Genomic DNA, 72089 nt, shown 5'->3' on the forward strand with positions numbered 1-72089 from the left:
GCGAGTCCTGGTAAGGAATGAGGAATGAGACAAGATTGGCCGGGGGTGGTCAAATGTTGACCGGCACCGGGTTTGCCTTGACCGGCCCAGGCCCTTTTCTCTTTCCTATCAGAGATGCATTTTTCCTGCGAATCTTGACGGAGTAGTTTGTATGCAGTCAAGTTTGAGGGAAATACTCCCATTCATTATTAAGCTCGAGGGGTATTTGGCGGATTATTTCCCCATTCACCATTTCAATAAATAGAATTGTGGTATTCGGTGCCATCGTGATACAATCAACAATTTTTTTGTTATTCTATTTGACAAAGGGAAAATCACGAACGACGGGAAATCAGCGATATAATTCTCTTCTGATTGGTCCACGGGACGTCGAATACTGTAATTCTATTATTCGGAAGGACGATGAACTTAGATATCGCTAAGAATGATTAGGAGAATATCGTCCTTAAGTCAGGAACAAGAATTTTGCCAGTGTACGCTGATCCTCCCATAACTTTGGATCTCTCTGTTTTCTACCATAGATGGGGAGCAGGGATAAATAATTGATAATTTAAATTTTCAATTAACTACGAATTAAATAATTGAAATATGGGGTTGTCGGTTTCTCAGTTTTTATTTTTTTCACATACTTTTGACAGTTCTGACTAGCCCGGCGCTTAAATAGTTGGAATCAACGTTCACCCGGCTAAAAAATTCGATTTTGGCAAAAAAATCCAAGATCTGACACTTTGACAATTGAAAATATGGGATTTTAAAATAGCTATTGGGCAAATATTTGTAAATTTCTTAAAAGGGATTTTCGATTAGCCAAATAATCATCAATCCTCCGAACTCAATTATTGATTAATAAAATAATTCGGAATTTAATTAGCGATTAAATTAATAATTTAAAATTGATGAATATTACTAGCTATTGACTTTGTTTGAAATTGTTAATTCTGCCTATGTTTAATGGGATGTTTGAATGGGAATTTTTCTTCAACTTTTTTCTCCGCATAGGATAAGGTATGAGCCAAACACCAAGAGTATGAGGCTTAATTGTTTCGAGTCCGAAATGTTTTTGGCGAATTGGGAATATGATATAACTTACAACCCGTATCAGCTGATTACCAAATTGGTAACTTTCCGATCTCCGATTCAAAATTATTTTTTTCCGTAGGTGATGAATTTTACATGTCACCTGTGAATAAGCTCCTTAATCTTGAGTTGATATTTGCATGTATCATTTCAACAGACTGATACATTTCTTTCCACTGTTTATTTCTCATTTCTTTGAATAAAATTACAATGTTTACTGATCAGACATTGCACGACCGCACTGTGTTAGCTTTTTTGACACGACCTTCACAACATAAGAAAAAAGACGACCAGCTCAGCCGGCACGTATATAAAGACGGAGCTCTCTGGAGACAATATTCAGTAATCAGCACGCTTTCGCAACTTGCTCTATTCGTTGGAGGCTATAACAATCCAAAAAGTCACCATGAAATTTCTCGTGGTTTTATTCTTCGTCTGTCTCGTTGGTGCTCTGGTAAATAATAATTATCATCAATCTCTATATAGAAAAAATTTTACCTGAAATTTGTCATACACTTCTTCGCAATTCCTACGAAATCGTAGTTCTACTATTATTTTTAAGAAATTTATCATTAAAAATTTCCAATTTGATAGAAAATCAATTGAGACTGCAATTTTTTTACTCAACTATTCTATGAAAATTAATGGAAATTATGAAAATTAAGGTCATTATATTTTTGTATTTTCAATCAATTCTGAATTCATATAAGTTGGGAAATTTTCGTCTTACCTTGCATTTTAATCGAATTTGCAGTAAAATATGAGATCTTGTTATTTTTCCCTCTAAATCGCATTTCATGTGCTTGTTCTTTGAAATCACTACTAAATCATCCATGGACTGTCAATTTGTCCAACAACGTCTGATTCACATAAGAATGTCAAATTAATTTTTCTTCCATTATTTTTAAAGGCCCAAGAGTTGAATGAAGCCCAAAGGCAAAGACTTAGGGAGCATAGAGATGCCTGTATAAGAGAGACAGGTGCTGACAGAGGTAAAAATAGTTAATTAACTAGAATACTTCCATCCGGTGACGGTGGCCGACGTGATTAAATCACTCGGCCGGACAGTGGGATTCGTGAGGCGTGGGTTCAAGTCCGGCTTGGGGCAATTGGGATTTTTAATCTTTCGGAAACCGTCGAACGGAAGTCTAGACACCGAGAATCATCGGAAAACTGTTGGGAAAACATTCTCCGACGAAGCTCGGTCGATGGGCGTCCGTGTCGACCAAGGTTTTCCATGGTTTCCCTTGGTCACCAGGAGAGTCTGTACGTGGGGTACAGCTCCTGGGGGACAATGCGACATGGTTGGAGAGAAAGTCGGCCCATGAAACCACAAATATGTAAAAACTCGAATAGGGTATATATGGCAACGAAAAAATATATACTAAAATACTTACATCTCTAATAGCTCATGACTGGAGGAAATTACATATGTCCGTTTGTTGATAGTGTTGCGTCCCAGATTTTTTAATGTTTTATAAACTTAATAATTCGTTTAGAATTCCCAACATAGAATTTTTTTTTTAAATTTAAGCTTACATAATCCTAGAAGGTTTATACAGCTACAATAATATGTATATATATAGAATTATACATGGAATATTTCAGAGAATAATATGACTATGTACTCAATTGTCAAGAAGCCGGAGGAAGCTTGAATTATAAGCGAAACGTCGTGAATTGACAATAATCTAGTGCAGCTTATTGTTTTCTCTGAGTAGTTATTGAAAATCTGCAAAACCCATGTCGAGCACCTGATAGGGTCCAAAACTCATACATCCCTGGTATCAGTGAATGTTCAGAGCTGCAAGTAATCCTCTTAATTTTCACCATAATTACAGCTGAGGTTGATAGAGCCCATAGGGGTGATTGGGCTGACAACCCAACAATCCGTTGCTTCGCCCTATGTATGATGAAGAGATTGGGCCTGGTTTGTATTTCCTTTGCAGATTGATCTTCTCTAATCATTTGTTACTGACAAGGGTCATTGATTTCACTCAATCAATCTGTCTGTCCTACAGATGAGTGATGATGGTAAACTGAATGAGACTGCAGCCCGTCAGAGATTGGCCTTGGTATTGAGGCGCGAGAGGGTAGAAGAAGTCATGAGGAAGTGCAAGGATCTGAGTGAGTTCTCGTCGCAATTATTGTGATATTAATGTAATGGATCCATTGTTGATTCCATTGTAATATTGTTCCTTCCTCTCATTATTTCAGAGGGTCCCACTCCTTGCGATACTGGATACCTGATTCTGAAATGCTACACTGATAACAGAGCAAACATGGTTTAAGATTCATCCTAAATTCCTACTGTATGAATAACTAGGGCTTTATCGAACTTTTTCAAGTATACATGGATTCATTTGTCAATAAATTATCTGGATATCAGCGACAGTAGTGGCCATGCGCGTAGCGTGTGGCTCCGGCGGCCGTCCAAGCTAAGCAGCGGTTAGTCTGCTTAGTACTTGGGTAGGTGTCGGCTTAGCCCTACCTCCCTGGGTGGAGCTGCTGGTGTTGATCATGAATGTAGAGACCTACTGTACCTATCTAGTCAGTATGAGAGGCAGACACAATAGGACTCTGCAATATCGGACGGCTGTACGACTGAGGTCTTCCATGGTTTCCCTGTCAGTCCTAGCCCGAATGGGGTGCAGCCATGTAAAGAGTAAGACGGCCCATGGTAACGCAGATAAGAATTGGGAAAATGAGAAGAGAGGAGTAGGAGAGACAGATCAAGGTTGACGAAGTAAAGCGCCTATAAAAACGTAACGGTAGTAGGAATGAAATATGGATAAGAAATGTCCGGATATCTCTCAGTAATTTGGTGAATCCTTTATTGTATCCTTCAATTTATCGAAATATAACACTTATGAGAAGCGTTGGAGGAAAATTTTTATTAAATCCAGCACCTTTTTGAATAAACCAATTTTGGTTAGAGAAGGGTAGGGCAAAACGGACCAGGCGTGCAAAATGGACGCCCTGAAAAAAATTAAGGCCTTTTTTTCATAATAATTTGAGTTATCATTTGCCATTTATTGTATGAATAAACATGATAAATACTGTGGAAAACAATGAGAATCGACAGGAATGTGATTAGAAACAACCGTAATTTCCATAGTAATTCCGATAAATAGAAATTTCAGAAATGGGGGAAAGCATATTTTCGACATTTCAAACTTACAGCAAGATTTTTTTCATCTAAAAAGTACGTAAGAAATTTTAAGGCATTTGTTCATTAAAAATTCTGGATTTCGGGGGCCAAATCATTGAGAACTGTAATTTTTAGTTCAATTATTCCCTGAAAATTGATAGAAAACCGGAAAATTCCGATAAACATAATCTTGAATTTCCAATTATTTGAAAATTCGGGGTAATTTGGCACTGAGTATGGATGCTTTCATTGAAAATTCAAATAACTTAAAGAATTTTCGTCTTTCTGCTTCTTAAAATTTTTGATTTTTTTTCAATTTTCGATAACATCTGAAATTTCATGATTTTTGCAGAGAAGAATCCCTCGGGGTGGACACTCGAGATTTTTAATTTACACAACATGATAGTTTCATTTCTTTGCGACGAAACGATCAGGAAAATACAATAATTTTGAAGGTCACGCAATGTGATATGCGAAAATTTAAATTACAATTACTTAGAACACAACGGCTAGCAAGAACAGAGTTCACGTGACTGTCCATTATTATACTTTATTCCGTGAATTACGTCAAGGAACAAGCACAATAGAACCCCAGATTTATGAAATCTGAAGAAGAAGAAGAATCACTTCAAAGATATTTCGAGATAATTGATATGATTTATTCAACTGTAGATAGCTGTTTATAATTATTAATAATAATAATCGTGTTTCGTTACGGATAACATGAAACGATGTTCACAAATGTACAATATTATCAGGCGTAAATTACTCGGTATGTATAGTTCATTAAAATAATAGTAGCATTCTTTATATTAGTTATCATTTATATTTATAAATTATTTATACTCTTTGGTCCATCCACGGTACTTATTGATATCTAAACATGATATTTATCTATTATGAAGACTTCAGACTGTCGTGGATACCTAAATGTCTCCTCAAACGGATGGACCTCTCATTTTCCTTTATCTGCATGCGTCTTAACTTACTATTTTTGAAAGTATTATTTTCATCGTCGTTAAATTTAAAAGTATCATAGACCCTTCAGAGCGCGCTATCACGTTTACAATATTTGGAAGGACACTTGCAAAATATATTTGCTTTCGGAAATTTTTAATATCATTATCGCATTTGGACAAGTTTCATGTGATATATTATATTTATTATCGATAAGTGATCTTCACATTCGATTTGTCGGACAATGAAAATTGATAAAATTCATAATTATTCAACAATGGTTTCTAACCTTTCCGATCTACTCTCTACCTTCATAATCTCATAAAGAAGAACTCTGTGAATTGATGTTCATTAGATTACATAGAATTTAGGATGAATAATTTGTTTCGGTGAAGAAACAACTCTCATTCACTATAAGGATAAATAACAGAGTTCTTTTCCATGATAAGGAAAAATTTCAAAATGACTAACGTTTTTAATTAATTAAAATTGAAGAAATAATTAATGCGCTTTATGAGCGGCTCAACAATTCAGTTGATATACTACTAGGTGGACAGTAATATAGGCAACTACGGTGATATGATTGATTTTTCCTTCGCATCATATTATTGATTCTTTCAGTGCACTGAACATACTCGATTGCTTCAGCTTCGAGAGTTTCGTGGGTAGAGACTGCATGCTCTTCACACTTTGACATTCTCCCCATTCCCTGCATTATCTGATCACCATCAGTCTCACAGCTGTCGTTGCAATTTACATATTATCACTAAAGATTGTCATCGTTGCGACACGTTCAAGAATTTTTATATTCGTTATAGAATAGAGTATTACAATGTTGAGTTTAATATTCTCTTCGACGCCATTTATTGAACATTGATGAAACATTCTCGAAACCAGAGCACTCGTAGAAGCACAACTAAGATCATTCGGCGATGCACACCGCTTATATAACGTATTTATTGTTACTGATTTTCGAGTACAGTACAGTCTAGATTTTGTCAGATGAATGGAAAAAATTATTCCAATATTAAGTACTTCATCGGAATTAATTTGGTCAGGAAGAATTTTTACAATTTCTCAAGGTGAGTAAGTTGATCCACGGTTGAAATAAGGTCGTATTATTTGGTCATGGATATTATACGATTATTTCACAAAAACAGATTTGTCATCACTTTTACAGTTAACTTCGATGTCCCATCCATACACTCATGCTTTCCTTCAAAAATCCAATCTTCATGTTGCTTTATTTCGTACCACATTCTTCCAAGGAGCTATAAATAGGCTCGATTATATTGACTTTGTACAATATACAATTTAATTAAAATTTTGAAGATATAATGTTGGTCCAAATTATTGAATTTACAATTTTACCAATTTAAGGAGATTGTATTATCAAACATTTTGAGGTTTGAGGGTCACAGGACTAATGATATATTATACTTTTGGGACCGATCAACAGTAACAAGAAAAGTAGGTACACAAGAAGCAGCGATAAAATACTCTGATTCTAGTAATAATAGAAAATATCTGAGACTATTAAATGAAATATCATTTATAATGATAAAAATTTCATCAAACTTCTTCATGTAATATAAGTATTTATAATTTTTGGTACAGTGGACTCTGGTTAGAGGCATATTGGTTAGTGTCGAACTTCCCCTCAATTTTTTTGTCTCGCCGCTCGAGCGCTTCCCCCACTCTGTCCCCACACAAGCCGGAGAGTAAACACTCCAATATTTTCTTCAAATTGCTATCGTCTTCCGATTCCAGTAAAGACGAAAAATAAAATATTCTGCATTTGAATTGTCGATCAAAAAATTTAGTCCACTTCTGGCTGTTAAGGCGGGAGAATCTCGTTTTGTTGGCATAAAATTAATTCGAAATTGGATTAAATAAAATGATGAAGGGAGGTAAAGAAAACGACTGTAACATTTTTGATTCACATGGTTCGTTAACTCCAGAAGAAATATCTGTTCTATGGAATGTTAGGTACAAAGCTTCTGTGATCAAATATAGTCAATGAAATTTAAAATATTGATAATAAAAAAATCGTCTGAATCTATATGAATATTGCTATTATAGTTGAAACTGTGAACTAAAGTTTATCATTAAAATGAAGTGTTGAATTGAGAGAGAAAAGAAATAGTATTTTTCATTTTATCGTTCCCAGTTTTCCCGGAAGTCGGGCTCCGAATTCGCTTCCCGAATTCGCTTCCCCTATCCCGCAAAACAGTCGACTCTAACCAGAGTCTACTGTACTCAATATTTTGTGCCCAAGTTGAGAACCAAATTCAAATGACTAGAAATTCATTAGTTCAATTAATACACTTTATGCCTCGCATTGCCATGGTTATTTTCAAAAAAGTTTATTCTAAACTCCTAGTTAAAATGTTCAAGTGATAGATATGTCACTGTATCAACTCGGAATGTGATCGTCTGATTCATTAATCATTACTGGAAACCATCTGACTAAAACTTGGATGTAATTTATAAATAACAGCCACGTTTTGCGTAGAAAAAGCTTAAGTAGTTTTCTGAGGCAGCTTGGATAAGAAAAAATGAGTATTGCATCTTTTTATTCAATATTCAGCTGAATGCAAGATTCATTAGTTCTGCCTCCATTCAAAGAATATAATATTCATTTCAATATTTCCAAGCTTCCTCGGATTCGCATGTAATTTTACCCGCTTCGTTCCTTTTCCTGCTGAACAATTAGCTAAGATATTTTATTTCTGTTGAAATTACTCTGGTAGTTTTCTTATCTCGGTACAGAAATATATGGGGGTATTCATAACAGAGGCAAACACGTGGTTGAATAGAAATTATTGACATTTTTGATAACTAGGTCGCGTGATATCACATTCTAAGCTGCGAGTAGCAGAATTTTTTTCATAGCGAATTCTACTTTTACTCATGTTGACTTATATTTATATTTCTATGCCCTTGTTGTTTCACTAAGCGGGATCATTGGATAATTCCTCACCTCTACCAATATAGATTCAACTGATTTACTTGAATATAATCGAATTATGCAAATCTCTAAGTTGTGTGATTACTTTTATTGATCCGTACGGAGAAATTCCGTATTTTCAATAATTTTCATAATAAAAATTGTAGTTGACGTGTAATTCTAGAGATTTTTTTCGGCCGATTCACGAACACTACTTGCCACTCGTATTATATTTAACGCACGAGATTTACTGAACTTATGGGGTGAAAATTTACAATAGTGAAAATTACATGAGACGAGCTGTCACCTAGGCCAGCATGGCTACTGATTATTCGAGAATTATTTCGAAAAAAGTTCGATTACAATTAAAAATACAGTATCGATAATCCTCCACTGATGAATGTCTGCATATAATTAATGAACTTTACAAATCTACTAGTCTTCCGCAAATGAAAAAGAACCGAATAATCAAAACAAGCGTATTAGTATAAAAAAATGCAGAATATTCAATTTGTGAAGCTTCCTGAAACTATGAAATATTTACCTTACAATATAAAAATGACAATTGTCTAAAATCAATAATCGCTGATTTTGTTATCGGTGCTAAGGAAATTCACAAGCATAAGTTGTGAGTAATTGTCAACAACTTATTACTCATTATCAAGATAATTACAACTCTCAGCAATTTATTTATTGTTACTCGCTTAATGTCATCTATCTAATTCAAATATCTCATAGTGAAGTAGAATGAGAGGCACCATAGAATGTGCAAAAGATGCAATTGTAGGCTCAAAGCACTGTTATTTATTTTATAAGAGTAAAATTCCTGCCTCTACCATTGGAAAAAAAAATACACGCTTGTATCAGTATCTCCCTCATATGCTCGGTCAATTGTTCGTTTATCCGTCCGGAATATGCACTGAAATGAATTTGCAGCGATGCATTCTACGATTACGTTATCCATATTATGGTGCATGCACAGCGCTCCCATCCACTCATTTGTCCATTCAATTGGGATCCATACTAATTTCACTGAATAACTTTCATGATTCATTTCACCGTGCACTTGTAAATTATCCCACATTCATAGCTAATCGTTTTCCCACCGTTTACATTCATTTTGGACCCTACAAACTGCAGTTTAATCATCTATTTATTACTTTATCGTTGAAAATACGGTCGATCGTATTCTCCTACGAAGCTCGCTCTAATTATAATTCACCGGTATTATTTCGTTCAATTAATGTATTTACAATATTTGTTCAACTCGTATTCAATTAGCTTAATTAATTGGGTTCACACGAGCAGTGAAAATGGAAAAGAAAATAAATCTCTAGGACTCCATTGGACCGACGTTTCCCGATAACATTATCGATCAATTTTAAAAATTTATTGCTAAAATATCTTCTCTATGGTTCCCATTTTCTCATTACTGATAGAGAGCATCAACTCTCCAATACTGTGCGATAAGATCGTATTATAGTCGAAATATATTGATTCATTCATATTGAGTGAAAGGTGGATGATCAATTTATCGTGGAAACAGTCCATCCTATTTTCGATGGAAAATCATTGTGGTTTGTACGTGAATTATTCTCCATCTCTTGATTATTGGTTGTTGCATCTTGTTCTGTGCGTATCAGCCATCTCTCAAGAATTCAACTACTTCGTTATCGTGAAGCTTTAAAAAAAAATCAAAGGAATTCATCGGCGCGATTGAGAGATCATGCGTTTATCGGCAATTCGAGCGAGCATGGAGCGTTTTATGGCGTTTTCAAGTTAACTATACCACAGATTCCACCCAGCCCAATTTGTTTGTATAGCCTGAGAGCATTCAATGAGCTCTGCTGAGCATTTCTGGTACAACTGTGGTTATGGTTAATCGAGGTTGAGTATGATGACATATTGCATGTATAAATTCATTGGGGGCGCTCTGTTACACGTCGTCCTCGATGCTTCTCAATGGTATTTGTTGTTTTTGGGCCACTGCGTTTAATACGTACACCAGTTGATCGAGTTTTTTATCCATTACGGAAAGCTGCACATAAAAATTCAAAGTTATTCACCCGTGATTATATATTCTTTAACGAATGAGTTTTTTTTTCATTCTATACTGAGAAAATGATATATTACGATACAAGTGGAAAAAAGTAGTTGAACATGAGGCGAAGGTCTCTAATCACATTTGTCAGGAATAACATTTTTTCATATGTATCGTGCGATATTTTATGATACTGATGAGAAAAAGACAGTTTTTTGCGCACGAAGCATACAAAAAAGTGCCCCTTTTTTCACTTGTCTCATAAAGACATGTTCTCAAATAAGTCTTCTAACGAAACCGAGTGGATTATTGTTTATGAGTGAATAGAGCTATTGCTGATGAATCAGGAATATTGTCGATGTGGAACTAAAGGGGCGTATCTCCGACCTGACGTCGTTTCTTATTATATTTTGAGTATTTTGGTTATAAGATAGAAAAGTTTGAAAAATTTTAGTATGTATATTATCAAGACATTTAGATAGATTCGGTAGTCTAGTAATTTTATAATATACAGTGTGTTCCAAGATGATTTGTACGGTTAAATAATTAGCTAAAAAGTAGTTAAACGCGAAAATGTTTCAGACCAAAGTTATAGTGCTTGAAGGGGGAAAAGTAATAAGAAGCATATTTTGAGCATAAGTATTTATGTTTCTATGCTACAAGCATAAGTTCATTTTTTTAATGGCACCAATAATTTTCGTCTCTCAAAAGTTGTCCGCGGCGAGACAAATACAAGGGTGACGCATGAAGTATTTTTTTATGTTCTTGGGCTAATATTACAAAAAATTGAGAACAATGAAACAAAAGTCCCAACGCGTGTGTGTGTCTTTGATTTCAATCCCCGAATAATGCATGATCACACACTCACTCTGTACTGAATAATACTGATGAATTTACGCGATCTGAAAAGGCTCATCATTTCACAACCAAGACAAAAATAATCCTTTGTTGACAAAAACATTCTAAACTCATTCAACTTTCTTTACCGAGGCGGACTTTCATATCAAAATGGGCCCATTAGTGCTCGATTTGATAGATCATAGTACAACTTATTCATTTTCTTGGAATAGCCCAAAAACATGAAAAAATACTTCATGTATGATACCATTGTATTCGTCTCACCAAGTCCAACAACTTTTATAAGACGAAAGCTAATATCGAGAATTTTCCTGGTTCCTTTCCCACCTACTCTGAAATCCAATCCAACAATATCTTATGGCGTGAGAAGATGTGGAATGCTAGAGATATTCTAGTAAGAGATTCGCGGATGTTGAGACGATTTCTGATTGGTGCCGCCATCGACAGGCAAACTAGCGGGAAATTTCGAATGACCATTTATACTGACGTGATATTTTTTTCATATAAACAAGAAATCAGATGATAAAGTAAAAGTAATTTATTTTCGAGCATTTTTCCTCCGAATTAATTATTTATGTACGTATGATTGTATGTGTCCACAATCGTAACCTAGAAGAGAGCACGACGTTTACTCAATGAATCTGGTGTAAGGATATTTTCCCGGGTTGTTCACCCAGGAAAAATCCAAACTACTTTTTAAGCCTTCTGTATCGCTCAATAATCGGGCGCCAGCCGAACCTTCACGGGAGATTCGACGAAAACCGGCCTCTAAGGCAAACTCGTCCACTCAGAGGACTTTTTGGTTGGACAATGGGTTACCTAGTTAACATCAGCGTGATACGGTAGAGTGGGCGAGGTCCACCAGGAGTATTACCACCACATCCTCACAAGCCTTTGCAAGTCGTGTATTATACCTTACGGCATAACTTCTCATAATGAATTAAACTCAAGACCTTCTGGAGAGTCTTTCGACTCTGCCAGTGTTCATTCTCCTCCCGAGTATTGCAGCTCCGTCAAGCTGGGCGGCCAGGGTACTCAGAATGAGTCGGTCAATAGCTCAAAATTATGAGCTTTTTACATGCTTTTTTCTGCGCGAACCAAAAATTTTCTGCTCAAATATTTTCGGCGAAAAATCGATTTTCACGATTTGGGCATCAAGCTAGGCGGCCAATTCATAGGAATGGGTCGAAAAACGGGACTCACGAGTTATCTGATTTATAAGCTCATTTTCTGCGTTGGAAAAATTGGGAAAATCGCTCATTTTCCGGGAGAGCCAATATGAGCTGGAAAATGAGGGGACCGGAGGTCATCGGATCGGCTTATTATGAGGTCCTAAATTATGAGCTTTTTACATGCTTTTTTTCTGCGCAAACCATAAATTTTCTGCTTAAATATTTTGGGCTAGAAAATAATATTTTGAATTTGGGAACATGTGTATTCGGCTAATTTATGGAGATGAGCTAAATAACTTCACCGGAGTATTCTCTGATTTATAAGCTCATTTTCTGCGTTGACAAAATTGAGAAAATCGCTCATTTCCCGGGGGAGCCAATGAGCTGGAAAATGGGGGGACCGGGGGTCATCGGATCGGCTTACTATGAAGTCCAAAATTATGAGCTTTTTACATGCTTTTTTTCTGCGCGAACCAAAAATTTTCTGCTCAAATATTTTCGGCGAAAAATCGATTTTCACGATTTGGGCATCAAGCTAGGCGGCCAATTCATAGGAATGGGTCGAAAAACGGGACTCACGAGTTATCTGATTTATAAGCTCATTTTCTGCGTTGGAAAAATTGGGAAAATCGCTCATTTTCCGGGAGAGCCAATGTGCGCTGGAAAATGAGGGGACCGGAGGTCATCGGATCGGCTTATTATGAGGTCCTAAATTATGAGCTTTTTACATGCTTTTTTTCTGCGCAAACCATAAATTTTCTGCTCAAATATTTTGGGCTAGAAAATAATATTTTGAATTTGGGAACATGTGTATTCGGCTAATTTATGGAGATGAGCTAAATAACTTCACCGGAGTATTCTCTGATTTATAAGCTCATTTTCTGCGTTGACAAAATTGAGAAAATCGCTCATTTCCCGGGGGAGCCAATGAGCTGGAAAATGGGGGGACCGGGGGTCATCGGATCGGCTTACTATGAGGTCCAAAATTATGAGCTTTTTACATGCTTTTTTTCTGCGCGAACCAAAAATTTTCTGCTCAAATATTTTCGGCGAAAAATCGATTTTCACGATTTGGGCATCAAGCTAGGCGGCCAATTCATAGGAATGGGTCGAAAAACGGGACTCACGAGTTATCTGATTTATAAGCTCATTTTCTGCGTTGGAAAAATTGGGAAAATCGCTCATTTTCCGGGAGAGCCAATATGAGCTGGAAAATGAGGGGACCGGAGGTCATCGGATCGGCTTATTATGAGGTCCTAAATTATGAGCTTTTTACATGCTTTTTTTCTGCGCAAACCATAAATTTTCTGCTTAAATATTTTGGGCTAGAAAATAATATTTTGAATTTGGGAACATGTGTATTCGGCTAATTTATGGAGATGAGCTAAATAACTTCACCGGAGTATTCTCTGATTTATAAGCTCATTTTCTGCGTTGACAAAATTGAGAAAATCGCTCATTTCCCGGGGGAGCCAATGAGCTGGAAAATGGGGGGACCGGGGGTCATCGGATCGGCTTACTATGAGGTCCAAAATTATGAGCTTTTTACATGCTTTTTTTCTGCGCAAACCATAAATTTTCTGCTCAAATATTTTGGGCTAGAAAATAATATTTTGAATTTGGGAACATGTGTATTCGGCCAATTTATGGAGATGAGCTAAAAAACTTCATCAGAGTATTCTGATTTATAAGCTCATTTTCTGCGTTGACGAAATTGGGAAAATCGCTCATTTCCCGGGGGAGCCAAGATGAGCTGGAAAATGGGGGCTGCAAAATCTCGTATAGTACGCCTAGTAACTTGTCTGGCGGAAATGATTGATTCTGGTACTTCTTCCGATTTCTTATCATTAGTATTCATGGTGGACTACGTGGAACTTATAGAAAATAGAGAAATTTTTTTTGCGCAAAATATCTGGAAATTTTTTTTGCTTGGATATACTCACTCCCCAGTCCACGCCAGTTTTCCCGGAAAGATAGGGATTTTAATGTTTTTCTCAAAGCAGAGAATTAGCTTATAAATAAGGCAATACGTCGATAGAATTATTTAGCCCATCGCCATGAATTGAGCCATTACATAGGCTGAAAAATTCTGAAGATTTCTAGCCCAAAATACTCGAGCAGAATTTTTTTGATGTGCGCAGATAAAAAGCATGTAAAAAGCTCATAATTTCGGACCTCATAGTAAGCCGATCCGATGACCCCCGGCTCCCCCCATTTTCCAGCTCATATGGCTCCCCCGGGAAATGAGCGATTTTCCCAATTTCGTCAACGCAGAAAATGAGCTTATAAATCAGAATACTCTGATAAAGTTTTTTAGCTCATCTCCATAAATTGGCCGAATACACATGTTCCCAAATTCAAAATATTATTTTCTAGCCCAAAATATTTGAGCAGAAAATTTATGGTTTGCGCAGAAAAAAAGCATGTAAAAAGCTCATAATTTTGGACCTCATAGTAAGCCGATCCGATGACCCCCGGTCCCCCCATTTTCCAGCTCATTGGCTCCCCCGGGAAATGAGCGATTTTCTCAATTTTGTCAACGCAGAAAATGAGCTTATAAATCAGAGAATACTCCGGTGAAGTTATTTAGCTCATCTCCATAAATTAGCCGAATACACATGTTCCCAAATTCAAAATATTATTTTCTAGCCCAAAATATTTGAGCAGAAAATTTATGGTTTGCGCAGAAAAAAAGCATGTAAAAAGCTCATAATTTTGGACCTCATAGTAAGCCGATCCGATGACCCCCGGTCCCCCCATTTTCCAGCTCATTGGCTCCCCCGGGAAATGAGCGATTTTCTCAATTTTGTCAACGCAGAAAATGAGCTTATAAATCAGAGAATACTCCGGTGAAGTTATTTAGCTCATCTCCATAAATTAGCCGAATACACATGTTCCCAAATTCAAAATATTATTTTCTAGCCCAAAATATTTGAGCAGAAAATTTATGGTTTGCGCAGAAAAAAAGCATGTAAAAAGCTCATAATTTTGGACCTCATAGTAAGCCGATCCGATGACCCCCGGTCCCCCCATTTTCCAGCTCATTGGCTCCCCCGGGAAATGAGCGATTTTCTCAATTTTGTCAACGCAGAAAATGAGCTTATAAATCAGAGAATACTCCGGTGAAGTTATTTAGCTCATCTCCATAAATTAGCCGAATACACATGTTCCCAAATTCAAAATATTATTTTCTAGCCCAAAATATTTGAGCAGAAAATTTATGGTTTGCGCAGAAAAAAAGCATGTAAAAAGCTCATAATTTTGGACCTCATAGTAAGCCGATCCGATGACCCCCGGTCCCCCCATTTTCCAGCTCATTGGCTCCCCCGGGAAATGAGCGATTTTCTCAATTTTGTCAACGCAGAAAATGAGCTTATAAATCAGAGAATACTCCGGTGAAGTTATTTAGCTCATCTCCATAAATTAGCCGAATACACATGTTCCCAAATTCAAAATATTATTTTCTAGCCCAAAATATTTAAGCAGAAAATTTATGGTTTGCGCAGAAAAAAAGCATGTAAAAAGCTCATAATTTAGGACCTCATAATAAGCCGATCCGATGACCTCCGGTCCCCTCATTTTCCAGCTCATATTGGCTCTCCCGGAAAATGAGCGATTTTCCCAATTTTTCCAACGCAGAAAATGAGCTTATAAATCAGATAACTCGTGAGTCCCGTTTTTCGACCCATTCCTATGAATTGGCCGCCTAGCTTGATGCCCAAATCCTGAAAATCGATTTTTCGCCGAAAATATTTGAGCAGAAAATTTTTGGTTCGCGCAGAAAAAAAGCATGTAAAAAGCTCATAATTTTGGACCTCATAGTAAGCCGATCCGATGACCCCCGGTCCCCCCATTTTCCAGCTCATTGGCTCCCCCGGGAAATGAGCGATTTTCTCAATTTTGTCAACGCAGAAAATGAGCTTATAAATCAGAGAATACTCCGGTGAAGTTATTTAGCTCATCTCCATAAATTAGCCGAATACACATGTTCCCAAATTCAAAATATTATTTTCTAGCCCAAAATATTTAAGCAGAAAATTTATGGTTTGCGCAGAAAAAAAGCATGTAAAAAGCTCATAATTTAGGACCTCATAATAAGCCGATCCGATGACCTCCGGTCCCCTCATTTTCCAGCTCATATTGGCTCTCCCGGAAAATGAGCGATTTTCCCAATTTTTCCAACGCAGAAAATGAGCTTATAAATCAGATAACTCGTGAGTCCCGTTTTTCGACCCATTCCTATGAATTGGCCGCCTAGCTTGATGCCCAAATCCTGAAAATCGATTTTTCGCCGAAAATATTTGAGCAGAAAATTTTTGGTTCGCGCAGAAAAAAAGCATGTAAAAAGCTCATAATTTTGGACCTCATAGTAAGCCGATCCGATGACCCCCGGTCCCCCCATTTTCCAGCTCATTGGCTCCCCCGGGAAATGAGCGATTTTCTCAATTTTGTCAACGCAGAAAATGAGCTTATAAATCAGAGAATACTCCGGTGAAGTTATTTAGCTCATCTCCATAAATTAGCCGAATACACATGTTCCCAAATTCAAAATATTATTTTCTAGCCCAAAATATTTAAGCAGAAAATTTATGGTTTGCGCAGAAAAAAAGCATGTAAAAAGCTCATAATTTAGGACCTCATAATAAGCCGATCCGATGACCTCCGGTCCCCTCATTTTCCAGCTCATATTGGCTCTCCCGGAAAATGAGCGATTTTCCCAATTTTTCCAACGCAGAAAATGAGCTTATAAATCAGATAACTCGTGAGTCCCGTTTTTCGACCCATTCCTATGAATTGGCCGCCTAGCTTGATGCCCAAATCCTGAAAATCGATTTTTCGCCGAAAATATTTGAGCAGAAAATTTTTGGTTCGCGCAGAAAAAAAGCATGTAAAAAGCTCATAATTTTGAGCTATTGACCGACTCATTCTGAGTACCCTGGCCGCCCAGCTTGACGGAGCTGAGTATTGCGACTCGGGGGAGTTTTCAGAGTCAAGTGTGAATCAGCCGGGACCCCTCAGAGCCTGGGACGCCGAGAGGCTGATCCGACCAAAAAAGAACACTGTTATCCACTTCACGACCACCTACACTCTCGGCCACCAGTTACCGCTTCGGTCATCGCTCGTTACCGTCTCCGGGTACTTGAATGTCGGCACATGGTCGGGTCGACAGGAGGACGATCTCTACTCCAGACTCACGGGCCCATGTGCTCGGCATTTGTTTCGCTGAGCCGGATAACGCCGGAAACAACAAAGTCGTCACTTCATGTGCCGAAATAACTCCTTTTTACTAGCGGGGGATGCAGGAGCATCCCCCTACGCTCATNACGATCTCTACTCCAGACTCACGGGCCCATGTGCTCGGCATTTGTTTCGCTGAGCCGGATAACGCCGGAAACAACAAAGTCGTCACTTCATNTCAGCATTTATTTCGCCGAGCCAGATAACGCCGGAAACAACAAAGTCGTCACTTCGTGTACTGAAATAACAACTTTTTACTAGTGGGGGATGCAGGAGCATCCCCCTACGCTCGCCGCCAATGGTTATTCACCCAGGCTACGTGGAGTCCGAAACTCCTTATCATGGCTTCTTCAGCCATTCCTCAATCCAGCACACCGAGAGATTCTTTCAACCTCTCGGTTCAAGCGCTCGCGTTCGACTAACTCGGAATCTTACTAGGGCCTTGCCTCCTAGTCTGGGTATTTCGGCGACGATAGGTCATTCCGCTTTCCTATCCCCACCGATCAACCCGACGGGATCATGGAGGTACCAGTCCTTTCACCTCGCCGTTGGTCCCCAGTCTACTTCGACACAGCCTTTAGAATCGCTCAGTTGGACAGCCTGTACGTCGGCCCCTTTTCCCCTAGCACATGCTGGACGAATTCTAAAATAGCGATAGTCTAGTAGTGTCCTATAGACTTCCAGGGGTCGCGGTTCCACCCAAAACCGCTATGCCTTCAGCCTGTCATCGGTCTGTGGCTCTTCTCATCCAGTCGCGGCTCTTTCAGCCGCCTCTAGATGTCACTTCCTGTCTTTCTTATAATAAGTTTTATATGATACGTGCGTGAAATCGCATGGGTTTCAGTTGACTATAGTCAACTGGAAAGTAGCGGGTTTCGAGCGCCTATCCACACTCAACTAAAACCCGAAATAACGTATGACGCGCATGCGCATCACCCATTCAAAGAGAATAACAAGGAAATCTAACCTCCGAATAGTGGATACATAGAATGACTGAAAAATGAAAAGGTGATTTTCGAAGCAGATAAAATGAGCCAAAATCGTATAATTCCTGATAGTGATGAAGAGTTAGGCCGTGAGGAGAATTTATTTACTGATGAGGAGGAGTTGATTGGTGATGTGACATTTGAAGAAAATGGAAATTAAATATTGTCCAATGAAGCAAATACTGTAACTTAAGGGCTTTATTGAATTCTAATGATCAAAATAATGTCAAGGAAACAGAGAAAAATTATTTTTGCTTTTTAGAGACATGTCACAGAATTCACCAAAACTTCACTGAAATTTGGTGATTGATTTCTAGAAATTAGGGATAAGTCATTGAGAATTCAGTAACGAAAATGAAATTTTTTAATCACACTTTTTTATAATTACTTTTTTAAATAGATGTGATCTTTTTTCTTCAGTGAAGGGGGTGAGGCCCCCTGGACCCCCTTTTCTCGTGGGGGGCTTCGCCCCCCACACCCCCCACTCGCCCCCCCTCCGCCGCCAAACTTCATCACGCACTTATCATATAAAATAATATACGCAACACGTGCGGACAGCAGGCGGTACCGCCTGCTTTCCGCACTAGTTACGTAATGTACTATAACAGTTCTCTTTCCTATTTAAGGGGATTTCAACCCGTAACGAGAAAATCTCGTTACACTGGTTAACTGATAAAAAATGCCGGGATGTGTAGCGGATTACTGCACTAATTCTACAGCGAAGGGTTTTAAGATGAACTATTTTCCGACTGATCCTGAGAGAAGAGCTATTTGGATTAAAAACATGAATCGTGAGGATTTTGTCCCAACTCGTCACTCCACACTGTGTGAGATATGTCATGTTTTGATGTAATTCTTTAACATGGTATGTAATTCTTTATATTATTCCTGATAGGTTCATTTCCAGCCTACAATGTGGGAAAAACCTCGAGTAGATGGTAAAAGGAGGCTTAAACATGATGTAGTTCCTACATTACTTGGGAAAGATCTAAGACGTCAGAATCCAATGTGTAACATGGCTCCTGAAATTCTCTCTACTGGTAATGTACATCTATTTACACAGAATAATTTCAAAGTAGAAAAACGTAATAATCTCCAATATTATGTTGGTTGATTTCTGTCTCATAGAATATATCTTTGTTAAACAATTTTTTTAGATCTCCATTTTTTTCAGATTCGCTTGGTATTTTAATACTTCCTGGTCTTAATGTATCTGAAATTGACGCACAGAATTGAACTACAGCAGATTGTCGCACTGGGGCCTTATTTTTTGTTCCAGTTTTTAAACATTCATATACACATCTCTATCATGCTCATAAGATAACTCGAAACCAAAGTTTTTTTACAAAATCTATATTTTCATTCAAACCGATTTTTTTAAATAAACAAAATCAACAGAATATATCCATCTCTCAGAAGTCAATCAATTTTTAAGGAAAAAAAAATATATTAATGAGAAAAATCTTATTAATTGTGCTTTATGAATATTTTTCCTCTTTCAGAAGTTTGAATCACCCGCCCAAGTCACACTTCTGGTTTTGCCTGATTCCTGTGGCATCCGCCAATCTCTTACTAGAGTATCTCTATCGCGAAAAGGCCTGTAGCGCATTTCTCTATGGCTAGGTTATTACTTTGAATGTGTTGTGTACATACACGACCTCATCACCTCAGTTTTGCCCTCAAATCCAAATAGGTGGCGCTGAATGGCGTATATATACACGGCTATACATGCTCATTATTAGTTGAGAGAGATACGTTACAGACGTATATAAATTCCTGTTTTCTGGGAAAAATGGGGACACATACGCGGTCCTCGCATACGATATTCCTCCACTCGTGTGCGCGGAGTCGTATACGCATTGGGATTCACCCTCTCGAGAATCGGCAAGCAGATTTTATGACACTTTCGGTCGCGCCATAATTTAGTAAGTTTTGGGAATGCTGAATTGTTTTTTGAAAAATTATTCGGGTGATTAATCATCAGGTAGAGATTTATTGAATAACTTTTCCCGAGGTGGATTCGTCAAGTGGTAGGCTTGTAGTTTATGAAGTTTTTCGGATAGAAATGATTTTGGTAGGGTTATCCCATTGGTAGAGTTGTGATTGGTATGGTAGTCCCGTTGTAAAAATGATACTCATTTGAGAAAATGCGTTTTTCTCCCCTCGATGTATAATTCATATTTTCGTTGGGGATCAAACAATCGAGTTAATGAATGTTTATTTTTCATGTAAATAGAACTATCTGAATGAATGTTTTAATTATTTTTAATGAATTCTTTCAAGTGTAATTTTCTAGCTATTTCAACTCATTTGACGATCTGCTTTACTTATAGAAAATGTAAGACTTGAAATGAGATGTGACTTGGGTAGGGAAAAGGTGAAAGGTAGCATGAAAAAGGAATGAATGGGAGATTATGCAATGGATGGAAAAGGAGAGGACATCAATGAAAAATGAGGTGGTAGTAAAAATTGTCTCCTCCAAGGAATCAAAGGGAAGAAGGGTATTTTACAGCTTTTCGCGAAGAGACATGAAGAATAAGATGGTGTTAAATGGAATAGGATGAAGATAGAAGAGGGAAATTTATCATGATACAGCAAAGTGTCTCCTCTCACCTGCTGCTCGACTCGATACAGACGGGCACCAATCGTCATAGGTTTTATGTTGCCAGCCCGGTCGATTCCTGCTAGGTAGCTTCCCGGCTTACCAAGGGTTTGATCCAATCTCCTCTGCAGCTCCTGCAAAACAAAAAAGCCAATATTAAGGTTGAGACAGCTTCCTTCGTTTTTTTTTTAGAAGAGAGGTACTCGGGAGTAGGTACCCTCTGTTTTTCCCTGGCTTTGTCTATTTTTATTTTTTTTCCAATCTTTGTTTCACCTTCACGTCGGCGACATGATATGTCGATGGGAGTGAACGGGAGAAACAAAGAAGCATAGACGACTGTGGGAAATAAAAGTTTCAACAATGGACGAATTGTTGTGAATTGAAGGGCAAAATGTGTCCGTCAATTGAATGGTGCCGGGGGAGTTTTGAATTTTTTATAACGCTTGGCATTCAAATGCTAAGAGTTGCATAGAGAAAATATTATTCTCATGTTACGAATATTGTGTCTAATTGAAGATATTTATTTTTCTGTTTTAGAAGCTAAATGAGATTCGAGGTTTTAATATATTTCCGATTTCCAGTAACAGTCTTTAGATTTCAGTACTCCGTGGTACTGAAATCCAGAGACAAAAAGTGCTGGATTGCAGTGAGATTTCTCTGAGGATCAGAGATAAAGAATCAGAAATAAAGTTTTAGTTCTCAGTAATTTTTACTGAAATGATGGTCTGTTGTTCTGGAATCCCGTACTTTGGATTCTTAAAATAAACATTGGTTACTGAAATCAAGAACCTCGGAGTACTAAAATAGCAGTTCCTGTGGTTCTTAAAATAAACCTTGAATTTCTTAAATTGAAATCTCTTGAATTGTCTCCCTAAGGATATCCAAGTAGTTTGTAATTTTTTTTCTGGAGGGAATCTTCAGAAATTATAGAATAGACCAAGAGTATTTTGTAGACGCCATATCAACTTTAGTTTTAGAACATTTTTTCGAGAAAACTATTTTTGACTTTGTTCGTTATACTTTCTAGTTTTTTGTGATATTAAAAAACATAAGTTTCCGGACAAATGATTGTAAACAATTAAATTAAAAGCTTATTGATTGTTACAACGTCCATATGGGGTGGTTTGAATCCGTGCGCTCGTGACGTTTGGCAATGCTCCACTCAAGTGATTATTCGCACCGAAGTTACGAGGTTATCTGGAACACATGCGCAGTGTTGCTGTATGATCATTAGAGGTTAGACCAACTAGAATCAAGTGTGAAATTGAATAAAATATGGTTCACAGTAGCGCTACCCCGGCTACTTTGTTGAAAACAATGTACTTCCATTCATCATCTGTTGAATTTTCATATTTCAATAAGTAATTCGGAAATTCTTGTGCTCACTGGATAAGGTCTAGATATCACTATAAATGAAATCTTACTCAACAAAACCCTCTTTTCCATTTCACTTTGGTCCTCTACAGACGCATTCAGTAATTTTTCTGTTAACATTATTTAACCAATTCTGATGGCCTCCAGAATTTGGAGTATTCTCTTCCCATTCATAATTTTTCCACAATTTCATTCGACGATTCCATGAACTTGAAAGTTTTCTAAAACTTCGAAAATTTCCTTGCCTTTCTTTCCTTCCTTCCTTTCCTTCCTTAAAGAACTCAAGAATTCTGGGAAATTGGTGCGAAAACTCGAGAAATTTCTCAAATATTCAAACTCAACTACGCCGTTTTTATTTCTACAAATTAGAGTGCAGTGTTCGGAGTCATGTGACACTTCCACATCATCTTTATTGTGCAGCCCTTTTTTGTGTTAGCCTTCTCTGTGAGTTTACATGGATTTTACAATATTTTCGCTGGTAATAGCCAAATTTGTGTGTACATAGATGGAGAATATCGACTGATAAATATTATTGTAGATTATTTTCTCTTAAATTTTTTCGAAGAAATTCCCGAAAAAATGTACTCAACACTTTTTTGGGGAATTTCTTCGAAAAAATGTACTTGATAATGAAAAATCCGAAAAAAACATGGGAATGGCAAGACTTTCAGCAAATCTAAAATCTTGCTTGAAAAACGTTGCTAATGTGAACGAAGTACTTGGATATCCTTAAGTTATCTTCATTCATTATGGTGTGACCTCCCAACGTAGGCAACCTCCTCCCCGCTTCGTCACAAATAATCACAAATTACAAAACTTCCTCCCCTTTTCAATCGCGTGCCGCAGTATTTGAATTCTCCACAACGGTTCTCATTTTACGGACCTAAGGTTCTTGATTTCAGTACCGTGGTGCTGGAACCCCGCAACTTTTTTTTGTGATCATTAAGGTAAAAGATTATTCTTTCTTTTATTATTCAGAAGCATTAAGAAATTGTATTACTCGTTCATGGCAATAATATTCCCCTTAAGGATAATCAGGCGAGCCCGGAGAGTTAGAAAAAAAGCAGCCATTTTTTTCTTTTTTTTTACGTATTCTTTAAATGATGGAAAAGGCGTGTGCAAGGTTTCAGACTGCTGGGTTATATGGTTTATTTATTATGAATTTTTGAAAAAGTGGTCATTTAACCCGTGATCTTATGGAAATCACAAAAAAACTGTAAAACCTAAGGAAAAAATGCAGCCAAAGTCATGAAACTTTAGACACATTTAGAACATGTGATCAATGATTTTTTGAGTGAAAAAGATTCTCACCTAGAAGCATTGTTTTTAATAATAGCGAAAAAAGTACTGAAAAATGAAATTTCTGCGCACGCAGCCCAAACGAGCAGCAACGTCCCAAGGTACCGATCGGATGGGGGTAGCGCGGTCAATTTAAACGTCTCTTGAGAGAGAAGCGATAAAGCGTTGCGATTGGAGCTGCCTCGAGCCAGTGGTACCAGTTCCTGGTGAAAAAAAAAAAATACCGACGATGTTGCCACTTTTTCGCATGGATTAATATTTTTTCATTTATTAAAAAAAAAACAATCTGAAAACCATTCAATGCGTGGAACAGATACAAATGAATTTGATTAGCTCCAAAAATAATTTTTAACCGAAGATACTCCTTAATATTGCCTGAATTTTGAATCCGAATGGAAAAATTTTTTTTGTTCAGCGATTGGTTTTCTGCAGGAAAACAATAGAAACCCCTCCGCCTCACCTCCTACATTTCCTCCTCGCCCGATTATGCTTAATAAAAATTATATAAAAGTATCATTAGATGTAACTACATCTCGTTTTGAAAAAACAAGTCAAATATGTAAGTTTTATATGTTTATGTTACAAATTTAGCAACAATTCACATTTTGACATTGAATATTTGAATGATTCAAATAAAATAATAATCCGAAATGACAAGAAAAATCCTCTATCGTCCAACTCCTGTCGTCAAACCTCCCAATTGATATTTTAAAACGTACATATTTTTAAATCTAATTAACTCAACCACGCTGGCCCCTATAGAACATTCGTGTTTGCCTAATCCGCGTAGTTGCGGAGTCCCGGGTCGTGCCGCTGAACGTTCGTCGATGGCGAAGTAAAACCAGGTAAATAAATGAGAAAGGAAAATAAAAATATATAGCAACTCGTTTAGCTCGTAAATTGCGATTTATTCCTGGCTGCTTAAATATAATTAATTCAGTTCATTAAGGAGGTACACAGCTTACCTTAATTCTAACCATCATATTCAAGTGCCCCTGGCTATACTGCTCGATTACGTCGCGCACATCATAGGGTTTTCTCGCCTGTTGAAATTTCCTTCGTGCCACAAAATATTTGATCTTTCTGATGGCTCTTATCGCATTTCTGTGTGCCTCTGTCAGCCTGGAAAATACGAGGAAAGCAATACATTAGATATATTCATTGTGAGCACTGAGCAGAATGACGATATATTTGTTTTTATCATGAAACAAAGTCTTCTCCATATCGCCACAATACATCACGATGAGAGAATGAAAAATACGGGGAAAACCGATGGCTGTCGTTCTTCACCCTTCTATTCAACCTTTATCAACTGTGGAATGCTCCATTCTTTCCTCGAAGGCATCAAAGGGTTGAAGGATATTTTCATATAGCTTAAAAACTGACCAACCATTCGACAAAAAGACGAGCACAGGTGGGGAATATTGAGAGGTGTCGAGGGAGACGAGTCAAAAGGCAAAGGCCTCTTGGCACGGCTGGTCGAACTATTCGTGTTACTATGGATGGTTTTTGTAGCACGATAAATCTAGGGCATCGTATAAAACGGGCTTGTGAAATGCACGCGCGTGCATACAGTAACAAAGAGGGGTGAGTTGCTTTGGGATGCAACAATGCTATGTACATCAACAATTCCGGATTCTGTTACCTGTGTTAGATTAAGATGAATCGGACATAACACAATTATCAATTTTTAACGTGGATACGTCTATGGTTTCAATATGGGGGGAGTCATTTTGGAAAACGGTCCTTGTGTGCAGTGCCATCTATCGGAAGTTTAGAAAATTCTGGGCATTTCGAGGTAATTCGAGAAGTTTCTAGAAATTTCGACGAAATTCAGGGAGTTTCTAGAAAATTCGAGGGAATTCAAGGAGTTTCCAGAAAATTTGAGGGAATGCAAGGAGTTTCTAGGAAATTCGAGAAAGAAGGAAAGACCATGGACGTATCCACGTACAATTACAGCTGTATCAAAGATACAGCCGCGCGCAAATTTTTTGTTCGGTATTGGTACTCACGTCGTAACTCGTTGTGGCTCATCGATGTCGATGTCGATTTCGTCACTCGCCGCTTCTGTCACTGAGCTTGTCTGAGATGTGAATAAACTACCCCTAGAAATAACAATGTCCCTTCAATTTTATTGACGTTGATGAAGTTTATTCGACGAAATTATTCGTCACTGATTGAAAGTGAACTCATCATTTGTGGAAAAAAAAACAGTTTGTCGATTGATTAATTCAAACTGCAACTATTATTGGGGTAAGTCAGGGTGGAATGAACACACGGGTGAGATGGACTTTCGCGTTTATTTCCTAACGGCACGTATAACATGTTTGAAGGTATATGCACAGAGTAAAAAGTTGTGGTTTGCAGTAGCAATCTAGAGAGCAAATTTTGTATTTCAATGAAATTTTTACAGATTCTAAGAGAATTCCTTGAGAGTTAGAGAAAAAATTTCTAGTTCTCAGGCATTTTCAGTGAGCTCTACACTTTGGTTCTAAAGTCCACTATTTTGGATTCTTAAAATAAAACCTTTAAGCAGAACCTTGGAATTCTTGAATTTACATTCATGTAATTGTTAATAATATTAATATTATTAATAATAATTATGATTAATATAATATTTTTTAGATGCAATATAATTATTGCATCCAAAAATTTTTTTTTTAAAGTTTAGAAAAATTGGCTGAATTTTCCGGGAAAAGAGCTTAAATAGAATTTAAGGGAAAAAAGTTAACAGAAGTTTAAGTTTTTTTGAAAATTCAAGTGAAGTCTCAATTTTTTAATGGCAGGAAAATGGAAATTCCACAATTTACATGAATTTTTAAGTAAAAATGAATCTTCATTACCAAATTTCCTTAAATTTTCAGGGAATTCCTTTAAAATTTTTGGAATTTTCTTTCAGGAAGCTTGAAACAATTCCTTGAAATTTCAAAGGAATCTAAAACCGAAGGAGAGATTTCTCTGAATTTTCGTGATGTTTCATTAATTTTCCCGGAATAATTAAAAAGAAATTTACAGTGCCCATGGTGTTTTTTTCAGGAAATTATGAATATTCAATGACAAAATTCTTTGAAATTTCAGTGGAAAATTTTTAACAGTATCCCGCGGTTTTGAATTTAAGGACTTTTCTCATTGAAAGGGATGTTTTTGGTACTGAATTTTAGTGATTGTTTCACTGAAACTGAGCGACTACTGTCTGGATCTCACTGCTATGCCTTTTAAAACCACGAGTTTCTGCACTCCAGTACCTTGGTTATAGAAACCAGAAACTTTTTTTCTATGCGATTGAAGGGGAGTCTTACGATCGACCGTTCGATAATCTTGGTCTACACCAAGATTGTCGAACGGTCGATCGTAATTTTAGGTCACTTCAACTCTACCTTGCCATTTCCATTATCTGCCATTATAATATATTTTTCTTTTCTTCTTTATGCAATCTTCAAATAATCCATTGAACTTCTTAGAAACCTTCATAATGGTTTATTCCGCCTTTCACAATTATTTTTTTCAGATGAAGTACTTCCTGACTTGCTCGGTGAATAGGGAGAAATTGATATCACTGGTTATTCAGGTTCTGCCTTTTTTTTCATGGAAATTTTCTATCGTTAAAAGAATAATGTCAATGTACAAGATTTTTCTTTATTTTTTTGTGTTTGAAATAATTTATGGGATTGAGTAATCAATGAATCCATGGAATTGTCAATATGTCTGAATAAAGGATCATTGCGCCTTAAAATTTCGTATTTTCTTGACGGAAAAAGAATCTACTGATTATTACTGTTCGATTTAAGTAAATGGAGAGTGATATTTGGTTTCACGGGCTTTTACTAAAAATGGAGGAAACTGTGAGGCAATACATGATCGTAACGGAATTTGTCGGTAACTATACTGAGAAAAAAATGTATTGTCGCCAAATATCCATTTACTTGAGAGAAATGTTTATTGTTTCAGTACCGTATTTCTCCAGTCGAGTCATTACCAGGCAATTCTCATTAGGTTTCAATTATGACAATTGTATTGCTTTAGGAGATGATTATATATATTAGTTATGACCTTGAATGAACTCCCTCAATCATTATCAGAATTTAAAAATTAATCAAAATTCTTCCCTTTAAAGAATAGGGAATTTAGGAAAAATGAATTATCATTGGAGGAGTTCATTCAAGGTCAGGTGCAACATATTCATCCTCTAGCACAATACGATTATCATAGTTGAAATCTAATCAGGCTCGCCTGGGAATGACTCGATTGGAGAAATAAGATTTTGAAAAAGAAATACTCTCAAGTAAATGAATATTTAGCACAAATAATTTTTCTTCTCAGTACATCAGTAAAATTTATGCGTTTGTGATGTGAAAATGCGACAAAATCTATCAATTTCACGGTACTTTCTGCGAATTGTTGTGGTACATCGCTCGATGATTTTTTTCTTAACTCCTTATGATGATTTTTTCTTTATTCCTATTTTCCATTATCATTGAAAATTATTTTTCATCACTTCTGTGTAAAGTGAAATTTTACGCATGCTCCGCTCGCGCACAATCTCATTTTCCTCACATTATGATAAAAAATAGGGTTCGACACTCGTGGGAAAAGTGTTCTTTGACCCTTGGGAGGGTACCACACACCTCCCACGGATCAAAAAACAATTTTTTGTGATACCTGCCCGAAAAGTGCACTTTTCAAAACGGTTTTGTGTGCATAAAGCAGTTGTTTTCCACACGGCGTGCGTAAAGTGAATCCTTATGCGTAAGAGTAATACCACAATGGACATCACTCTTACCGCATAACGTACGCAACGTGTCAAACAATCGCTCAACTATTTTTCGATCATTTGTGACAATAGCAAGGGTACATCTGATGTTGCATTCATTGTGGCATAACCCTGAGGCGTCGCTTTAGGCACTCAAAGTTCACTTTACGCACGCTCTTGAACTTTACGCACTAGTAACACAATATACTATTACTCACTCATATCAAAATATACAATTCTTTACATTTTTCCCCTATGCATTCTGTTCATACAATCCAGCAGAACAAAATAGAATTTTTCCTGAATACAATCGCGTGATTGAAACGATGATTCACAATCTTCCGCTTGAGGTGTCCATCTCCCCCTGACTCACCCTATCTTTATCAAGCAACTCTTTCGTGAGGAGTAGAATGAAAATAATCAATAGTATAGGGGAGGTTGGGGTAAAACGGACACTTTTGATTTTTTTTTTTAATGTTAATGAGGGGTTGAAACGTTGATAAAATTTGATAATTTTTTTTTCAATGNTTCTCAGTACATCAGTAAAATTTATGCGTTTGTGATGTGAAAATGCGACAAAATCTATCAATTTCACGGTACTTTCTGCGAATTGTTGTGGTACATCGCTCGATGATTTTTTTCTTAACTCCTTATGATGATTTTTTCTTTATTCCTATTTTCCATTATCATTGAAAATTATTTTTCATCACTTCTGTGTAAAGTGAAATTTTACGCATGCTCCGCTCGCGCACAATCTCATTTTCCTCACATTATGATAAAAAATAGGGTTCGACACTCGTGGGAAAAGTGTTCTTTGACCCTTGGGAGGGTACCACACACCTCCCACGGATCAAAAAACAATTTTTTGTGATACCTGCCCGAAAAGTGCACTTTTCAAAACGGTTTTGTGTGCATAAAGCAGTTGTTTTCCACACGGCGTGCGTAAAGTGAATCCTTATGCGTAAGAGTAATACCACAATGGACATCACTCTTACCGCATAACGTACGCAACGTGTCAAACAATCGCTCAACTATTTTTCGATCATTTGTGACAATAGCAAGGGTACATCTGATGTTGCATTCATTGTGGCATAACCCTGAGGCGTCGCTTTAGGCACTCAAAGTTCACTTTACGCACGCTCTTGAACTTTACGCACTAGTAACACAATATACTATTACTCACTCATATCAAAATATACAATTCTTTACATTTTTCCCCTATGCATTCTGTTCATACAATCCAGCAGAACAAAATAGAATTTTTCCTGAATACAATCGCGTGATTGAAACGATGATTCACAATCTTCCGCTTGAGGTGTCCATCTCCCCCTGACTCACCCTATCTTTATCAAGCAACTCTTTCGTGAGGAGTAGAATGAAAATAATCAATAGTATAGGGGAGGTTGGGGTAAAACGGACACTTTTGATTTTTTTTTTTAATGTTAATGAGGGGTTGAAACGTTGATAAAATTTGATAATTTTTTTTTCAATGCAAAGAACAATTCTTTCCTTTTGTGACGAGCCTAAACTGAGCTCAATTGATCAATTTGTTTCTGAGTTATGAATATAATTTTAAAAAAGTCTAAAGTGTCCGTTTTACCCCACCCTCCCCTAGTTGAAATAAAGCTCACCGGTTATCTCGTCTCACTCGATTGGGTGTGCCCGATTTGGGTTCTTCCATATAAAAAACCACATCTCCTTCATTATCAATCCTACTGTCAGTCTGTGTTCCCGTTGTGCCGCCCGATACAGGGACAGACGGTTGTGATGGCGTTTGCTGCTGTTGATTTTGCATCTCCATTCGATTTCTCGATTTCCGCCTCTTCAGGACACTCGCCTTTTTAGCCACCTGGATCATCAGAGACTGAACCCCCGGTGCCCTCCCATTACAACACGTCGAACACAGCATGCACTAATACTACTGTCCCACTTGTTTTTTTTTCGACAGAAAAAAGGATTTGACTCCTTTGAAGCCGTCGTTGTTAAGCGTGATGCTGGCACTCCGTCGAATCTCGTTCACATTTTTTCATTCCTCTACGAGGAAGAAAAAACGTTCGCCGGGAGTGTACAATGGAATACTTTTTTTATTGTAACAATGGAATACTTCAATGGTGATAATCGAATGAAAGATTTTTAGCATTTTTAGCAATTCAAATATTTTGATTTTCGGCAGAAGAATTTATACAGAGAATCCCACCGTTAAATATTTCCACTCTATGGTCGGATTCACTCACGCGTATGTTGAAAACAATTTGCATTGTTTGGTCAGTGGATCGAAGATTCCAGAGAATACTAGTGATTTCCATTGCAAACTTCCGAATACCTTTCTTTTTTCTACCACGTTATGAAGCATCTAAACAGTTTTGCAAAAAGCAGAGAATTTCCAGTGTTTCCATCTCTTTGTGAATTGAAGTATGTGAGATTGAGATTTCTGATGCTATTCACTCCCAACGGAATATTTATCATAGTAATAATAAGGCATGCGCATGCAGCATTACGCGAAGCAGATAATTGAAACATGAGTGAACGCCGAGCGGGTCCGCTGGGCAAAATACACTGAGATAGGTATTGAATATCACAGTTGTAATATAATGAGTAAACATGAGTTTGCGGCTTTCTAGGAAGTATTAGAAAGGCGACAGCGTTGTACTTAATGCTGTATTCAACTAATTAGTTCTAATAGTGAATGTAATTATTGTCGATTGAGAGAACTTGGATTATCGAATCACACACAGACTGTCTAGCGTCGGTGGATATCCGAAGGATGCGAAATGACTTTCAATGAAATGGGAATTCATCATATTGATGATGAATTCTGATGAGTGAACTGGGTTGATCATCTATGCCTCTCATTTTCTATTGATAACTTCAAAGCCAGGCACGACGTATTTAAATGAGATTCACTACTCTGATGATATACGGGTGTATTGCGAGAGGGCTTCAAAGTGACGTTTCATCGTGGTCCTCATTGATTTCATTATACAAGTGGTCTCGTTTACACGTCAAAAGTGATTTTCGGAAATTGATATTATCAATAATATTAATGTTGTATATTTTGGAGATGTTTATTGTTCTATAATTTCATGGCATATCTTGGGAAGCTCTGATAAAATTTAGAATTGGGTTGTTGTATGTAATTTTTTATTGATTATTCCCTAAGAACGCACGGAGAGAAAAGTTGGATAAATCTTTCCTAGAAAATCGTGGTAAATTTTACGAATTCAATGAAAAAATAGCTGTTTGTGGAGGATATTTTACGATTCGTTCTGTAAGAAAACACATCTGTGGGTGCACAAACTACCCTGCCGTACGCGTTCGATAAAAAGTCACTCTCCGTTATAGAAAAATTATACGTAATATTGAGCAATTATTAACCTTTACTGGGAAAATTTTTGATGGAATGCAGAGTATATGTTACTGTTTCGGCAGAAATAACCCTCAAATTCAGTAAATTTTCCCGGATCAACACAGAACAATTTACTATTTGTCTAGCACTCTTCTCCAGATGTAGGCTGAAAAAGTATTGAAAATCGAGTTTGCTCCATGATTACTTGACTTATTTGGTCATTTTTTTCCAACTTTTTTGTCCGTCTGGATTGGGACCATTCAGAATACAGTATGTGAGGTCACGTGATCAGCTCGAAGAAGTTTTATATGGACTAAACACTAGCTTTTGGATATTACAGACCAGCTTTGCATTTGTTCTGAATATCTTGACTCCAAATACTGCCTTCTACCTGCCCGTGGTCCGTTTTTGAGGAATAATGCGACAAAAAATTTCAAATTTTTGGGTCAAAAAATTCTAGAATTGTCCGGAACATTCTAGAGAGATTCAACGACCGGAGTAGAAATCTCATCGGGTTTAAGTGAGGTCCCGGAAGGGTACACCCGACGGGATCGTCGGATCCTGATGAGGTGAACCTTATCGGAACCCTAATACAACGTCACGCAGCTCCCCGATAAAGAGGTCATCCGGGATCCCCGATGAAAACCTGATGATGTTTTCCAGGGTTAATTAAGGGGAGATCGCGGTGAATTTTAAAACTTTTCGCTCGGTCTTAAGAGACCAATAGGACGACTTTTGGTATATGAAGGGATATATTCAGGGATCGGAACAATCATCAATTTCAAAATAACTTAAATTTAGCTTATGTTTAACTGATAATATTACCCAACAATTTTCAATTACCAAATTCATCATCAATCGAATATTCAAATTCTGACATAATCTATCAACCAGTAATCGTGTCAGAAGATTGACCATTACGTGTCTAATCGAAAAAAAAACCTTGTATGAAATTTAGAATTATTCACTCAATAGTTAATTGAAAATTTAAATTATGAATTAATTTATTATTTTCAAATTTCAATTAAGATGAATTAAAAAAAAAAAATTTTTTTCTCGTATACCCGGTCGGCTCTTTAAGATTTGTTCCCTTCGTACCCCGAACCCTCTGTACCGCATTCGCCGATAGACAAGGGAAAACCTCATTTGAGGGAAAAACCTGCCCAGGTACAGTCGTCTCTTGCGAGACTCCCGCTCGACAATTAAACCGTAAGATTTAGAGTGTCACAAATTTTGACCCCCCCCCAGCCGGGAATCGAACCCGGGTCTCCCGCATGCCAATCCCACACTCTAACCACACAGCCGTCGCCGTCGGTCAATTAAGATAAAATAACCATAGTAATAGAAAGGCGCAAATTCTAATAATATTACAAATGTAATTGTTATTTTCGTCGCTTCGACCCGGTTAGGGTATACTGCGATGATGATCAAGACTTTAAATGGTTAGATCGCACCATTCTATCCGGCCGGGATTTGAACTCGGAACCTTTCGCATGTGAGGCAGCGAAATTACCCATTGCGCCAAGCCACTAGGGGGCTACAAATGTAATGATTGTCGACCGATCGCTGAATATATTAATAAAGAAGAAACTAAAAAATATATCCCTTCATATACCAAAAATCGTTCAATAGTTCTTGAGGTTTCAATCGAAAGGAATATAAAAAGAAGCATGGGAAGTCTAATTGTGAAAAAAAATACGTCCCCTAGCCGGTATCCCAACCCATGTTTTTTTTCTTGTCCAACACTACCACTCGGTTATCGCACCATTTCTGGAAATATTATTTCAATGTCTTTTATATAAGCAACGCGCCATGTATTTCACACATATCTTCATCATAATGAACTGCGGTATTATCGATAATCATGACCACCATTATCGATGGATGACTGAGTGATTATACTGTTGAAAATTTTCCACTGAAATTTCCGGTAAGGGTCTTGGAAATTTCCAACAAGTAACATATTCACTGAAATTTCAAGGAATTGACCATGCATAATTTCATGGAAAAACCAGTGGGAACCGTAAATTTCAGTTTAATTATTTTGAGAAAATTACTAAAAAATCAGAAAAATTTATAGAAATCTCCCCTTGAATTCCAGATTCCTTTGAATTTTTAGGGACTTGTTAAAGAATTCAAGAGAATGTAGCCGAGAATATTGATTTTCACTTGAAAATTCATGTGAATTGCGAAATTTTTGTCTTTCTGCCGCTAAAAAAATTGGAACTTTACTTTTTTTTTCTATTTCAGACATTTTAAACCCTTTGATTTACTCCGCCATCTACCCTCTACCTAACCTTGAGGCTGTGTGGCCGACTTGCTACACTGTACCGCATTTGCTCCCGCGAGAGACGGGGGGAAACCACAGAAAACCTCCGTCGGTACAATCGATTCCTCTATTTGGAATCTCCCGCTGGTCCAGAGCCGTGGTGAGACGGACCCCACCAGAATCCGCCCCAGGCGAGCCCCTTAGCCCCCTTTATCGGAAGTTAAGGGTCCCCCTCAGTTGGGATCCGAAAGCCCAGCCCACCCTTTCGAGCCCCCAACCCCTGTTTCCAGACGTTAAAAAACCTGACCGGACTGGCATTCGAACCCACGACCTCCTAGTGGCCAAGCCGAACTAACCATTTAGCCACCGCGACCATTGGACGTCGGTGGAACTTTACTTGAAGCTTGAAATTTCATTGACTTATTCCCCTTAAATCGAATTCAAAGTCTTTTTCCGGAAAATTTAGCTAAATTTTTTTACAGTGGTTCCAGTGATTCTCTAAGGATATCCAAGTTCCTTAACCATTTCCATGCGGCAATCATTTTCTGCATTTGTAAATAAACATCGGAGCTCCTATTTAATCGTTTGTGATCCTAGATCCTAAATGTGATTTTTATTTTGAACCATTAAAAAGCACGTGACAATTTTTTTGAGAATTTGAGACAAATGATTCAAAATCATATAAAATTTGAAGCTTATTTGAATCTGATGAATCATCTAATATGTCCTATCAAGTTTGATATTTTTCATAGCTTTCACTTATCAGGAGAACCTGATGATGACCTGGTCATTTTCCGAGCAGGTTTACCCTATTTGATTCGAAATGATTTTCGTTGGGAGAAATCCACGATGTCCCGACTACTTCTCGATCCGGTTTTCCCTTTTTCACTTGAAATGAGATTACCCTAGTCATCTCCCGATGGTGCACTCATCAGACTCTACTCTACACTCTACTCCGACGAAATTTCTACTCGGGTAATGTTGGAACATTTCAAAAGTATTTTATTATCCGACATTGAAGGATATTCCAAATATGATAAAGCAAGATTTTTTGTCAGAGGATGATGAGTAAATTTGCAAAAATTATTCCTCAGTAATGTGTCAATGTTGAATAAATAATGTTATTGAAAGAGATAATAAAACTGAAATAAAACATGCATAAATATTTTTAAGAAATTTAAATAAATCCAAATCCATTTACATACCATCTTCTTTACACAAATCAACTGAAATACATTAGGGTTCATTGTAAAATACTGTCCTAGCATAAAGTAAACGTACTTAATAAATTTATGATAATAATGGAGGGAAGAGTGATAGTCAAATGATATTGATAAAAATGATTGATAGATTGCTATTTTTAAAACCGGGGCTCACAGAGTGAACAATAGTTCGACTACGGAAATAATGCCAGGGAGGCTGACGTCTGTCGTGGGATTTGCAACCCCTGCATTACTAAGTCCTATTCAACTCGGATGTCTATTTATAGATGGAAAGAACAATAGAGAAAAAAGAGTTACGGAGAATCATTTTAGTGAATCTAAATAATTTACTCTACTATCTGTGGGAGCACGTCTAAAAAACTTCGTCAAAAAAACCTGGTTAATTCAACTTTAATTAGTCAAATTAAACTTCCGTTACTAAATCCTTCCGGTTATCTTGTCGTTTCTAAGAATATAAGTAAAATCTGTGTTTGTGTATGGGATTCTAGAGAGTTGTTATCTCTTTTGTTTTGGTTCATTGTGAAAAGAATAATCGATATTTCTCTTTTTTTTTTTTATATTCCGGCCCTTTCTGCCCTCTGATTGGCTAATCGGCCCTATCCAACCCTATGCATGCGGCTGTGGATTCTACACTGCACCGCATTCGCCCTCCTATAGAACATAGGAGTAGCATGGGAAACCACAGAAAACCCATGCCGGTACAGGCGGTCACTGTATTAGCGACCTCCCCCGCTCGTCGGAGCCACCGGTTGAAAAACTCAGATCCACGGGGAATCGAACTCACAACCTTTCGCACACTAGGCTCGCACCTAGCCGCTTCGGCCACCGACGTCGGTTAGATATTTCTCATTTATTTCATTGAAATGGTATTTTCTGGAGAGGGAGAACTACTCTGAGGTATTTGAGAGGGATTGCTTCGAATGTTGTGCTTTAAATGACTCATCATTGGCTGTATTTTGTTGCGTTGTGGATGTAAATGGTTGTATTATTTATTCCCCCATGCTTATGGACTTATGTTAAATCACTTGTTATTGAGCCTCGATGTTGTCTACCGTGGAGATGATGTTTGCAAATTTAATTTTGTTTGTTCTTTGTTTGTTCTTTTTTCATTTTGTTATTTTCGTTCGTGGGTATTGATTGAAGTGTTCTCAATGCTCTATTCTTGTTTTATTGCTTCCGAATGGAAGCATTGTAATCGTTTGTAAAATTTATGTTTTGGATTTTTCGTGTTATATCGACCCATTATGATGCAAAAAGTCCGAAAATGCAAATTTTTAAACCAATTTTTCTTCGATTGTTCGCTAATGAATCGATGGAATTAAATCTTTTTTTCCTTAAATGTAGGTATTGTTGAACCCTATCAATGGCTATTAATTAAAATTGAATTCATTTTAGTACATTAGAGTACAAGGGGACAAATTTCGTTTTCAACGAATGTGTAGTTTACAGGCCGAGCCGAAGGCGAGGTCTGTACACACATTCGTTGAAAACGAAATTTATTACCGAGTGCTCTATAATATTTTATGTCAAGTCGTGCAGAAGTCGAGTTTTGAGCAGGCTGCGCGAAGCGCAGCGTGCGATAAACTTGACTTATTGCACGGCGCGACATAAATTAATTTTTAGAATTTTTAAAATTTTTCAAAAATTGTTTTGTTCTGCATTGATTAAATGATGGTTTAATAGTATATTGTCCATCAAGGACGGAAAGTCATGTTTCCCCCGCCCGAGGTGCATATGCTATTTTTTACCACGTCTGCAAAGAAAAGTTTGTATTTTGCTTTCTGGCGAGCGGGAGCGAAGTGAATACTTTCCGCTCAAGGGTGGAATGTTGGTCCCGAGGGAGGAAAGTAATCAGTACTTTCCGCCCGAGGGAGCAACTTTGCACCCTAGAGCAGAAAGTACTGACTTTCTTCCCGCTTATCAGGGAGTAAAGTACGAACTTTCCTTCCGCTCATGAAAGAGCACACAGGCGTTTTAAAAAACTGCATGTATACCTCGGGCGGAAATTCTTGACTTTCCGCCCTTCATGCACAATATACTAATGTGGATGTCCGTTTGACCAAGTTCGAAAATAAATAGCAATAATCGTTATTTTGATTTATTTGAACATTTGGGAAAATTCTGTATTTTTTGAAAATCAGAATTCCCAGGATATCTTTGGATATCATCCTTCAAATGAAGACAATCATAGCTTAAAATGTTTGTTTTAATGACATTAAGTGGAAATAAAAAGATGATTACGATAGCTATATTGGTGGGTTTGATTTTTACGATGATTGTTGAAAATTTCGAATTTTTCATGAATTTCTCTGAAAGTGAGCTTTCTGGCGGTTTCTTCAAATGTGATGTTTCAAATTGATTCAAGTATGTGTAAATAAAAATTCTCTATTAACATTTTATCGAAGGGCTGAGGAGAGAGAGAACTGTAAAAAAGACAATTGGTTGTATCGAAAAAAGGGATAATAAGAATAATGATGCTGATAACATTCAACCAAGTTAAAAATCTGATAAAATTAGTTAAAAATAAATCGTATTCATTTTAATAAAATGAAAAAACAATGAATTATATACTATAGAAGAAAATGATGTGCGAAATAACCATTCGGAAGCATATTGCTAATTAATTAGCAAAAGTAACTATACTATATTCAATACAACAGCCATTTCCGACTTGTTTGCATTATTTTTCTGGAGTTTTTGAAAGTTCTTCAATGCTCAAATTGTTCTAGTTTTTTTCTTCAAGTGTTTTTAGTTACCAAGTTGTTTTGACGAAATTTTTTTTAACGGGGCCGGTATCTGCGTTATTCTGAGCCGGGCTATTTTGACGAAAAACGAATGTTACTTCGAAATTTTAGTGGGATGTAAAAACTCTACATTTATGATGCAGTGAACTTTTATGTGAAGTAATCAAACGAGACTAATGAAGAGGTGGGCTGCATTAACGGAAAAAATATCAATCTCATTGAGTTTTTCATGTATAAAAAAGTTGTCGGTTAATCTTCACATTTCGTGTTTTTCTATAATGAAGATCATGAATCTTCAATAAAAATCAATATTTCTTCTACAGAAATAATCTCAATCGGAACATCGGAATAAATGGACATGAAATATACACATATTCAGATTAATACGAAAACAACGAATGCTCAAGACACTCATTCAGGGCCTCGAGCCTGAGCGGGATACAAATTAATCATCGCTGCTGGATTAAAACTAGCAAAATCGAAACGCCACATCGAGACCCATTGAGATAGAAACGATTCAATAAGTGCATCAGCTGCCAAATTACTAACAAAGCAAACGGGACATTTTCCTAAAAATAACTTGGTATTTATCCACCAAAATCAATTTAGGCATCGCACATTGAAAAACCTAGTAACTGAACTGCCAATAATTTCCGTTTCATAGAGGAAGGACTGTGAAAACCGTTGGAACTGTTTTGTACTTTCCTCCCATCATTTTTTTCTGAATAGAATATTATTGCCCCTTCGCAGCGGACGTTTGTCTGCTGACGCGAGTTTTTTTCATGGTTATTGGGTATTTACCCTGACGATGTCTCTAACAACTGTTGCCCGCACAAAATGTAACTGGACCGCACGCCAATTGCTGTTAGTTCTTTTGTAAACTTGTTCAATTTCGAAGGGAATACCCGAGGCAAGAAAGAACAAAAATTGATATTGATAACAGATGCCTCAATATCTATTAACGAAGTGAATGAAAATCTTTGGTGTTCATCATGTTTAAATTGGAACACTGTCGAGCAAGCACGCACCTCCATCAAACTCATCGTGTGCCTTGGTTCCATCGGAATGAAGATTAAATTTCAGTATTTTCATTCAATTTCTTCCTTTCTCATTATATCAACTTTCAAAATAACATTGGAAGCAACTAAGTACATTGACAGTCAACAGCTAACGTCTACATTGACGAACGTCATTGACGCAACGTAGTGTGGCTCACCTTTCCAAGTGGAGTGGATGGTTGACCCGGTGGTGCTGGGTCCTTTATGTAAATATTCCATGTAGCAACGCTGTTGATGGCCTTGTCCGCCGCATAACATCGCCAAAGACATTGGATCAACATTGCTGCCGCTGGTATCTGACGGTTGAAGTGTTTCTGACGTTGTTTTTGTTGGACTTTGAGTGCGAAACCAGAACCAAGGATACCCTGCGGTATGTTTTCATGTCATTGAGTTTAATTTTGTTGAAAGTTTTTTTGATGACGAGGGGGTCGCACTGCTTTTTTAAGCACGACAAGTATTTGATGGGAATTTTTTTTTCAATTTTTTCTTCAAATTTCGTTTTTTCTTTGAATTTTTCCCAATTTTTCATTTTTCAATTTGAAAATTCATTATTCATGGTCCGTAAATGGTCAGCCATTTACGGACCATAAATAATGGATTTTAGAATTAAAAAACTGAAAAATGAGAATTTGGAAAAAAAAATTCAAAACGAAATTTGAAAAAAATTATTTTTGGATAGAATAGATCTGAGTCCCAGTCTAATTTTTTAATGTTTTGTAAAAATAGTCACTTTCGGTAAGGAAAGAAATAAATCTTCAAACGAGATGGGGGAATGGGGTACCACGCACAATTTTCAAGTATTTTGACGATTTTAAAGCATTTCCGACGATGGGATTGGCACTATGCTCAATCGAAAGAACGGGAAATTTCCGCCGGAAAAACTCACAAAATTCAAAAATTTACGTTGTAGGCGTCACAAAATTTGGAAAAAATTGAAAATTTTTTTTGATGCCTTTTAAATGATATAAAAGGAATATAAGAAGCTTCAACAAAATCAAATTTTTGAAGGTAGAACACCATACCAATAATTCGCGAATACACCCATACAACCGTTCATACAAAGTTTTCGAGATATTACGGTTTTTCTAATTTTTCATAAAGAAAACTTTATAATTACGCTAGCTTATGCAAAAATCAAGATATCAACTTGTTTTCCCATTGAATTTCTTCATATATGAGAAAAATATCTTCATGTGAACTGGAAACAAATTCTAAGATCTTATAACACTCATAGAAGTACCCCAAATATACTATCAAAGCAATCGAAGCTGATATTTTAAGCATTGAAGCGAACTTCTTCACTCATCCGGCTAATCAACCTAAGACATGACGTACGAAAATTTCTATAAAGTTTGGGCGTCGGTAGTACCGGGCTTACTTTGAATTTAAGACTTGAAATGAGCCTATCAATGCGTATATTTACCCGTTTCGTACAGTTCTCAAAAGTTTTAAGCCCTCTGACATACCCAGCGCTAACCGAGTCTTCTATTTCAAATTTCAGGCCGGATATGCACAGGCTTTAAAACTATCTTCGATGCTTGGGAAAATTGTGGGAAAGTTTCAGACACATGTGATTTATGAGTGAAATCAGGTTATTGAAATTCACATAGGTGGGAGTTATCGGAACTTACCGCTGGAAGTGCGAAGAACGATATGGCAAATACACTGAAACAGGAGGCTACTATTTTTCCCATCCACGTTTGGGGTACTGTGTCACCGTAGCCTATTGTTGTTACTGTGATCTAAAACAATGATATGTGAATTTAATCAATGAGACATCATAGCAAAAATTTTGTAGACAAAGCAAGAGCAGTTATTACTAGTAATCCCATTAGTTTTCGATTCTTATAAAAAATTTCTGCGTCTTCGTGGACATTCTTATCTCTCGATCACACGCTCAATGAGCGTAACGCCTAAACTTTATTTCTGAACGTCATTTCTCAATGTTATTTCCGACCATTATGTCCAATCCTCATTTCTGGCTCTAATTTAGTGATGCCGCGAGACATTTCACGAGACATCACGAGACAATACTTTGCTATTGTCTCGGTTTCAATGAACACGAAAATTTTTGGTCTCGTTTCAGTCTTGAAATGCGCAGTATCGACTCCTCTCGTGATGACTCCGAGTCAATTTATCTCATCTCGGTTTCCAGTTTTTCGCGAGTTTTATCTGTAGAGAACCAAGACAAAAACCGAGATTTTAGATTAAAAATTACGAAAAACTTGAGACTGAGATGAGATGTATGGACTCGGAGTCATCACGAGAGGAGTCGATACTACATATTTCGCGACTGGGACGGGAGCAAAGATTTTCATGTTCATTGAGACCGAGATTATCGCTCCAAAATTTGCTCTCGTAAAGTGTCTCGCGGCATCACTACTCTAATTACTAAACCGTATTCCTGACTCTCGTGGCCCTTAGTTTTGACTCTTATTTCTGGTCCAAATTTTTTATCCTCACTTCTGACCATGTGTCCATTATCTTTCACCTTTGATTTTAACCCTTATTATTGTTTTACCCTTATTTAGGTTGTTTATGAGTCCAGTTATACCTGACCGTACTTAACCCTCGATCACTCGCTCAATGAGCGCGACGCCGTCTGTTTTCATTTTTTTATATTTTAGCGTGTTTCTCGACGGTCAAAAATTCTGAAAAATTTAGAATTCCTAGTTCAATCCTTTTATTGAGCGTTGACGTTGTCCGTTTTTTTCTCGAGAAATCTGTTTAGCTAAAAAAAGAAAAGAAACTTCGAACGGACAGAAAAGCGGTGCCGCGCCGCCCGGTGCGAGTGAATCCCTGTCGACCCCACGAGCGCCAGTGTTGCTTCATTTACTGCCACACTTGGAATGCACGCATAAGGGTAAGCGCCAATGTGGCAACAGCGCGCTCGGTTTTTACGTTTGATCACGTTTTTTTAATCAGTGTTTAGAAATCACGCCGAAAAATTTATACTTAACCAATTTTTATTGCTATGAAAAAAAATCTGAAAGTTTTTTACCTGCAAGACATTTTTTATATTGATCTTAATGAACTTCACTCATGAAGCAACATTACGTATGATATAAGAAGATACGCTAAAAGCAGAAAATTTTGAAAAAGAAACCACTCACCACACCCCACCATAACGCATCAGCATAACTCGAGAAATCGGTTTTTCCATCAGGCCCAACGGCGTCTTTCTCAGCAAGGTACACAAAATAACTGCTGAAAATAAGACCGAGGAAACCGATGTACAGAGTTGTTATCAATTCCTGCAATAGAAACACCGAATGAAAAAAAGATTGTCCTAAAAATCTGAAAGAAAGGATCTAAAACCGATAATTTTATCTAATATTTTAGTGTCTGATTCTCGGGTAAACAGGTCAATTTCTGGACGTGGATTAGTTTCTGGACGATTTCAACTTGCATTGAATATTCCATAAATACACTGAAAATTGTACTGATTATTTCACCTTTTAATAATATTACTCGTGTATAATCATGTGATCAGTTATATTTTCTATTTCCCTGTTTACCCTACTCTCAGATTTTGAGGTTCATTTTGCGCTCACCTGTCGATGAATGAAGACAACAGACCCAAGTAGTCGCCAAGTGCCGCCCTGCCGATCGACATGAAGCATTCGCAGAATCTGTAGAAACCGAATACCACGAATTGCGGACGTGGCAAATACTTGTCCATTGCTTCCCACTGACAGCACCACCATGGATGCAACGACTACGATTAAATCTGAAATGATAATGTTCCATTGTGAGCGACGAATATTGAACTTTCCAATGAACCCATAACTAGTTTCAATTTCATGGATATTTGAGCGAATAGAATCTCTATCAAATTGTGGATTGATTTAGTTTTGGCCCCGGGTGAGCAATTCTTTCTTCACTTTATCCGAGATGTACCACAACTGGCAAGAGGAAGTTATAAAACTTTTGAAATCTCTGTCGAGACGAGTGAGATAACTCTTGGATGTCGTCAGGCTGCTGCTCGGTTTCCTTTTCACGCGCTTCTGGGATTCTGTCTTCTGTATTCCCGAGGGATGAACGAAATCGCGGTATTCTCCCTCGACTGGCACTTTGTCGTATTGTCTAAAGACTTGGTGCAGATTTGCCATTGATTGAGGATTTGAAAAGAGGGCGGACAACTTTTTGGGAGATTTGGTTCACTGTTTTATTCACTGTTACTAGTCTGTTGGTGCGCTCTCGCACCGCTCTACACTGATAGAAAAGGTGGAACGATGCATTTGCACCAAACGAGGCTTCTTAACTGTTACCGCGATTCGTTAATAGTTAACGAATCGTGGTAATAGTTAAAGTCTCGTGTGGTTCGACTAAACCGTTCTATCAGTGTTTGACGTAAGAATAGACCAATGAGAGATGATAGACTCAGTCATGAGGGTAACAGGCTTAGAGATTTTAAAATGACCGTAATTTTTTTCGCGTCATATGAAAAATTTATGACCGTCATATGACAGCCATAAGACGTCATTTTTAACTTCCCGACCCGAAGTTGAGGAGGAAGTTATTGTAATGACCCCGAAAATCGATTGTGGAAATGTCATGAGTTCTCGATGTTTCATGACCCCTAGAAACCCTCCCGAGACTTTTTAGAAACTGGTCTGTATGTGTGAATGTGTGTGTGTGTGTGTGTGTGCGTGTGTCTGTGTATGTGACCAATGTTTTGTGCTACGATTTCTCTCGAACAAACGATGGGATTCAATTTTTTTTTCACGCAATCGATGTGTTTTCATGTAGCGACCAACAACCCAGTCGAAATTTTTTGTCATAATTTAACTACTATTATTTCCGCTGGTGAGAAAAACGTCGCTCACTGTTGAAAAGCTTCCCCTGATATTTCCGGTAAGAGCGTTAGAAATTTCTAATAACTAACATTTTCACTGAAATTTCAAGGAATTTTTTCGTTGAACATTCATAATTTCATCGAAAAATCCGTGAAAATGTAAATTTCAGTTCAATTATTCCGGGGAAATGAATGAAAAAGCAGAAAAATTCAGAGGATCTCTCCTTAAATTCCCGATTCCTCAGAATTTTCAGGGAGTTCCTTCATAGACTCCTGAAATTCCAAGAATTGTAAAGGAATTCCCTGAAAATTCAAAGGAATTCAGCAGTGAATATTCATTTTCACTGGGAAAATTCATGTAAATTGTGGAGTTTCCATCTTTCTGTCGCTCAAAAACGGGACTTTACTTGACTGTTTAGAGACACTTGAAAATTCATTGACTCTTTCCCCTTAAATCGAAGTCAACTTATAACAGTGCAAAAATGCCATAAAATATATTAATCTATTGGACAAAATTTAAAACTAGCTACAGAAACTAGATATCGAGAAAATAAATACAACGATGATGAAACGAATGGGAATCATTATGTGTGGCCCCAGTTCTCCTTGTTGTACTACATAATGACATGAAAAATTGCAAATGATTTTATTGAAAGGCCAGGAAAATTTCACCCTCACAATAAAAAAATCTACACTCCCACACGTATTTTTGGATCAGCTTTTATCAAGGAAAAATTGTCCTTCGGCGAATGCGGTACAGGGGGTTGGAGGGTGGGAAGGGAACAAATCGTAAAGACCCAAAAGGGTATACGAGAAGAAAAAAATTTTAAAAATTTATAAATTTACCTATAATACAAATGGGTTTGCGTATGAATCGCAAACGACCGCAGCATCCCATGTACTTTGATCTGCAGCCGGCGCTCCATAGCCTCACTAAGTACTCGAATCCAAAAAAAAACACCAAACATATTTCCTGGAAAATAAACATGAAATGTTTATCATTTGAAGTTCCTGATTATACATATCAATTGTTATGAATGAATTAAGCTCTGTATAATGTACGATGATTGATTTTTCAGATGAAAAGTTCGAAGTGTGACGTCAGAATTAGGAGAAAATTAAAAATTTCATGACGATGTCTTAATTTTGTACCGGAGTGACGTAAATTCAAGAAATCGAGGGGATCAATAGCACAGAATGTCTCATTACCCCGTCTATATATAAATTTTTTCCCCGTCCTCTCTAATTTCCTTCGATTGCCACTGTCCCATCTCTTTTTACCTTTTTTCTGTTCCCTCATATCCCGAATGGACTCCACGTTAATGTTTTCTCTCGGTGGTGAATTGGGATCGATCGATGAATCAAATCTCCACTGAACACAAATCGCGGGAAAAAAATTGAAGCAATGAGACTCCGGGGGCCATTCGGCTTCCTCTCTTGTTCCCATTCCATTCTCTCGCACAACTGCAGAACTGGCAGTATTACGCTTCAAGAAAAATCTCTCCTCTACTTTTTTATTTTATCGTTGGATTCACGTGATTAGGTCGTCAGACGCCATCGGGGAATATCCGAGGAGGGATTTTTCGAATGGTCATCAGGCCATTTTCATGTTTTTCATTTCATCTGAAGCGGGCTAATGGCAAGAGAAGAAAAATTACTTTCTTAATCTGCTTGGGGGAGGATTTACTCCTCGGGCTTCAATGAGAAAGAATGGCTTTGAAATTACGAATATTATTCCTAGTTTAAGAACATTTCCGAATAGCAATTTGATATCGGGAGAACTGTTGAATATTTCACATACGAAAAAAGTTCATAGAAAAATCGGGGACATTTCTTAGAAAATTCTAGCCGATTTTCATCAATTCTATTACTCTTCCGTTTATTTTTGCGCATTTTCAAAGGGAAAATGTTCAAGAGAAAATATTTTATTATTCATATTTCTTTCCTACCACCATTACGGTTTTATAGGCCCCTCATTCGTCTACCTTGTCTCTTCCACTTCTCTCTTCTGATTTTTATCTGCATTACCATGGGCCGTCTTACTCTTAACCCCTATTCGGCCTAGGACTGCATGGGAAATCATGGAAAACCCCAGTCGTACAGCCGGCCGATTGTGCAGAGCCCTAATGTGCCCTTCTGTCACACTGACTAGAGGGACACATTAGGCTACTAAACCGTGCCTACCTTCCGAAATGTTTGGGCGAGGGTGTTCCTAAGCGGTCACCCATCCAAGTGCTAACCGCGCTAACCCACGTACGAAATGCCAGTGTTGTAGAAACGGGCCAAGCCTGGCACAAGCCTGGGCTTGCCAAGTCTGGGCGCCCAGGCTTCGACCGAGGTTCGGCCATACCTGGGGACCAGGGCTTGAGTCTCGGGGGAAGGGCGGGTAACCGAGCCTTGGTTGATAGATCTGGCCCAGCCTTGGCCGGACATTGGCATGCCGGACCTCGATAACCAAGCCTCAGCCAGCGGTGGCCCGGAGCTTGGTCATTGGGCTCCAGCCGTTGGTGTAATTGTAAGGGTTAAGTCGTAAGGGTGAGATGATGAGAATGGAATCATAGGGGTGGAATCATAAGGGTAAAATCTGAAGAGTAAAATTGTAAGGGTCAAATCGCAATAATGGAAAGGGGCGAAAAAATCATAAGACTGACATTCTGAGGGTTGAATGGTAAGGGTGGAAACTTGAGGGTAAAATATTAAGGGTGTAATCGTAAAAAAATGGTGACATTGTAGGTGTTGAAGTCACATGTTACTCGCTAATTATTACGAAAAGAAGAAGAATCGTCATTCAGCAGTAATCCTAATTGTTACAATTATAATTGTAATTAATAATTATAATTATTATTATTCATTATTGAATTAATTTACCGATTAAACTGTAGTTGAATCACTTAATATTTCTATCAACTGAATAATAAAACATTCAAGTCGAAAAAAACCGAGATGGAATTAATATGGAAGATTTGAAGTAGAGGTTTTACGAATTGCGCGGTAGACTAGTGGTTAGGGCGTCGGATTAGTAGTCGTGAGGTCGTGGGTTCGAGCCCACGTTAGGGGGTAATATTTTAAGTTAACAAAATCGGTTTTTCAGCGATGATTGCGTTAGGGTTTGGTAGGTAGGGCACAATCAATACTAAAAATCATCCTAAAAAATGTTAATTATTTTGTTTTTGTTATTATTGATAATTGCCATGAACAGTTTGGCAGCCAGTGCGGCACCAGTCGCATGCCGGTATTGATTTTTTTTCCTCGTTGAACCTATTACGAATGCTGAGGAGTAATATTAAATTACTTGTATTTCAATCACCCATATTATCATATTCATGTAATTAAGTAATGTTTAATTGAGCCTGGCCAACGACTGGCAACCAACGCTGGGCCGAGATGGGCGCCCAGACCTGGCCCGATGTTATCATTCCAGGTTTCAACCAAGTCCGGCGCGGTCCCGGTTGAGGAACGGGTCCCGAAGTTCGGCAGGCCGGCCACCGGGCTTGGGCCAAGCTCGGCCCATTCGTTTTTTCGTACGTGGGATAAACCCAGCTGCACTCGGATGTCCGCCGGAGCAACACCTAATTCACCCAACCAGTACGGTCGGCTTCAAAAGAAAATATTCTATAGAGGAAAATCAATAGATTCTGATCTTTCTGTGAAACTTCTTCTGTTGAGATATGTCTTGTAGTAATTACTTGTCATAAATTTGTCGTGTTTTGTTCAGTTAATTATTCTATTCCTTTATTTAAAAATTCAAGCAGAAAACTGGGGAACTGTGAGCCGAGGAATTTCTATAAGAACAATCTCAGTAGACATAAAGATAAGGATCTAGAAAATAAAAATTGCATTAGTTTAGGCATAGGAAAAAATGTGCTAAATTTTGTCGTTCCAGGATGAAACAAATTATCGCTATATACAAGCTGTTTCCAAAGAAAAATTAGTAATCCTTGTGGCAGCAATGATGCACTCAGCTGTTATGTTCCTTTCCATAGCAAAATCTATCATCACAATTCCATTCGTATTTGCTGCGCTTGCCCTCCACGATTCCTAACCTCGACATTGTCGCTATTCCAAGTCGCGCACGGTTAATTCCTATTTTTCATGTGTTTTTTAATTATTCCTTCTAAACAATTCTCCTAGACGACTTTGATTTTTTTCAAGGTCCTTTATAAAACCTCCACCCAAGTACGAAATTTCAGGAAAATGAAGACTTTCTTTCTATTTTTAATATTTTTTTTCAAATTCTCATAGGAGCCCGTGTCAAAATGCAGTTTTTAAAAAACCTGTGTTTCACCCATTCTCATAGGCTGTCTGGGATTTTGCATAGGGGTTTTGAAAAAATCAAAGAATGTATAAAACAGGGATGGGCAATAATATTAGATTTCGGCAATATTAAGAAGGATTATCTCACTATATTGTAGAATTTAATAACTAAGTTTTTGTATTATTCAAATAATCGTCAATCTTCATACCTCAATTATCAGTTAATAGATTATTTCAAAATTTGAATGTGGAAATTGATGGTTAATTTAATATTAAAAATTTTCAAGATTTATGTTAAAAATTGACATCTTTATGGTATAACGATAATTATGATTGATGGATATGCCTACCCCTGGTATAAAAAAATCATCAATTTCTAAACTTTTTTTCGACCCCCCCCCCAGCCCACGCCATAAATACCTTAAATTTGGGCGATTACAAAGTGTCTATTGTGAAGCAAAATTGAAAAATAGTGAAGGGTATTCATTCAAAGCCATATGTAACATAATCTGCTCATAACTCAACATAATTGCAATATTTGGAGATGGACATGGGCCATTTGAGAATGACTGGCCTGGAGAAATACACTGTTAAAAAATTAATTCTTCTCCCAAGAAAATGATTCTTTGGTAAAAGTAATTCAGTAGTGAAGCGGTAAACCGGGTTAAGTTGATTTTGACTATTGGCCAGTTTTTGACGAATATCTCGGAATCTAAAAGAGATAAAAATTTTGTTGTCATGACCTTTTTTGTAGAGCCAATTGAGGGTTACAAAAAAGGTCATGGGAAAATTCTGCCATCTCTCTTAGATTCCGAGATATTCATCAAAAACTGACCCAAAGTCAAAATCGACTTAAGTCGGTTTACCGCTTCGCTACTGAATTGTTTTTCTCGGTGTAGACATCTATTTTTTGTCCAGTATGTGAGCAGAATTGTACACTAATAGACTGAATCAATGAAATTTCCAATCTTTTAAGAATATTCAGTCTGATTTCATTTGTCTGGATAAACTAACGAAATGCGTTTCATTCCAGTCTACTGCACAAAAAAATGAGTGTATATATTTACTGTCGAGATTTTGGTTTTAATTTAAAAGTACATACTGTCGAGATAATTCCGAATGAAATCCTGCAATATAGTAATCAATTAATCAGTCAATTAATCGCCTTCAAATAATCCGGAATGACTTAGTAAATAATAATCAACTGTTAACACCTGAGCCTCACAACGCGTGAGCTCCATCTCACCCATCGATAACATCAATGAATAACTATCAATTAATCGAGAATAGCCGAAGTGGATGTGTGATTGATGGTTCGCTAATCTAGTTGCGTTATTCAAGCATGGATAATGCACGTATGTGTCCCGTGAAGTTCATTGGATTAACTTCAGCTGTCTAGTGCGCGCCCGTTGAATGTACGTCCAGCGTACACATCCCCGAAATATCGAGCGGAACAGACATTACGAATAATTTCAAGAGAGAATGTATAAGATAGCAACACACGATAAGCATTTTGCTGAGGTAATGCCGGTTCAACTTAACGTGGAGAACAGTTGATTAATTAGCGCGGATTTCCGATGTTTTTATCTTTTGCGTGGGTACTAGAATGCAAGATATCCAACGAGTTTATGCATCTACCAAACATGCACACGGAAAACACATATTTTTGAATCACGAATGTACAGTGAGAAAATAGTTATTTTCATCACAAGGTCCACAAAGTATTTTCTGACGAATGTGGCTTTGTAGGTCGAGCCGAAGGCGAGGCCTATAATCACATTCGTCAGAAAATACTTTTGGACCGTGTGATGAATGCAATTTGTCGTCAGAAGGCCCGTAAACTGCGATCTAACCGAGCGAAGCGAGGTTAGAATCGCGGTTTACCGGGCCTTCTCACGAAAAAATTTGTTCTGTCGAAAACTTATATGTTACCCTGAAGAAATCTTTTGTCGTGTTGAATTAATTTAGTTTTGGACAAACGAAAAAGTTTCCACCAAAGACGATAATCTTCAAAGCAGTAATTGTTCTCGTGAAACATTTATTAGTCTTTCAGGGAAATGCATTCGTTCTGCAAAGAATTATATAAGGCTCCGTTTTTATAAAGTGAATTTTATTGACTGGCATCTATCTTTGTAAACACTTATAATTTCCATGGAACAAATGAAAATTGTAATTTCAAAAGGAAACTACAATTTTCTTGCCGAAAACTGAGTTATTGGGAAAACTAAATAATTTCAAGGGAACTTTTTTTCTGGAAAAAAATATTCTCTCCTCGTCAATGTATTTCTATGGTATAAACTTATGGAGTTCCCTCAGATCAAATGATCGTCGTACAATAGATTATATTTTTTTCCTGCGAACAGTTCGAATTCTTCTAGGGATATTTCTGATGGTCACGACAAAAAGTTAATTTTTGTAAAAGATGTTACATTTCCTTCTATTAAGTTGGTTAATTTCTCTCAAGTAAATCCATTCCCCTCCATCAAATACTCTCACGTGGAACATATGGTGATCGTGGTGTTTTAGCCAATTATTAGTATCCATTTGTACTTCAAGAATTCTATGTTTGTTGAGTTTCTTCACATGGTTTCATCAACTTTGGGAAATCCTAAAATTTCCTGGGCATTTTTCAAAAGTTTCATTCTATACAAAAAGTAAATTTTTTTTAGATTTTTGAGTTTTCGATTAAATTTTGCGTCACGAAAGAAATAGAAAAACATTTTTTTATTTTTAAAATTCATTTCCAACCAGTTTTCCGCTATTACGATTGAGTATGGTTTCAATTCTCTCACTCCATCAGAAATACCCCAAAATCATAAAAAAAGGAAATTTCAAAAAGGAAATTTGTCTCTCTTCCTCCATCGTAATTGCGATCTTTTTCTTTTCTTTATTTTTTTTCAAATCGATATTCTTCAGTTCCACATGATGAAGAAAATTGACTGATCAAGGAGAAGACTATAATTAAGCAAGGAGACTATTAGTTTACTGGATACAATGTCTATATTGTATTATCCTAATTTTTCTTCATGTGGGTAAAATTATCTTTATTTATTGGTTTCAAAGTCTTCGCAATTCCTGTACATTTCGTCTCGTCAATTTAGGCCTGATTAGTTTCGATTATAATATTACCAAAACAAAACAAGATTTTTTTTCATATGGATTTAAATGGAAAAAAAAAGTTATAGAATTCAATGTGTCATGAAAAGTTTTTCTTCACAACTAGTTTTTTCAAATGAATATTGAGACTATTCCGTTCGTGGCTAGTTTTCGCCCCATGCGCACTTTACGAAAGTGTAAATGGTGAAAACCGAATTCCCTCTAGTTACCCCCGTTTTACTTCTTTATCAGAATGCATTTTCTGGTACGTGCGAGAGAGTACATGGAAAATTCGTTACTAAAGTTCATGAGTCACGTGTGGTGAAATGAAATTCATTTGATAGTGATGGAATTTGTGATAATTTTAATGTAAATCTACTTACCATCCAAAACAAAGTTTCATTCGCAAAATTACTGTATTGTTCTATCGTTGACAAAACGCTAAATATGAGGCACACCAATACCACCATGAACCTGCAAACAATAAACGAAAGACAATATGAGAGAATGGATCAGTTTAATTACTCCATTAATATTAATTTATAATATGCAATCTCACTGGGGCGTTGAAGCAGATAAACTATATTTTTTATTCAATTTATTTTACGGAAAGGGACAGAACGTATTCATGTTGAACGCATCAATCAATTAATTACTTTGAAGATAATTAATAGGTGGTATTTATAGGAATGATAAATCGGATGAAAATGCCATCAATTTTTATTGAACGTGTCATAACTAATTGTAAACCAATTTTATGATACACAATGGCACCTTATCATCACAGTCATAAAAACTCGAACCCGAGTCCACTGTTGCTGACACCCTCAAGAGGGTGAGGTGCCATCAAATGTGAGCGTCGAGTTATCGATTGCATCTTCAAATGGTCAGGAATACGAGAGTATTCGAAACATCACTTTCACACGCATTTCATGTGACGACTCATTTGGATGCAGAGAAGAATCTGATGTTCGATATTGTAGAATATTATGATTCCCAAAAATAAAAATAAATTTTTGCAACACAACTCGCCCAGAACGGGTCCGAGCGTTCTGTTTACAAAAAGTGGTGAAATCACGAAAAGTGCCAAATACTGATTACATAGAGGTTTTGAATACAACTAAGGAAGACCGACGAAAAAATGGAAATTATAAAAATAAAATGATAAAAAAGAGTCAATAAAAATTCCAAGTCAACCAACTTGGCGTGCGATTTTTTAGGAGCTTGAACTTTTTGATTTTTTTAAAAATTTTATTGCAAAAATAGATTTAGTCTTTTCAAAAAAATTTATTCTCTGTGTAAACAAGAAATATAATGTCCAGCACTTTTTCTTCATTATAAGATGCTCCCATACGTATTTTACTCCCGGCAAATGCTCGTTTTATAGGAAACGAGAGATAGTAGTTTGTCGTTTTGGCTATTTAATAATCACAGACAAAAAATGAATTCTTAAATAAAATAATAATAATGATATAACACACGGAGAGAAATATTCACTAAAAATTACGTATTTTTTCCGTAATTCCGGAACGAAATGTGATTGTAGGAAATTCTACGGAACTGTCACGTAATTTTTACCTAAAATCACATTTCTCCAGAGCATTCCGTAATTTTTGCCTGAATCTCCTGTGAAAAATTACGATACCGTCACTTAAATTTTCTGAGTCGATTCCGTAATCGGTGAGCAAACTGTGAGTTCCGTAATTTTTACTGAACATTTCTCTCCGTGCAGCAAAATCTGGTACGTTAGGGACAAAATATTTTTTGATAAACTTTCCTCTACAAAAGATAATTTTCAGAATCCGCTTCAGAAAGCGTAAAAGACGCTTTCTCAACAGTAATTTACATTTAGGTTTCTCTGTGTGTAACGAAAAACCTTGGAAGACAGGAAAATTCACGCCTTGGATTTCAGGAGTTTCAGGAAATAGTCTCAGGGTTTCATCACTCCGTGGTACTGAAATCCAAAGACCAAAAGTATTAGATTCCAGTGAAATTTGTCTGAGAATCAGGAACAAAGTTCTACTTCTCAGAATTTTTACTGAACTTCTGTACACATGGTACTGGGGGCGTTTTGCCTGTATTTTTCCGGTGGTGAAAAGGAAAGGGAGGGTTGCGTTTCAAAACGGAATATTCAGCTTTATTTCACTAAGATTCATCAATTCTTCAAATTTATCATTTAAACTGATCAATGGACAACAATTTTTGATATTACTATAGTAAACCCTGCTCACCTTAGATTCTCGATTTTATATACTGAAAAAAAAACATTATAAAAAGTCGCTTTCATGAACTCGAGTTTATACGAGTATTGTGAGGTGTGATTTTGTCCCTATCTGTGAGTTAGGCTACGCTCTAAGTCATCCTCCTTCATAGGTAGGTGCTCAAAAAGATGTACGGGATGGTCCCCAATACTCCGCCTCACTTTCTCGAGGTATGGATTTTCAAAGAATTCAAGATAAACGGTATACATTCACAAATTACATTGTTTTTACCGAGTAGTGAAGTATTTAGCACACCTCATCAGTTCTTAGCGTAACCCAGGATTTACGACGAGGACGTTACTGGTGGAGAATCCCAAAAAAGAAGCGAAATAATTTGAAAATACAACAAAGTAAAAATAATAAATTAATTAAAAATTAAATTAAATGCATAAAAAAATTGAAAAATTAATTCTGAAAATTAATTGTGATTCTACACTTTGGTGATAAATTGTTCGGTATAAACTTTAGAAAAAGATAATGACTTATGAGCAGATATACATATAGTGTTACCCAATTTTTATGAAACTGTAACATTTGATTTTTTTTTATTGAGTTTTAATGTAAGCAACTGCAGCTTATTTTGCCTTCTCGCGACAAACTATAGCCAAACACCCGCAAATGGAATGATATATTATAGTCTTCCGACCGACTGTAATGGTTAGGTGGGTGAGGTGTTGCTCCGGCGAACATTCAAGCTAAGCAGCGTTGAGCTGGGTTAGTACTTGGATGGGTAACCGCTTAGGGACACCTCGCTCGCACAAAAATTGCGGGCGGTAGGTACGGTATAGCGGTCTAGTGTCTCCATCTAGTCAGTGTGACAGATGGATATATTAGAGCACTGCACAAATCGGCCGGCTGTGCGACTGGGGTTTTACATGGTTTCCCGTGCAGTCCTAGCTCGAATGGGGCACAGCTAAGAGTAAGACGGCCATGATACTGCAGATAACAATGAGAGGAAAAGAAAGGAGGGGAGGCAGGCTAGAGGAGGGGTTTCAAATCGAGAATTATTTCGATAAAACCAATGAAATAGAAAAATAAAAAAAATAAAAATATTATAGTCTTTCAGTGAATTTCAATTAACTCCCAGTATTAAAACGAAATATTCTACGATCTTGTTCATAAATTAGAAAGATTCAAACAGGGAGTCATCCAGTCGCTCTAGGCTTCTGACAAATCGCGTGGGACAATAATTCCGCAGAATGAGTCCGACTATAAATGAATCCCGTAAAGTATTCAGGGCATGAACATGAATACTTCATGAGGAAGTTACAATTTCTTGGTCAAAGAAATCGTTTTTTTTTGTCAGAAGATGATAAAACGACTAGCATTATTAAAAACTTGAATCCAGTGAATCATGAAACAGGTTTTTTCGTATTGAATGAAGACGAGATTCATGCAAAGGGGAAATCTCCAAACATTTCTGTAATATGACCGTCTCTAGCTCTTAATCTCTATGAGTTCAAAGGAAACAAATAACTTCATCTTCTTATGTTAAACTTCCTTTGTCATCTCCAGACCATTTCCTCATTTCTAAAAATAAAATTCTTCACAAGGTTAGAATTTTTAAAAAAATTGACATAACTCATGAGTCAATAACTGCGACTGCTGATAAAGCCGTTTATCTTGCGAAAGCGTTACTGGAAATGAGTTTTTTCATTGAATATGTTCATCATATGTCATCTGGATCTACTGACTTCTTGTGTGAATACTGCTATTCTTCATTTATTTATGTTGCGATGGATGTACACCTCTGTATGTTTTAAATCTTATTATTGGCTTCGACAGTTGGATTCGTCTTTCAATAAATAAATAGTTAGAGGTCGTGGGCTTCGATACCCACCCGAGTCAAATCTCGAGAACTTCAATTTTTTTCATTTCATATATGTATTTTCAATCTTTAAAAAGAATAAATAAATAAATGAATGAATAAATAAATAAATACCGACGGCGGTGGTTGTGTGGTTAGAGGGCGGGATTGGCACGCGGACGACTCGGGTTCGATTCCCGGTGGAGGTAGCTAAAATGGTTTCCAACGTTCTAATTCTCACAGTTTCATTGTCCGAGCGGTAGTCACGCAAGGGATAACTGTACCTGCTCAAGGTTTTTCCCTCAAGTCATGTTTTTCCTTGGCCCTCGGTGAATGCGGTACAGGAGGCTGGGGAATGTGAAGGATACAAATCGTAAAAGCCCTCTCTGGTCAACCAAAGAGGGTTTTTACGATTTACCTCGCCTTCGGCTCGGACGCCAACTTCACGCGAGTAAAAAACCCCATGGCACTCGTCACTTCTCTTATGTTTTAATAATTACGGCTATTCTTCAAAAAGTTAGTCAATGATTTTACTGTTCGTTTTTATCGTCAATGAGGTTCACTTTCTACGTATGATTGATTTTTTTATAATGTATTACTGAGTGTATGAAATGTAATGGATTTCACTTGTTCATTTCCGCATTAAATAATAATCAATTTTTCATGACTTGATTACTTTACATACAAGTATAATATACGCATACGCCCGATGTAGCAATTGAAATTTCAGAAGTAATTTTCTAACAGACCGTCGTTTTCTTGCGTTTAACTTATCGTGAATTAATCACATAGACCAATATATTCTCAGCTCAAGGAACTATTTTTTCGTAGCAGATCGTTTTTCTCCCACTGTAGCTTGGTTCTACTGTTGCTGACAGCCTCAAGAGTACGAAGCTGCTTCAAATATGAGACTCAAGTTATCGATTCGATCATGAAATGGTTATACTCATAGTTTAGAGAGGACTCGAAACATTTCTCTCCCCCACACCTAATCTTATGACTCGTCCAATATTTTTCTTCCTCAAATGGAACTCCTAAAAATACTCCAGAGTACAGAATCAACTTCTGCAAGTATGTCCCCGAACACTTTCACATTACCTACATGCCCCGACGATTCATCGCCGTCACTACTCGATCTCTCAACAGTATGAAAACGGAGAGGGTCGTTGTGAACTCGAGGGGTGCTCTACAACGACACACTAGATGACTTTACCATCAACCAGTGATTGGCTGACCAGTCCCTGGAGAATTCATGACAAACCCCATGGGAAATACACAGAGGAGAGGAAAAACAAGTAAAAGTTGTGTGAAACAACAAAATACTTTTTTGATGATTACCAAGGCAGAAACTGTTTCACTTGAACATACGAAATTTCCTAACGAGAATGATGAGATACTTCAGTGAATTCCGGCAACGATAGATCGTCTAAATGAAATTAACTAGAGCTATTATACTTGTTGGAATATCATAGATGTCACTCCTTATCTTTTGTTACTCATTCAATGGAATACAATGTTCGAAAACGTCCGGGCAAGACAAAATTATATATGAAGGTTCAGAGAGTAAACTATCAGTTTTTCAGAGATTTATTACAATTTTTCTCATGAACAAAAAATAGTTTGATTGCAATTTTGAAACTTGAATTGTACACTGTTAGAAAAAAAATGAAATATTATAAATAATTGACTAGTAATTTAAGGAAGGTGACATTAAATTCGATTTAGGGGAGAAAAATCATGGAATTAATTTCTGAAAGTATGTCCCAGAAGACTTTCACATTACCTACATGCCCCGACGATTCATCGCCGCTACTCCTCGATCTCTCAACAGCATGAAAACAGAAAGGGTCGTCGTGAACTGGAGAGGTCGGCACAACGATACACTAGAAAACATTGCCATCATCCAGTGACTGGCTGACCAATCTTTAAAAAATTCATGACTAACCCCACGAGAAATATACAGAGAAGAGAAAAAAAAAAGTAAAAGTTGTCTGAATCAACAAAATACTTTTTTGGGGATTACCAAGGCAGAAAGTGTTTCACTTGAACATACGAAATTTCTTAACAAGAATGATGAAATAATTCAGTGAATTCCGGCTCTTACCGCATTGAGAGTTATTCGGTTGAGAGTCACGTATGCTGCTCTGGAGAATTTAAATCCCCTGGCAACGATAGATCGTTCGAGTGAAACTAATTAGAGCTATTACACTTGTTGGAATATCATAGATGTCACTCCTTATCTTCCGTTACTTATTCAATGAGATATACATAATGTTCAAAACTGTCTGGCCAAAACAAAATTATATATCCCGGTCCAAAGATTAAAATAGCGGTTTCTCAGAGATTTGATACTAATTTTTTCACATACGAAAGACAGTTTGAGTGGAATTTTGAAACTTGATTATTAGAGAGAGATTTGAATAGAAAATTGGAGAAAAATACGCAATTATTTTAAAACTTCAATTGGACACTGTTAGAAAAAAATAAAATCTTTAAAATGTTTTAAGGAGGGTAACATTAAATTCGATTTAGGGGGAGGGTGGGATCATGGAATTCACTTCTGCAAATATGTTCCAGAAGACTTTTACATTACCTACACGCTCCGATGATTCATCGCCCTCTCTACTCGATGTCTCAACAGTATGAAAACGGAGGGGGTCGTCGGGAACTCGAGGGGTGGTCCTCAACGATACACTAGATGACTTTACCATCATCCAGTGATTGGCTGACCAGACTCTGGAGAATTCATGGCTAACCCCATGGGAAATACACAGAGAAGAGAAAAAACAAGAAAAGTTGTGTGAATCAACAAAATACTTTTTTGATGATTACCTCAGCAGAAACTGTTTCACTTGAACATACGAAATTTCCTACCAAGACTGATGAAATAATTCAGTGAATTCCGGCTCTTTCCGCTTTGAGAGTCATGCATGCTGCTTTGGAGAATTCACATCCTAGATGTCACTCCTTATCTGCTTTGGAGAATTCACATCATAGATGTCACTCCTTATCTCGCGTTACTCATTCAATGGGATATAATGTGCAAAAACGTCTGAGCAAAACAACATTATTTATCGAGGTCCAAAGAGTAAAATCTTGGTTTTTCAGAAATTTGTTACAATGTTTTTCACGTAAGAAAGACAGTCTGAGTGCAATTTTGAATATCAGGCCCGGTCGCTCGCTTCGCTCGCTCCCTCGTTGTGGTGTGAGCAGTAGAGATTGGTGGAATTGGGTATGACCCATTATGGGTCGAACCAATAACTTCTCGACCGATTCCTCTTTTTCTGTTCATTAAAAAAACAAGCAGGCGGCCGAGCCTATCCGACAGAAGGCATGTGACCGTTACTTTACGCGTTATTAATCTTGACAGTCCTTCATTTCTGCCAATTCCATTGGTAGTATGCTTCCGAATGGATCCGTTGCAATTCTATTTAAAAAAACTTCGATTGCAAGAGGAAAACACACCATTCTCACGATAACCTTCCTTTGAAGTGGAAAGGTGTATAAATGAGGTTTTCACATTTGTTGATTTTTCGTTCTTTATTCTATTCCGTCAATTTTCAGTGTTTTCATTTTTTCGAATTTCAGGAATTTCAAATGAAAAAGAAATTGCAAAAATTGGTCTGGGTTGTTGGTCGCTCGCTCCCATTGCTTTTCAACTTGAGTGGGTTAACTTTAAAGTTGACCCACTCCAAACGTTTCGAACTTCAATGCCAACCTCACTTCAAAATTCCCCAACTTCAAAGGTTACCCACTTCAAAATTCCCCGACTTGAAAATTCAATTTCAAAATTTCCTCAACTTCAAATTTGACCCACTTCAAAATCCGTCAACTTCAAATTTGACCCATTTCAAAATTTTCTCAACTTCAAATGTGACCCACTCCAAAATTTTCCAACTTTTTTCCCCCACTCTTCCCTTTTTTCAAATCGCAAAATTCCAAAGTTTTTTTTATAAAACTAAAGAAGTTGACTCACTTCAAAAATTTCCAACTTCAAAGTTGACCCACTTCAAAATTTTGCAACTTCAAAGTTAACCCACTCTAAAATTTTCCAACTTTCCCTTTTTTTAATTGCAAAATTCGAAAGTTTTATTTGAAAAACTCAACAACCACTGAGGCGATTTCGCTCAAAATCCAATGAGAATCAAGTTATGTGGAGACGCATCGATTACACAAAATTAATTCAAATTCCATCGTTACCTTAGGTAAAATGGTCGAATTTCTATGAAATTAACGCTTTTTGGCATTTTTTTACAAGTTTTATGCGGATAAATAAAAAACCGCTGAGTCAATTGTTTTCATAAACTAATCACTTCCAAGTTACATGAACAGGCATCGTTTGAAAGAAGAAAAAAATCAATCGCTTCATTCGTTCAGGAGATATCGTTGGACAAAATTTTGGTCACATACGTACACACACACAACGAAAGCGGTGCTCATTACTAGTAGGAAGAAATTGGAGAGTATCACACTGCAAGTCGGTGACTACCAAATCACATCTCAGCCGTTTATTCGGTATCTTGGAGTAATGATCGATGCCCGACTCAAGTTCAAGCAGCAAGCGGAGCATGTGGGTACCAAGGCATCTGGAGTTAGATCCACCTTAGCACGCCTCATGCCCAATATCGGAGGTCCTAAGGAACGGAGACGAGCGCTGCTGTCTTCAGTGGTGACGTCAGTGCTTACATATGGTATTTTCATTTGGGCTGACGTTCTCCAGCTGTAAGAAGCTCGCCGTAAAATTGCACCTGTCTATCGGCTGAGTGCCCTCAGAGTAGCGAGTGCATACCGGACGGTATCTGAGGATGCAGTCTGCGTCATCTCAGGAATGATACCGATAGAGGTATTAGCTGAGGAGCGAAGATCCCTGTATCAACGGAAGAGAACAGAAGCGCTGAATCCCGAAGAACTGAAAATCCAAGAGAGACGAAACAGCTTGAGCCGATGGCAGCAGAAATGGTCCGATTCGACCAAGGGGAGATGGACCTATCGCCTGATCCCGCAAGTGGCTGCCTGGGTAAGTCGAGACCATGCAGAGATAAACTACTATCTTTGTCAAATGCTTTCAGGACATGGGTGCTTCCGGGCATATCTTCATAAATTCAAACATGAAGATTCCCCGAAGTGTCCCACCTGCGCAGAAGTGGACGAGAACGCGGAGCACGTATTCTTCACATGCCCCCGTTTCAGTGACATCCGGGATACTTGGGAGACTGAACTGGGAAGAAAAGTCTCGCCCGAGAATCTAGTAGAAGCAATGTTGTCATCACAGACAGCCTGGGACGCAACGAGCAACTTTGCGGCGGAAGTCATGAAGGAACTCAGAAACGAGAAACGCACGCGCAAGGTTGCAGTATAGGTGAGAAATCTATTTGGAACCTCCTAATCACACATAACATCTTAGCAGGTTAGGGGGATGTACATTGGATGGAAAGAGTGGAAGAGCAAACAGCTGAGAACCCCCCTCGCGAAGTAATACTTCACGGTGGTGCCGCGAGGGAAATGGGAACGAATGATTAGAGGTAAAAAAGGAAAACAGGGTTTTTACTGGGTAAAAATGCCAGATCTGGATTTTAACATCACTTTACCAGAATCTTTTGAAGATTTTCCTAAACCTCTTTAAAAAAAAAAACAAAAAAACACGCACACAGACACACACACACACATGTCTTCAAAAATGTATCAGGATGATTCCGGAGGTCGAGAAATGTGGAGAAATCATCGAAATTCCATCTTCGATTTTCGGGGTCATTACAATAACTTCCTCCCTTAACTCTCTATATTATTTACAAGAAAATTTGAAGAGAAAAACCCTATTATTTGGAAGCTTGAATTGTAGACTATTAGAAAAAAAAGGAAATATTATAAATAATTGACTGGTAATTTTAAGGAGGTGACATTAAATTCGATTTAAAGGAAAAAATCATGGAATTTCTGATTTCAGTGAAAATTCAATGAAATTACAAATTTTTGAGGAGCAGGAAGAAGAGAATTCCCCAACTTCTTTAAATTTTTGATCAAAACACGAAAATTCATTAACAAATTATAAGTTTTCGATTAAGGGGAGACTACTACGAGTTTTCAAAGTCACGGGCTATTAAACTGAGATATCTCATACATTCAAGACCGCGTATATATATCTATACAAACGAATAATTAGTGTAAAAAAATTGATTATGTATTGTTCGTTTGTCCCGCAGATGCTTGAAATGTAAATAAAAGTCCAGGGCCTACTCCAATTTTTAAACCACAAAGGATTTTTTTTCAAAATTTTTAAAAAATATGTGCAATAACAGTTACAAGTGAGTTTTTTGAACTTCGACTTCTCCATCAAAATTTCGTTTTTTTGGATAAAAAATTGCACTATTCATGTAAAGTAGCCAGAAAAATGGTTTTGAAAGAATCGAGAATATATATTAAATATTTCAAGGATCATTTTTAAGAGTCGAATTTCAAAAAACCAAGTCGTAGTTGTTATTGCACATATTTTTTCCAAAATTAAAAAAAAAACATTTAGCTCAAAACTGGAGGCCCTGGACTATTTTTAAAATTTCAAGCGGTTGCGGGGCAAACGAATAATAAACAATTAATTTATTTGCACTAATTATTTGTTTTTAGACACATATAAACGATCTTCAGTGCATGAGAGATCTCACTCCAAAATCCCGTTAGTTTTAAAACTCGTAGTAGTCGCCCCTTGATCCATTAATAACAATCCATTATTTTGAAAATATACTCAAGAATATATTTACCTGAATTTTCCTGCCTTCTATTAATTTCCATGGAATAATTGATTTAAAATTTACAGTTTTCATTGATTTTTCCCAAATACTGTTATGCATGCACTTCATAGTATTGAATACTGCGCTCTGATTGGTCAGAATCCGAAGGCCACAAATAGTACAAGTTATCAGATGTGAGGTACATTGGAGGATAACGTACAGAATGGGGAAATAATTCATTGAATTTTCCGGTCGCTATCTGCCTTGCTTTAATCGATCCTTACGACAACTTTTAGAGAATTTTCACATGTGCCTTCCTTCGGAATACGGTTCATCTCGCCTAGAATGTAAGATGACAGAGACCTTGGTACGTACTACCACCGAATTCATCGCTTTCCCTAATACTGCATACACTTAGTCTCAGCACTCACGTGAAGCACGCTACGATCTTCATCTCGGTAATTTCCAGAGCTATTAACCGGTTCCACAAGCCATAATTCCCTTATCCTTTGGAGTGGAAATAAGAGGGTAAGGAAATGGATAGGGCTATACTTCCTATATTACAAAACTACTGATTACATTTTAATCACGAGGTGATTCAAGAGAAAAAACCCTCACCACGATGTTATTTATTGAGACAAGTTTGCCCGCTTTTCCTTTCACGGCCCAAAACTATGGCCCGGCGCTAACGAAGGTACGGACACAATTATAAAGCTGTGTGGATAGCGTGTCGAGCTACCATAATTCGAGTCTCACCAGTGTAACCAAGGTACGAGGATTTACCACGGTAGGGTCACCTTCACCGACCTACTGCCACGATAATTGTCTTCTCCATTTTTTCTCTTCAAGTAGTACCAGCGTCGTAGCCTTTCCTGCTTTATTATTCATGGTGGATATTTTTCATTATTTGCACTCTGATGGTTAGTATCACTATTGAATTTCTGTTTTTGGAATTCAATGAACAATTTTTGATTTTTTTAATATATAAGGTGATGTCAGCGCCTTGCTTACAAATTCTAAGGAGATATAGAATGGAAAATCAGCGATTCAAGACCACAATTTAAGAATTATGAAATTACGATAATCAATTTTGCAATAGTGAGCGTTGGAATTTTTTCATCACTTGTGGATAATGTGAAATTTTACGCACGCGGAGTATGCGCAAAATCACACTTTCCACGCATCACTATGAAAAATGAGGTTTGATACTGATAGGAAAAGTGTTCTTCGACCCTTGGGAGGGTAGCACTCGCCACGGTAGGTTCACTTTCATCGACCTAGTGACACGATAATTGTCTTCTCCATTTTTTCTCTTCAAGTAGCACCAACGTCGTAGCCCTTCCTGCTTTATTATTCATGGTTGATATATTTCATTATTTGCACTTTGATGGTTAGTATCACTATTGAATTTCTGTATTTAGAATTCAATGAACAATTTTTTAAACTCTTGATGCCAATATATAAGGTGACGTCAGCGCCTTGCTTACAAATTCTAAGAAGATATAGAATGGAGAATCAGTAATTCAAGACCACAAAAATTTTTTTTATCGTTATTTTACATCGTTTTGACCCGGTTGGGGTATACTGTGATGATGACCAAGACGTTAAATGGTTAGATCTCACCAGGGTTGCCAGATTTTGTCGGTTTATAGCCAAAACCTGTACAATTTTAAATGGGTGACGTCACGATCTGGTAACACTGGATCTCACCATTCTACCCGGCCGGGTTTTGAACTTGGAACCTTTCACATGTGAGGCAACTAACTTACCCATTGCGCCAAGCTACCGGGCTGGATTACAAGAATGAAAGTTTGAAATTAGGATAGTCAATTTTTCAATAGTGAGCGTTAGAATTTTTTCATCACTTGTGCGTAAAGTAGCATTTTCCACACATCGCTATTAAAAATGGGTTCCGATAGTCGTGGGGAGTGTTCTTCGCCTGTGGCGAGTGTTGTGCATCTCCGACCGGTCAAAAAAAAATTTTATGCACTCGGATCGAAACATACTATTCAATGATTTAGCCAACAACATCTTGGTAGGCCAATTTCAGTGAGGCCGGTAATATTGCTCTGCTGGTGTGGACAATTCGCTCACACGGAGAAAAAACTTGGACAAAAATTATCTATAAAATCTTGCAAATTTTACTATACGGAGGGATAATCGTATAGTAAAATGTCAATGCAATAAAAAATACCTTTTTTCGGAGGATGGCTTAATTATATGGAATAAAGAGTGCATTTATTAGAAGTACATCAATTAGAAATAAATAAACAATTTATTTGATTCAAACAGAGAATTATTACACATCAATAAATTCTTTTCCTTCGCCATTTTAACAATGATTTCATTTCTAACCAATGAAGTCGTTACTTGTAAGAAGAAATCATTTGTTTACATTTATAAAACTATTCATTTGATATGAATAAAAATGCAACTGGAAATTTAATTTAGGTTGCAATGGGTTTTATTAGGAGCTTTCTGAATAAAGCCATTATTTCATTCGAAAACAATTTCTCTTCTCGATGATTTTTACAACAAGAAAATTCTCATTTTTTAATTGATGATATTTATGATTCTAACATTGAGCACTCATGTACCATTCCTTGATGGTATTTAATTATTTAGAATAATTTCATTGTGTTATTGTCATATTGTCATATTGTCATTGTGTTTCATTGTGTATGAGGTGAATTTGAGAGTGAATTTCTGTGGTTCCCGGTAGCTTAGTCGGTAAGAGTGCCCGGCGCGTAACTGGGAGACCCGCGTTCGAATCCCGGCTGGGCGGATCGGGATTTTTTTCTCTCTAAATTCTAATTCTCTTAGAATTTTTTTTTTGAAAAAAAATTCAAAGAGAATTAAAATTTAGAGAGAAAAAAATCCCGATCCGCCCAGCCGGGATTCGAACGCGGGTCTCCCAGTTACGCGCCGGGCACTCTTCCAACTAAGCTACCAGGAACCACGGAAACTCTCTCACGCCAAATTCAACTCAGCACGCCGCCTAACCACCTTTAGGCATTAAATGAATTCAAAGAGAATTAAAATTTAGAGAGAAAAAAATAGGACATTTCATGTAACATATGGTAAGCTTTACTATGTTAACAAGTAAGTAAAGATTACTATGTAAGCTTGTAATAGTAAAGATTACTATCACGGAGAGAAATATTCAATAAAATTACGTATCTTTTCCGTAATTCCAGAGAAATGTGGTGGTGGGAAATTTTACAGAACTGTCACGGAATTCTTCCGAAGCGTTCCGTAATTTTGATCTGAATCTCCTGTGAAAAATTACGATACCGTCACTCAAATTTTCTGAGTCGATTCCGTAATCGGTGAGTGAATTGTGAGTTCTGGAATTTTTACTGAACATTTCTCTCGGTGTATATTAACATAGCAATCTTTATTATTTTACTTTGCCATGCGTGTAGCATCTGGAATAACAACTCGATATATTTTTTTTAAATATTGTGAGGAAAAAATCATAACATGACGCGAATACTCGTGTTTTTTCTGTTTGCCGACTGCACTTAGCGAAGAGATCAGTTGAAAATATTTATTTCATCTGTTCAATACAGATGTGTAAATATTCGGAGAGAAAGAATGAAATTCAGTAAAATAAATTTTACGATTAATTATGATGAAGTTTTCTCCTATAAATAGGGTAACTCCTTTGATAGTCATCACTCGCATTTGAATTAATCGATTCTGTCGTCAGAAAAAAAATTCTTTCAAGATGAAATTCGTTTCTATCTTCGTGGTAATTGCTATGGTCCTGGCGGCCGTTAGTGGTCAACGTTGCACAGGACGCGGTTTCAGAGTGAGTTTCCAAAATTATATTATTGAAAATTTATAATTTGATTGTAAAAGTTAATTAGTAACCCACATACGAATGAATTTCATAAAATAACAAGTGAATTCGATAGAAATTGAAATTGAACTTTCATTGAAAATTCTGTTAGTTTTTAGCCGACTCTATCGAAGAAATCCGCAGCTTTACTCCGCATCTTTTTGTGAAAAATGATTTTATATAAAAAATCAGTAGAATTTCCTCATTCCGTAATAACATTTTCTATAGGAATTTCTCGATGTGAATTTTCTATTTTTTTTCCATTCCATTGTTCTTCATTTTTCATAGAAAAAAATCAAACGAAAAAACTCGAAAATTTAAACCGAGAAATTTGTATAGAAAATATATGAATAGAAAAAGTTTTATTGAGATACCAAATTCTGTTGATTTCTTTTATAGAATGTTTTTCATTGAAGAATGTTGTAGACGAAAAATGCACAGATCAGTTGCTGAATTTTTCAATAAAATGTCCTAAAAATTAATAGGAATCCAGTTTCCATAGTTTCCATAAAGGAAACTGAGGAAAAATATTGTACAATTATTTTGTATAATTTATAGATGTCCATACATTCATAAGAAATACACTATAAAATATGTGAACTCTCCCTGGGTGGAATGTGAACATACATCGGTGTTAGATACGGAATAATTTGAGTTATATTTGTATTATAGAATAGAACACGATTATTCCCTCCGAGCCAAATAATTATTTTTGATTAGCGAGGATCCTTACCTTTGAAGTGTTGGACACATCTGTCAAACTATAAGGGGTTGAGGGTAAATTTTTATTAAAAGAAAAGAGGAAAACGATTTATATATTAATCCCGTTTATTCCGAAATAATGACTCTACACAATTTCAAACGATTCTACATGAATTTTGAACAACGCGAGGGAGAGAGCCAAGATTAACCCAACTACAAGATTAGTGATGACAATGTTACTCACGAAAACTCACTCCTGTCACACTCTTCTCTCGTACACAATAAATACTCAGTGCTCCTGGGTTTAATTGGGTTCACTCCGTTCTAATTTTTGATACGATTACACTTTTTATCGATTTTTAAGTCACTGTCTCATTAGCACTCACGCCCCAGCCACAAGAAAGCTCTCAACTTGTCGACCGATCGCGGAGATTATTAGTTTTTAAGTAATTCGCGGGACTGATTACTACGAAGGTGAGCGTAATTGTAGTCAGTTTTATTTCCCGATACTCGAGTTACCAAATAAGCGCCGGGCAGAAATTCTAACTGATTCCGGAAACAAATATTCGGCAGCCGCGAGGAGTTTGCCCCTTTGTACGTTCGTTTTGGAAGCTAAGACAAGACTGTTTTTTGATTTGCGAGTTTTGGGTGGGTGAACTCGACGTTTGGACGTGGAACTTGCGGTCATTGTCCGGTGGCGTGGTGCTGATGCAGTTCTCTACGAAGTGATTTTTAGGAGGCGATGCCCTTTATAACGCTTATTCAGGAGATTTTGTGAATGAAGCCGTGTTTGCTGTTGGGAAATCGAGCGGTTTTATTCGTTCGATTTCCTTGAATATTATAATAAATTACTTTAATATTTCCAAACACAACATCGGCATCAATCATTGCTTTAGTAATATTATAAGAAGTTGCACCTTGGAATAATCAAGTTTTTACTTATTTTCATTGAAATTTGAAAAATAATATCTAAAAAAATTATTTTCTCTCGTATACCCTTTCGGGTTTTTACGATATGTTCCCTTCCCACCCCCCAAACCCCTGTACCGCATTCGCCGAAAGACGAGGGAAAACCTCACTTGAGGGAAAAACCTGCCCAGGTACAGTCGTCCCTTTAACGAGACTCCCGCTCGACAGTGAAACTGTGAGATTAGAGTGTTAGAAATTTTGGCTCCCCAGCCGGGTATCGAATCCGGGTCGCTCACGTGCCAATCCCATACTCTAACCACACAGCCACGGCAGTCGGTGAAAAATAATATAATAATTGGTAATTTAAATTTCTCCATTATTGCTTGATAAAATATTCGGAATTCGAATATTCAAATTGATGGTTAATTTAATAATCATAAAATCGGTGAGTAATATTAGCAATTGACTTATTTAAAATTTAACTGTAATTAAAAATTATGATTATGCCGATATCTGAATGCGAATATGTTATTAAAAAAAAAAAGATGATAAAAAATAAAAAATATGATTTTCATATACTTTTCACATGAATTCAGACAAATCCGTTCGACATTCCGAAAATGCATAAGCAAAACTCGATTTAAAATCATGTATACCTGACAGGAATCCAAGAATGATTAATTACAAATTTTTAATACGATTTATGTGGTTTCAGTGCACCACCAACAGGCAGTGCTGCTCGCGTATCTGCAGTGTTTGGGGATCTAGATGTTCCTGTATGTATAAATCATCTTACACTAATGACACACGGAGAGGAAAGTTGGAAAAAAATTACCTAGCAAATCTTGACAAATTTTCCTATACGAATGGTAATCGTGGACCGAAATGTAATTCAGTGTAAAAATAGCGTTTTTTAATGGATATCTGACGATTTTCTCGGTAAAAAAGCACATTCATGGGTGCAAAAATTATCCTCCTGTTTAATAAAATTTCCCACACCGGTAGGGTATTATTTATTTTGATCTCATCTGACGATCATGGGGACAAACCAAAGTGAATTTTTACCAAACGGGTTCGATAAAAATCATTCTACGTTACAGAAAAATTATCCGAAAAATGTGAGCAATTATTCACTTTCACCGGGATAATATTTGAGGGGATGCAGGGTAACTTTTACAGTTTCGGTACAAATCACCCTCACGTTTAGGAAATTTTCTCGGGCCAACGGAGTAAAATTCACTATTAATCTCGCACTTTTTCACCAATTTGAGGTAAAAAAAGCAGTGAAAATCGAGTTTGCTCCACGATTACTGAACTTGTTTCGTAATTTTTCTCCAACTTTTTATTCCGTGCAATTGATCAATCACTGTTATTAATTATTTGATGAATTTTCAGAAGGAGATATCGGATAGACCTTGATATCACCAAAATACTTAAAAACTGCATTTCTCAAGGCTCTTCTTTGTTCTTAGCTGCATTATTATGATCTATAAGTGTTCTGTATTGATTTGTAATTGATTAATACAAGGAAATACAACTATTCAAACATATTATTGACTTATTCATATCATTTCCAAACGACAACCCGTTGAATTGCTCCTAAATTTTTTATTTTCCTTTGACATAATTGATTTTCTTAAATTCATGATTTCTTTCAAATATCCCAATGAACCCAAGTCTGGTAACCATACGCAACCCTGCGACTTTGGTCACCTCCATTAAGTACGGATAAGTCAACATAAAATACATAAAAAACCGAATGCGTAATTCACAACGATTTTCGTAATTTACGGCGATTTTGAGTGTCATTTACACTTCAACTTCAAGCGTACACTATGCTTCAGCAAGCGTAGAAGACGCTTTGTTTGAAATTCTGCCTAAATTGTGGGTCTATCAAGAACTCTCTTCAAAATGTGTCCCAATAATTCGGGTCAAGTCGTAACTCATTTAATGCTTCTATTCCGCTTACACTGTTAGAAATTTTTTGAATTTTCAGGGCAATTATCACCTGAAAATTCCGTACTGGGAGCCGGGAATTAATTCCATTGAAAAAATCCTCAGAAATTTCAAGATTCGTGTAAATTTCAATGAATTTCTTTAATTTTTGATAAATTATATTTACCTGAAAATTATCCCGACCGGGAAAATTAAGTAATTCACTGAATTCTCCAGGAATTATCTTGGAATTTTCCCAGCATCGTCTGATTTTTCAAGAAATAACGGAAAACTCATTCGAATCTCTAAATTTTGTACGCCATGGCCTGAATATTGCACAAAAGATATCCATAAATACAGGAATAAATTCGGAATTCAGTATTTTTTCTATGAACATTCAAGTTGCCAAGTAATATTCAAAAGCATCTATAATTTTTCAGTATTTCGACCCCCGAAATTCAGGATTGTTGACTTCGAATTCTGTTTCGAATACATATGTGCTTGAAATTTCGAAACACTTGGAATATGCCTACGCTTTAAATTTTTTTCCCTGAAGTTTACCATAACAATCCTTCAATTTCAAGCCAATTCATTGAATTTTCAAATTTTCGCTAAAAATTACCGATAAACAACCCATTCTTCATGGAATATTGAATATTCATCAAATTCCTGAAATTTCACAGAACTATACGACAATTTCAAAAGCTCCATTGAATATTATTGACCTCAACGAATGACATTCCTCAGGTTTCCGGAAAACTGCAGATTCAAGTTGGAATATTCACTAATTCTCAGACTTATTTCACAGATTTTCAGAGTAATGTTACTGATTTTCAGGGACTCATCTCTAATTTTTAGGAATCTATCACCACATTTCAGTGATAAAAATCACTGATAATTAGGGTCATCCTAGTCAGCATCCAGTATCATGAATAATCCTGTGACCCTGAATTGTCATGTCAAATTGAAATGTCAAATCGAAAGACAAGCATAATTGATGTCAAGTCATTGACTTTTGAGGTTCGCAGGGAGAATTAAACCAAATGGTTTCATTTTTTTCATGGAACATTAAATTGTCATGGCAACTTGTTGAAGAACCATGAATTCTCTGTTATTTCTTCATATAATACCACAGCTCCGTGAGCGGAATTGAATATTAATACCCTCAACAAATAACGTTATTCATAGACCTATAAATTTACGAATCTATGTCAGAATATTCAGGATCGGTTACCATTTTTCCAAATTATAACCGATAATTTTCACTCCAATGTGACGAAATTGCGAGAACAGTCCTGCTTTCTTTGAAAATTCAGGGATGTTTCCGTTGTGGAAGAGTCTTCATTAGAAATTCCGTTTTATAATTTCAAACGTTTATCAGCATTCACTGTTAAAAACTTTTGAATGAAAGGGTCTAGCCGGATAAGCATGGTGAATCTGCCCCCAGCGAATTTCAAGGCGGCAATTTTTTCACATATTCACCACTCAAAAAAACAATTCCATGTAAAATTTCAGATCATTATATCGATCCTCTGATTTTTTATGCTTAAAAAACTGTTTTTTTTTCGATTTTATTTTTTTTCGAGTACTTCAAAGCTACTTAAAAATCTGAAAAAATTCTGGAAAATCAAAAACATGTCAAAATTGAAGAAGAAAATTTTTGAGTGATTTTTAATTGTTAAGAGGCCTCGGGATTGAAAAAAAACTATCGAAATGCGGGGAAAACTTTGCTTCCTAAATTCTCCGCCAAAAAAGGATAAAAAAATAAACTACATACCTCAAAAAATTTGTAATTTTTTAATTACGAGGATGAGAAGGAATGGGTCCGATCCGGATTCTCTAAATGGGTTAAAACTATTTTTTAATATATGAGGTAATTGACAGTTCTGAGGGGATCGCCATCTTGCCTAGGAGTGCAGGTGGCGCCGCCTTGTGTCTGGGGCGGAGAGTCGAAATCAACATTTATATTAAAAAATAATTTCAACCCATTTAAAAAGCTCCAAAGAAATTTTGGTAACGACCTATTTATGACTCTCGATTCGCTCTACAAAAAAGATTATGAGAAAACAATGGATATCTACGTTAGATTCTGAGATATTCATTGAAAACTGACCAATAATAAAATCGGCTTAAATTGTTTTACCGCTCCCGTATTGGAATGGAATGCAGATTATGGTAGAATTCCGAAGCTAAGTAGATTCCTATGTAAATTTTCTTTTTCAACAAATTCAGGTTCATGAAACCTCGAAGGAATCGAATGAATCAAACAATATGGCTTAATTAGCGGGCAAACATTGTAAATCAAATACTTGATCCTCAGAAATTAATAATTTCAAATTATAGATTGATTTTTTCCATTAAAATTTCCAAGTTGGTTTCATACTTCTTTGTAAAAATCAGACAAGCTCAGCAAATGATGGGAAGGAACCAGCGAAATGATCAGGAGAGTTAAATTATCAGAAGTTTCAAATGGAAGGGATGAGCAAAATGATTGAAAGTATCGTAAAGGCCAAAGTGAGCGCGATGAGCCATTGGACTAAATATATAATCAGAAGAGTCGAATCTGAAATGACTCCAATCGAAGCCTTTCCTTAACATTTTGATTTTCTCAATTTTAATCAACTGACAAGTGGACGTTAATTCTACTTAGTTCCCTAATTTCCGAT

General features: G+C 36.9%; 2 protein-coding genes across 2 annotated transcripts; one reads left to right on the forward strand and one right to left on the reverse strand.

Annotated features, from left to right (window-relative positions):
- Window positions 1-1435: 1435 nt before the first annotated feature.
- LOC107038475 (general odorant-binding protein 56d) lies at window positions 1436-3943 on the forward strand. The gene is made up of 5 exons (XM_015257572.1): window positions 1436-1531; window positions 1988-2069; window positions 2919-3007; window positions 3099-3204; window positions 3295-3943. Exons 1-5 carry the CDS (start codon window positions 1484-1486, stop codon window positions 3366-3368), a joined length of 399 nt encoding a protein of 132 aa, XP_015113058.1. The 5' UTR covers window positions 1436-1483; the 3' UTR covers window positions 3369-3943.
- A 3351-nt stretch (window positions 3944-7294) lies between these two features.
- On the reverse strand, window positions 7295-51773 carry LOC107038507 (potassium voltage-gated channel subfamily KQT member 1). The gene is made up of 12 exons (XM_015257651.2): window positions 51769-51773; window positions 51627-51717; window positions 44740-44866; window positions 42650-42825; window positions 42209-42349; window positions 40727-40837; window positions 39254-39460; window positions 30087-30319; window positions 25718-25810; window positions 24671-24827; window positions 21044-21166; window positions 7295-10173 (listed from the first exon to the last, which is right to left on the reverse strand). Exons 1-12 carry the CDS (start codon window positions 51771-51773, stop codon window positions 10072-10074), a joined length of 1566 nt encoding a protein of 521 aa, XP_015113137.2. The 3' UTR covers window positions 7295-10071.
- Window positions 51774-72089: the final 20316 nt, after the last annotated feature.

The sequence above is a fragment of the Diachasma alloeum genome, unplaced genomic scaffold, assembly GCF_001412515.2.
Source record: "Diachasma alloeum isolate Michigan unplaced genomic scaffold, Dall2.0 Dall_scaffold_00284, whole genome shotgun sequence".
Lineage (NCBI taxonomy): Eukaryota > Metazoa > Arthropoda > Insecta > Hymenoptera > Braconidae > Diachasma > Diachasma alloeum.

Excerpts from the sequence above, each read along its gene's own strand:
- LOC107038507 (XM_015257651.2), bottom strand. Across the intron at positions 40,838-42,208 it reads ATGCGTTATGGTGGGGTGTG|ATCACAGTAACAACAATAGG; the intron begins GTGAGTGGTTTC and ends TCATTGTTTTAG. Across the intron at positions 30,320-39,253 it reads CATCCACTCCACTTGGAAAG|TCTCTGATGATCCAGGTGGC; the intron begins GTGAGCCACACT and ends CCGGGGGTTCAG.
- LOC107038475 (XM_015257572.1), top strand. The coding sequence starts at position 1,484 with ATGAAATTTCTCGTGGTTTTATTCTTCGTCTGTCTCGTTGGTGCTCTG. Across the intron at positions 1,532-1,987 it reads TCTGTCTCGTTGGTGCTCTG|GCCCAAGAGTTGAATGAAGC; the intron begins GTAAATAATAAT and ends TTATTTTTAAAG. Across the intron at positions 3,205-3,294 it reads GAGGAAGTGCAAGGATCTGA|AGGGTCCCACTCCTTGCGAT; the intron begins GTGAGTTCTCGT and ends TCATTATTTCAG.